The sequence below is a fragment of the Polypterus senegalus genome, chromosome 2 (genome assembly GCF_016835505.1).
Source record: "Polypterus senegalus isolate Bchr_013 chromosome 2, ASM1683550v1, whole genome shotgun sequence".
Taxonomy (NCBI): Eukaryota; Metazoa; Chordata; class Cladistia; order Polypteriformes; family Polypteridae; genus Polypterus; species Polypterus senegalus.
In genome coordinates, this window is record NC_053155.1 from 219,365,494 (window position 1) to 219,437,582 (window position 72,089).

Below are 72,089 nucleotides of genomic sequence, written 5' to 3' on the forward strand. Positions count from 1 at the left end.
CAATAGCATCGTATTTACAAGATTTAATCTTAGGCAAGAAGTTATTATCTATAAAGAAGTAATCAATCCTTGAGTAGCAATGATGTACTGGTGAGTAGAAAGAATATGTTCTTGAATTTGGGTTTAAAAACCTCCAGGGATCTGATAAGTTGTGATCAGTTATAAACTTTGTAATTATCTTTGCGGTGTTAGTTGCCGTTCCCCCTGTGGAGGAAGTCTTATCTAAAAGTGGATTTAGAACACAATTAAAGTCCCCAGCCATTATAAGTTTATGAGTGTTCAGATTGGGAATGGATGCAAATAAATTTTGTATAAATTCCTTATCATCAACATTAGGTGCATAAACATTTATCAAAATCATTTTACAGTTAGATAAGTCTCCCATGACCATCACATATCTCCCTTCAGGATCCAATACTACATCTGATGCTACAAATGGTACTGTTCTATGTATGAGAATTCCCACCCCTCTAGTTTTCTTTGTAAAACTAGAATGGAACATTTGGCCAGTCCAGTCTTTTGCAGCCGGAACTGATCCTTACTTAGTAAGTGGGTTTCCTGTAAAAATACTATTTTAGCATTTAGACCTGTTAGGTGAGAAAGTACTTTCTTTCTCTTTAATTGTGATTCAGGCCTTTAACATTCCAGCTTACGAAGTTAACTGTCCCATCATGGAGACACTGATTCTGCGTTTTGGTGTCATATTATAGTCTTAACTGGAAGTGAAATAGTTTAGGTCTTAATTTCCTATTCCCCCAAGAGTTGTTGCCATGCAACTTATTATTACGTTGACAGTTATAATTATAAAGATTGAGATGATAGATTAGATATAGATCAAGCCTGCTCTCTTTCTCTTCCCCTTAACCCCCACCCTCCCTTTTTGCCTCCCCAGGTGAGGCTAAAACCCACTTCATGCAGTCCCAGTCCTCTGACATACCCAGAGACAGAGCACGTCCAAAGCACATCAAGCCCCCATGCAGTGGCGCTTTAAGGTTAAAAGATAGAGATATCTGTTACCAATATAGTCTTTAAAAGAGGAAAAAGAAAAAAAAAAGAAAAGAATTTTGCACTTAATATATATATATATATATATATATATATATATATATATATATATATACATACATATATACATACATATACATACATATACATATAATCTTCATCAATTTTAGTGCATTAAGATGATATCCCCAGATAATAAACCCAGGTGATGGTGTTAAAGATGTGTCCAAAACAAGCATAACAAGTCTTAATGCAGTAATAGCAATAACAGCAAACCAAGGGTATGATATTGAACAGTCTCATTTAGGGTACACATGAAATAATTAGAAAAGAAAAAAGAGGAGGAAAACGTAATTAAGCACAATAAAACATAAACATTTAGCCCTAGTAATACTAAGTAATGATAAGTAATAAGTAAGTAATAATAATATAAGAATATGAGAATATATGCTGATAAAAACCCGTATTTTAAAACAAATAGATCAGACAGTAGATTATTAATCCTAGCTTTATCATTTACCGCCATGACTCACAATTATGTATCAGAATAGTCCCGGATCAGCTTTCTTAACTCATTTTCTGCCTCCTCCTTGCTAGCGAAAACATAGAAATGACCCTGCCATTCCACTTTCAGTTTTGCGGATACAGGAGGCCGTATTTGACATTGGCTTGCCGTAGCGCTGTTTAATATTATAGAAGGCGGCGTTTGATAGCTGTTGCTGGAGAGAAGTCAGGGAAGACGCGAATGTGGCAATCTTCATATATAATATCTTCCTTTTTTCCTGAGGAGTTCCATCACCTCTAACTTAAATGATAATCGTTCAAAACGAACTATAAAAGATCTTGGTCGGGTCTGACGGTGTTTGATCAGCGACGCTGTAAGCCGCTGCTATCTCAGATTCTGCTTTAAAGTCGCCCCGATTATTTTAGAAAAAGTTCAGTTGCGAATTTCACCGGGTTTAAACTTTCTCGATTCTCCGGCAGGCCTTCAATTCTGACATTATACCTTCTATTCCCATCTTCTAAAGCAGCCAGTCTGTCTCCAAGTTTTTCTCCGAGTTTTTACATTCCGAACTGACATTTACTGCTCTTTCCTCGGCACTGGCAGCTAGATGTTCGCTATTTCGATCCGATTCGTGAATGTCTCACTAAGATGCTCCAATCGATCAGCAAGCGTGCTCAGTTTAGCGAGTTTTTCTCAATGCGCTCTTCAATTTTACCCAGCACCTGTCGAAGTTCAAGTTGTACCTCTTGACGCAGCCTTTCATTTGCCTGTTGGATTCCTGTCGCAGCCATTCATTTGCCTGTTATTTCTGTTTTAATTCCTGTTTCAGTCTCTCATGTGCCTTTGCCGTTGCTTTCTCATTAGCCTTCTCGCTTTTCTTTATATCTTGCCTGAGCTCAGCGAGCAACACTTTCAGTTCAGATAGCTCAAATGTGCCTTCTTGTGCCGTAGATGAAGCAGCAGACTCTGCTGAAGCGGTGTCCCGCTGCTCCAGTCCCGCGTAATTGCGTAACTGAAGCCGCGGACCTCCCGGCCTTTTCCAGTTTCAGGTAATCCTCTCCAATCGGTGAGCTATCCACATCTGCACTCATGATCGCACCTTCGCTCCCTTTTCGCTCTCAGCTGGCGACGATGTAGCGGACCGTGGTCCCGAGGAGTCTGTACTTTCGCCCATCTGATCCAGGTCTGTCTCTGAGAGGCCGTATCTCGAACTAGGGCTTGCTGATCGCAGCTTGGATGTAGCTTTAGTCTTCGATTCTTTCGGACCCCCCTTCTTGTTGGCCATGTTTATATGTGTTTACATATACTGTAGCGGTCCCTCTCGGGTTGAATAAATACAGGATATCTCAGAATAATAAGCAAATAATATGAAAAATAGCACCACTGCTAGCGGAGCTCCACTTCAGACGTCCATCTCTCGCTTCGGACGAGACCAATCAAGACCAGGCTGTTTCTAATGAGTTTGCACGCAGTTTGTGTGAGGAACTTTCAGATTTTGGTATGACTGCCAATCCTAATGTGGGAGACCTTCCGTGACAAGAACCTGAAGGCTGCTGAAGGTTGTGTTGGTGATACCAGTGTTCCCAGAAGGCGGTGTTTCATCTCGCAGGGCACCCTGGATATCATTGAGAGGAGTCGCAGCGCATGGCTCAATGGCAATTCTGGTCTGTACCGGGAACTGAGAAGGATGGCTGTGAGGGCTCTGATGGCAGATAAAGAGGTGTTTGTTAGTAAATGACACACCATCTGTGGTCTAGGACATTGGATATCTCTAGGTCCACGGTTCTTGAGGCTGATCCTCCAATTAGCTGTGAACCACCCAGTCTCACTGAGATTGTACAGGTGGTGAACCAGCTGAGGTGGGGAAAGGCTGCAGGGATCTGTGGTATCCGGGGTGAACTTCTCCAGGATGGTGGTAAGGCTGTCCTCCTTGCATTGCAAGCAATCTTTGCTCCCATTTGGGAGACTGGCATCATCCCAACTGACTGGAAAGTGGGACTTGTTGTCACTATCTGGAAAGGAAAGGGTGATCGCCTGGATATCTATAGGGGGGTATCACTTCTCTCGGTGCCGGGTAAGGTCATTGCTAGGGTCATCCTGAATAGGATCCATGATCACTTGCTCTCCTACCAGAAACCGGAACAGTCTGGTTTTACGCCTAAGAAGTCTACCATCGACCACATCCTGGCACTGAGGGTTCTCATGGAGCGCAAATGCGAATATCGGCAGAGTTTCTTTGCAGCCTTGAAGAAATCATTTTATGACGCGATTTACCTTTATTTATTGACTTACTTCCTACAGCCTAAAGTCACAAGTAATGTGCAGAGGACATGCTCAAAAAATATGTGTAATGCCATGAAAGTGCCTGCTGATACTTTAGTACGCAAGCAATGGTACGAGAATGCAGACTTTTTTTGGGGGCACATAAACCATCCAGATCTAAACACTAGCGTGTACAGTCGCTTGTGTTCTACATTGGAGCACTACTTTCGATTGTTATTCCCATAGCATAAAGTCACAAATAAAATGCAGAGCTTCCCATATACATATACAAAGTACAGCAATGGCAAAAGTGTGATGTGCATTCTTGCTCCAATGTAGAAGGGTCGTCATGATCTGAGTTTACCTCTGTTTTAGCGCGTATATGTAAAAACAGCAGTGTCAGATACTGTGGGGGTTTGGGCTCGTGAACGCGGCTGAGATAATAAAACTGAATAATAAAAAAAAAAAAAGCTAACCTTTACAATTATCATAAATTACACCGGCTGTTGCAGACTGAAATCAAATGTATGTTTTTATTCTAAAATAGTAAGAATAAGAGCAGTTCACTTCTCAAAATCGAGTCATGTGGGATCAAACTCATGACCTTTTGATTCCCAATCAGCAGCTGATACTGTTGCGCCACAGGGGCAGTCATAGTAAATGTGTGTCAATGTCGCATGCTAAGGTGGCTTTTTTTCTGCAGTTATATTTTTTACTATATTTGTATCTCTTGTGGTTGTGTTTCTTTGATATTTGGACTTCAGGCTATACATTATATAGTTTATGCATACATTTTGTCATTTACTACTAGAATATGAAAAACGTTTCTGTTTTAAAAATGTGTTTACACAGATTACTGTAGAAACAGAACACACATGAAATGCATGTGTTCCAAATAACGATCTATTATTTCCATTCTAAAACTCCACTTCACTCGCAGCTAATCAACCCAGGCATGAGCTGGGAGAAGTTCATGCACGTTTTAAGTCGGTGGGGGGATGGAATAGCTGGCTGTTTGCATCTTGTCTTTATCGGCACATTTAGAAGACAAAAGACACTGGTGGAGAGGTGCAAACAGATTTAAGAACTGATTTAAGGTGTTTTTTCATAGGCTCTGGTAATTCTAGTGTTAATACAACCCTCTTTTATTTTCTAAGTGTCTCTTACATTTCCAGGTGCTGTAGATATAATATTTCCTTTGGGCACCTCTTCAGCCATGTTTGCAGCCAATCTGAAGTGCATCCGGGGTCAAACCCGTGTCTTTCTGATCATCAGTCAGCAGTTCTTACTGCTGCACCACCAAATCGTCTTATTAAGTGTGTGTCAATGTCGTACCCTAACGCAGGATCTTTTGCAGCATTTATATATCTTGAATAAAAGCGCATTTGTTTTGTTATACTTGTACCTTTTGTGAAAGTGTTTATTTAATATTTGGACTTCACACATTATACACTTCATGTCTACATTTTGTCAATTATTACTAAAACATGAAAAATATTTCTGTTTTAAAGATGTGTTTACATAGATTGTTGTAGACACAGAACACACATGAAATGCATGTATTCCAAATAACGATATATTATTTATCCTATACAACTCTAAGCAACTCACAGGCAGGTAAACAGACTTGAGCTGATAGAAACTTTGTGGCCTTTATGCATTGGTGGGGGGATGGGATAGCAGGCTGCTTGCTGCTTGTGCTTATCGACACATTTAGACGCTGATAGAGAGGTATGAATAGATTTAAGGTCAGCCAGGATTATGAGTTTTTTCGTAGGCTTTGTTAATTCTAGTGTTAATTGTTTACCAATGTTATTATTTGTCCTGGTGTCTATATAAATACAGGGAACTTCAGTTTCTGTATTACATCTTGCCTGAAGAAGGGGCCTAAGTTGCATCGAAAGCTTGCATATTGTAATCTTTTTAGTTAGCCAATTAAAGGTGTCATTTTGCTTAACTTCTCACTACATTCATAATTGCTAACATGGTACAACACCCTAGTACTGTATGCTTTCAATAAAAATTTGCTTAGGCAGCCAGTAAATACAGTCTTAAGACATAAAATTTTATCAAGCCAATTAAGTTAAACTGTAAAACAGGAAAATTAAGGAAAGTAAAAATAAAACTCAAAATCAACTAAAAATTTCTAAATCATTTATGAAAGCACTAAGTCAAGAAAGGTTTAAACAGGAAATTAGTCATTAATAATACTGTATGGTGTAATTGTCCAAAAGGAGTAACAGAAGCGTTTCATTTTAAAGGTAGGTGCACTACTTAAAACCTTGATTTTCAAAGTGCGTTCAATAATACAACTCTTTAGAGGCTTCTTGCAAAACAAAAGTGGACCCTCACAGTAACCAAAACTGACTACATTAAATATTAGTTTATGTAAAAAAAATTGCTTTAAGATAAAACTAACAACATAAAAACATGTTCATAAGCTTAATCCTCTGATTTGGTTAGATCTCTTCAGAAGGACATCATGAAAATTCAAGTATGTGCATCAATGTGTGAGATAAATAAAATACAATAAATGTAAATTCTTGTACATAAGAAACAAAACCTTAAATATATTTAGGGAATAGTATGAAGTTAGAAACTGTCACTGTCATGACACTGTCTTAGGAATCCTTGTGGCCAGTTGAAGCAGATGTTTACAGGACTAAAGACATTGAATCACTTCATGTTTGCAAGCAGAAGTTAGGAAATATCATGATCCATGTGTTTACTAGGATAGATGTCACTTATTACTTTAGTCTGAGTTCTTCAGCAGTCACAGGGGACTCCACTAGCTAGAAAACATTATTTCATGCATAGTATCTGGGAATAAGTCAAATAAATTAGCAAGTAGTGAGAACAGCATCTTGGAGACCTTGAAATCCCAGCACAATGATACTCTACTAATATGAGATACTTGGGAAATAATGAAATATGTTGGGTGTATTGGCCAGTTCTACATTTGTATGTTCTTGTCAATGTCTTGGAAAATGCTGCAGATGAATAGGGAAAGAAACAGGTCTATGATTGTTACTATTGCTATTAATTTATATGCAACCTACAACATTGGGCTATTTTACAATTGCTTACTTTTTTCTGTTGCAATAAAGGATGGTTAAGTGCCTTATTTAATGTCACACAGCAAATTACAGGATGAATTTGAGTAACCTTGGATCTTAAAGTCTAATATCTTAGTTGCTACACAACACTGCCTTTCTTTGATAATGTGTAAAACAGTCATTGTAATGAGCCACAACACTGAAAAGTTTCTTTGCAAAAGCAGGCAGTCTTCATTTTCCTTTTTTTCTCTTTGTGCTGTTTTCTCATTTTGTCTCAGGTCATCAGACTCCAGCCATGCGTTTGAGAGCACTTCTTAGGTCACAAACCTATGTGTGTACAGGCAGGAGAGATTTTGCAGCTTTATGTCATCCACTGTCTGATCTACACTTGTGAGAATAGAATGGGAAGGCACAATAAACTTACTGGTGTTGACTCCATCCTTTTCTTATAACTCCATAAAATTATTCCACAAAAATGCAGCATGATGACCACCCTCATGACAGTCTATTCTTTCACTTGGACACTTATCTTCAGGTTAGCAGGTATCTCATACTTGTGAGTCTAAAGTAGGTGGAGCCTTGTTTGACTGTGCCCTTCATTTATGCTGGGATCCTATGTTGATCTCACTGGTGCTGGACTTGGCTCTCTGTAAACCTGAACTGGATAACAGCAGTAATGCTTACTTGCTGCCTGTAGTAAGAAAAAATTGTACCAGATAAATCATTGAACTCCAGGAGTCTAAGATTTAAGTGTATATTGCTCAGGATTCACTATGACTTAAGTTACTAACAATAAAAAAAACATCAAGAGACAAAACACTTTTGTTTCATGCTGTTTGAATTTGTTTTACTATTTTGCTTGTAGCAAATTGTTCAGTGCCCCAGGTGAGTATCTGTGAAGAGAAATGTAAAATTCCCTATTATTTTGTGACATACATTCATGTTCTTTTTTGTACCATGAATAAATTGATTTTTAATGCTCCAGTGGTTGTTGCAGTTCTTTTGGTTTATTTTTATATGATGGTCATCAATATAGGATAACTATAAAAAGGATGAACATTTTTAAAAGTTATGAGTAATGTATTAGTAAAAAAAACTGTACAGTAAAATCTTATGTTTAAAAGTAACGAGATTTTTCTTAAAAAAAAAAACACGAATCAAAACATCAGATTTACACAATATAGGTTTAACTATTTTAGAGCCTACTGGGTTAGACATTTTAAAATTAATAAAAATGTTAGTACTAAGTCCCTGCTGTATGTTTTTGGTACTCTGTTTAGTTCCTTTCAATCTCTGTGTTTAAAATGCCCTCGACCATTTTGCAGAAAAATAATGCATTCATGAAAACAACTGCACTGTGGAGTAGTGCAGAAACTAATAATACATGTACCTATAAATTAATGTGTCCCCTTAGGAAAATGAAATTTCACAGTGTAATTACCCAGCTTCCTCACAGTCAGATATAGAAAAATTTATTGAACTAATTACCCAAGTAATGGAGAAGAATTTTTGTTGTACTGTATTCAAGCTAAAGAAAGAAATAACTCAATGGATATGACGCTGTTTAGAAATAATTATATCCTTTGATGAATTTTGTATAAAAAATATATCAAGTACTCTTAACAGATCCAAGCAACTCTTCACAATGGGTTCTGCTGTGTTTATCTTTATAAGTAGTCTTTTATTCTGGAACTAGGCAGTGGCAATTTAATTTACAGATCATGACCGCCATATGTGTTTTCACCCAGTTTGGATTGATTGAGTTGAGGTTTTTGCATTTAGTTTTTCAATTTTTCATTTTCTTTTTCCCTTAATCATAGAGTAGCTCTTGGAGCATTAAAGAAAGGATATAAAACTACACAGCCAAAATTAAAATACAGCAGCTTGTGAAAACTAGTCCAGAGGAAAATAAAGATTTTGTATAAATTCATGTTTGCTATTTGCTCACAGAATGGAGCAGTAATAAGACAGTGCATTCAACATATTAACAAATCAATAATGTTTAGTGATGGTATACAGTTTTAACTGGCCATTTTGTCATGCTACAGTATATTGGTAGAGGGGCTGGTAATACAAAAAAAGCCATGACACTGCTTTCTGCATCTGAAATCTGGGGAACTAACAAAGACTGTATAGATTCCACCAGGGAGAAGAATTACATCTGTTATTTCTCCAGCACAGTTCACAGATTTCATTATACAGGAAAATAATTAATTACTACTGTCGTAAAGGCACTATATAGGCGTCGACCCGACACAGACTAACAGCAGAGGCACGTATAAAATGAACCAAAAAGATTTATTTTCTTCAGCTGAGGTCCACATCTTCCCCGTGTTCCTCAACCCTAACACAGTGCCAAAACACACCACAATAAAGCAAAACACCACCACAAAACACTCTTCTTTCTCCTCCACTCCTCTAAGGCAGCTTCATCCTCCTTGTTTTACCTTGGTACAGTAATATATTTTGCTCTACTTTCCCCTATTGTATTATTAATATGTAGCCTTAGAATGCCTAATCTCACAGACTTACCACTGTTTATAAGGTATTATTGTGTATAACGTAACCCCACCTTCCCTTCTATATCTATAACCTCAGGCAATTAGATGTAGTAAAAAGACAAGCAGGAGTTAAATTACACATAAAATAATGTATTACTGATAATATTCATAAATAATAACAAAATGCAAAGTATATTTGAATATTGGCAACCATACTAATAATAATAATAATTCATTACATTTATATAGCGCTTTTCTCAGTACTCAAAGTGCTATCCACCTCCAAAGTGCTATCGACCGGGAGGCGAACCCACAGTCTTCCACAGTCTCCTTACTGCAAAGCAGCAGCACTACCACTACCACTTAATGTCTCTAGTTAAGGCATCATTGGTGCTCAGCTTTTAGCCACATGTCTGTTCAAAATGGCTTAAGCTGTGCTCTTCATTGTGTTGTCTTCAGTTCATGGTGTGATGGTCTTCTTCAGTTGTTAGCAAGAGAAAGATACTTCTACATCATCAAAGGTTAGCAAGAGAGATGCTTCTTTTCAGATTTTAGTAAGAGAGAGAGAATGTGGTTGAGCAAGCAAATTTATAGGTTTTCTGTCCAACCCCTACAGCCAATAGGACATTGTGTTACTTAAAGGCCTCTGAGACAAGCCAATTACAAACAGCCATATCTCAGACCAATGGGGGGAAATAGTACATCTTAAATCCTGCAAACCCCAAGACCATATGTTAAACTAACCTGGCTTTGTGTGGGGAATGAGAGAAAGACTTTAGCAAAGAAACACTCGGCAAACTGGTTTAAGACACTTACCAAAATTCTGTCGGAAAATTACAAATAGACTTAGTGGTAAAGGGGTCGGTTGTTAAACACTAAATTACAAATAAAGACGTACAAAATATTTATCAAGTTAAATACGACACGACCGACACGACCTACGACCGCGACCGCGACCGACCGACGACCGACCACACTCCTCCTGCTCCCAACTCTGGCAACTGGAGTGGTGACTGTCAGCCCCTTTTATAGCCCACTCAGAAGTGCTGCAAGTGCTCGTTGACCTACTTCTGGCTGCACCTCCGGGTGTGGTTGCGTTCCCGCCCAGATGAGCTTGTTAGGCCGTGCAGCTCCCCCTGGCGGTGGCCATGGAACCCAAAAGTAATGAGCTCCGGTTTTCCAAAATACTGGCCCCAATGCAACCCAGGGGTGCTGCCAACAAGTGTTCCAGAGGACATAGTATGCATTCCATGACTGCTCCCCCGGATCCAGTTTCAAAGGGGCGTCCCGACCATCTGCCACACTACTGTACATACATGTTAAATGTTATCTAGTAGCTTGGCATCTGGAGAATGAATACATTTTGTAGCCTTGAGAATTGGTTCTGACAGAAAAATATCCTAAACTTTTTGTTCTGCAAATGCTTTTCAGAACTGAAAAAATGTCCCTCATCATTTGCCACTTATTACCAACTATCTCAACCTTTGGCAACACTGCAAAGACATCTGTAGCTGCCAAATGAGTTCAGTCAAGCCTTCTGATGATAAAAGATCAGTGCAAAAGAATGTGTCAATTTTATGCACATAAGTCTTACATGGTACTATAGCTATAAGAACTGTGGTGCAGTGGTTAAGGCTTTGCACTTCAAACCTTGAGGTTGTGGATTCAAATCCTACCACTGACACTGTGTGACTCTCAGCAAGTCACTTCAAGTCACTGTGTTAGGGCTGAGTGACATGGGGAAGATGTGGACCTCATGCTCCAACTGGAAAAACTAAAGGAAATGTAACAAATTGTATCTCAAATGCTGTAAGTCACTTTGGATAAAAGTGTCAACCAAATAAATAAATGTAAATCCTTATAAATTAATGTAAGTGTTAAATGCTTTGCTTAACTAGAATTGAATACTAAGTTTTACATAGCTACATAGTGTCACACACGTGCGCATAGGAGGACGTTGTGTGGACCAAGTAAAGGTAATTCCACGCCAGGCCAGGGGGGGCGGAGTGCATTAAACCTTCTCCTACTATCTTTGCAGACCAGCCGCGGGAAAACCTTTCTGAAACAAGAGCGTCCCTTCCAGTTCCGGCGCCTAGAAGAGTGTCCCTTCCGGTTCCGGCGCCTAAGAAAATGTCACTTCCGGTTCCGGCCCCTAGAGGAATGTCACTTCCGGTTCCGGTGCCTGAAACATCACTTCCTGTCTGACCATTTAAAACCGCCATTTCTCACAACCTTCAGCAGTTCAGTCTTGGACTCTCAACAGTCAACTTCATTGTTGCATAAAGCTAAATCCTTTGCAGCTAGGAATATTATACGGGTGGCCGCACCAACCTTTTTTTACGTGTGTCAAGTCTCATCCTTTTACAGTGGCATAGTCAAGCAGGATGATGGCCTCCTTGAGAGATCAGAAGGCAAACTTGAACCTTGACTGGACACACGTTTATAAACCAACAAATCATCAGATGGGTAAGTGCCGCTCCCGAGTTGCCGAGTGGGCGTCAGTCGGGGCGTGTTGGGGAAAACTGGAATGTGCCTCAACCCATCATCCTGTTAAAGGTCCGGGGAAAAATAGCTCCGGGACCCACAGGCTAGAGCCAGGTACGTCAGGGAACGCATCGGGTGCTTATTATGACCTCCTGGGTGTGGGGACTGCCCCAGCGTATCCCACGAAGGGCAAGCCCTTTAATAAAGGGGGGAGAAACCCAGGCTGGCAGGTGGAAACCATAATGGCCTGGAAATTTAATACTGCCAAGGCTCTAAGAAGCAGGCCATGGCTTTATGGGGTAAGGTTGTTGGTTGGTTACAGCCTCATAAAAATACCAGCCACCAAATAGCAGAGCAGGTGGTCTGTGCCTTATTACTCAAAAAACTCACCCAGCCGGCCTGGGGATATATGGATATTGGCGCCTTAGCGGAGATCATAGAACACTTTAGGGCAGAAACCGGCTTGGGGGCGTCAGAATGGGGCTTGTGCGAACCCGGGTGTGCTTGTGTCCCTAATACAGAGTCCCGTGGCTATAAACTGAGGCATGTTCAGGTGGACCCTGAGACGTGCCGGCAGGCACTACGAAGCAACAAAGGGGTCTGCGGGGTGAAGTGGGAGGAGGTGCGGTGTGCTCTCGCTAATCCGCTGGCCTGTTCACATACGGGAAAAGTGTTAGTCGATGGAATTAAAGTAACCGCTTTATTTGATTCCGGCAGTAACATTTCCATTGTTGCTTGCCACTTAATATTACCGCGACAATGGTGTAAGAATAAGACCTGTATTCACAGGGATGTCCGGTATTATCGATCCACCAAATGTTTTATCTGCCAAGACGGCATCATTAAAAAAATAATGGTGGCAGTGATGGATGATCCGCCCTTCCCCGTGATACTAGGAAGAGATTTGGTCGAAATAAATAGCGGTAATATAGGCACTTCTCGTCGATCACTAGGTCTAGTCACGGACGCGAATTCAGCACCCTCAACTTCCTCCACGCCGTGTTTACAGCCGGCTGAGGAGCGGACTTCGGCCTCTGGTGATGACGACGAAAGACCCGGGACGTCGCAGCCTGAAACGTCATCAGTAAGCGCTCCGATGTCTTGGGACGAATCTCCGCCCCATAAGGTCGAATCTGATCCTCTCTCATGTCTGCAGTTTCAAGTCAGGCAGACGCCGGCTTCATTTAAAAGGGAACAATGGAATGACGATTACCTTAAATTTGCAAAAAATGCAGTCGTTCTAATAGACGGCCAACGCACGTCATATCCCATGCCACAAGGTCCTCACTTTGTGCTTAATAATGATCTGTTATATCGAGTAGCAGAACATGAGGGGCAGATAAGGTCACTGTTGTTAGTACCACGAACCTACCGGCGACAGGTCTGTGAACTAGCACATACCCATCTGCTGGGAGCACATTTGGGCCCCGAAAAAACACTGGAGAGAATTAAGCTCCGATTTTTTTGGCCCGGAATTAACGAGGAGGTTCGCCGCTTTTGCACATCCTGTCCGGAATGTCAATTGAGGCAAATTCCTAGGAGGGACCGTGCTCCTCTAGTTCCCTTACCCTTAATTGATATCCCGTTTGAACGCATAGGGGTCGACCTGGTGGGACCCCTGGAACCCTCAGCCAGAGGTTATAAACATATAATGGTTCTGGTTGATTATGCTACTCGATTTCCAGAGGCTGTTCCGTTGCGCTCAGCTACTTCAAAAGCTATCGCACGGGAATTAGTGGGAGTATTTGCGCGTGTCGGAATCCCTAAAGAAATCCTGACGGATCAAGGGACTCCTTTTACCTCGCAGACGTTCAGGGAGACTGCCAAGCTACTTCAAATAAAGCATTTAAAGACCTCGGTATATCATCCTCAAACCAACGGTCTTGTGGAGAGGTTTAATCAAACTCTCAAACAGATGTTGCGTAAGGTAGTCAATGAGGACGGAAGGAACTGGGATCAGCTCCTCCCCCTCGTCCTTTTTGCATATCGGGAAGTCCCACAAGCCTCCACGGGGTTCTCACCTTTTGAATTACTATATGGACGACAACCCCGGGGCATATTAGACATCCTAAAGGAAGGATGGGAGGAAGAGGCCCTCCCTTCAACAAATATATTAGAATATATCGCGCAGTTACGCAATAGATTTGAAAAAATTAGGCCAATATTGAAAACACATATGGAAAAGGCGCAAGCAGCTCAGGCCCGATGTTATAACCGTGGCACGTCTCTCCGAGAATTCCACCCGGGAGACCGGGTCATGGTTTTAGTTCCTACCTCACACTCCAAATTGTTGGCCCATTGGCAAGGCCCTTATGAAATTAAGGAGAGGAAGGGACTGGTCAATTATTTGGTGAAACAACCGAATCGTCGACCCAGCGAGCGGATTTATCATATCAATCTGCTGAAACCGTGGAAGGATAGGGATTCTGAGCCCTCCTCCAGACAGCTACGCTCTCTCTTCGCTTGTCAATTACACCTTAATTTCGGAGATAATTTGAATCGCCAACAATGTCAGGAGCTCGAAGCAGCTATTCTGTCTGTCCCTGAGGTAGTCAGTGAAAAGCCAGGTCGGACCTCCCTGGTTGTGCATGACAATGTGATGAAACCTGGGGTTATTGTCCGAGAACGTCCGTACAGAATTCCCGAGGCAAAAAAAGCTAAAGTGGAGTTGGAGATCAGACGAATGCTGGAGCTAGGTGTGATTGAGGAAAGTTATAGTCCCTGGTCCAGTCCTATCGTTATGGTCAATAAGCCCGATGGAAGTTGGAGGTTTTGCAATGACTTCCATCGGCATAACCAAGTCTCCCAATTTGACGCCTATCCAATGCCACGAGTGGATGACCTCCTTGAGCGGCTAGGACATGCCAAACTTTTGACTACCTTAGATATGACTAAGGGGTACTGGCAGGTTCCCTTAACGGACTCCGCTAAGGAAAAGACAGGTTTCAGCACCCCTAGTGGTCACTGGCAGTATCGTGTCCTCCCATTTGGATTACATGGGGCACCTGCGACCTTCCAACGTCTGGTGGATAAAGTGCTCCGTCCTCATAATTCATATAGTGCTGCCTACTTGGATGACGTTGTCATCTATTCCAACACCTGGGAGGAACACATACAGCAGGTTGGAGCTGTGTTGCGGACACTAGCACAAGCTGGACTTCGTATCAACCCGAAAAAGTGTTTCTTTGGGTTGGTCGAGGCTAAATATTTAGGCTATTTAGTGGGCCGGGGTATGGTGAGACCACAGTGTTCCAAAATTGATGCCATTGCAAATTGGCCCCGTCCGATAACCAAGAGGCAAGTACAAGCATTTCTCGGCTTGGCGGGTTACTATCGCCGGTTTGTACCTCGGTTTTCCGAGAGAGCTACGCCCTTGACGAACCTCACAAAGAAGGATCGACCTAATCATGTGGTATGGGATGAGATATCAGAAGCTGCATTCAGTGACTTGAAACTGGCCCTAACGTCAGCTCCTATATTAAAAGCACCAGATTTTTCTAAACCTTTTATTCTCCAGACGGACGCTTTGGACACAGGTCTTGGAGCCGTGCTGAGCTAGAGTGTCGATGGAGTTGAACACCCCATAATGTACCTGAGCCGGAAACTGTTGGATCGGGAAACTAGGTATGCGGCAGTGGAGCGGGAGGCTTTGGCTATTAAATGGGCGATTACTCAGCTGAGATATTACCTCTTGGGACGTGAATTCACTCTTGTGACAGACCATACACCCTTACAGTGGATGGCCTTGCACAGGGAATCCAATCCGCGGGTCACGAGGTGGTTTTTGGATCTCCAGCCATATAAGTATTCGGTCGTTTATCGCCGGGGTATTCTGCAGGCCAATGCCGATGCCCTTTCCAGGTGCCACGACTTCTCGGATCGGTACGCCCGACCCGATGGGTCTGGGCTAAGGGGGGGGCCATGTCACACACGTGCGCATAGGAGGACGTTGTGTGGACCAAGTAAAGGTAATTCCACGCCAGGCCTTGGAGTGCATTAAACCTTCTCCTACTATCTTTGCAGACCAGCCGCGGGAAAACCTTTCTGAAACAAAAGCGTCCCTTCCAGTTCCGGCGCCTAGAAGAGCGTCACTTCCGGTTCCGGCCCCTAGAGGAATGTCACTTCCGGTTCCGGTGCCTGAAACATCACTTCCTGTCTGACCATTAAAAACCGCCATTTCTCACAACCTTCAGCAGTTCAGTCTTGGACTCTCAACAGTCAACTTCATTGTTGCATAAGGCTAAATCCTTTGCAGCTAGGAATATTATACGGGTGGCCGCCCCAACTTTTTTTTCCGTGTGTAAAGTCTCATCCTTTTACAATAGATAATAGAAGGCTCTGTGTTACTATGGCTGCCATCTCTATTTCTCTGGAAATGAGGACATTTGGATCGAAAAATGAGGACTTTTGAGAACACCTTTCCCTATGATGCCATAATAAGCCTTTATACTGTCTTATGGTTTTTTAAAATGATATAAACCTTTAGTAACAGATTAGCACTATAATTATGATATGATGGACACAACCACAGTCACTTGCAAACTAATAACTCATTAAATACTTTGAATATGTCAATCCGCTTAAATTAACAGACTTCATTCTTTTCATTCTTACTTGGATAGCTTATTACTGTCATAAACCTGAAAAAATGGTAAACATGGTAAATTCACTTATAGTAAAATTTAAATAATTTTACTCTTTTCAATTTAGTTTATTTGCATTTATCTACATTGTCTTGCATCTTTCCACTGAAGCTATTATTCTCAGTTAATCTGATATAATATGATAAAATAAGGATATTTGTTGTTCAAGTAGTCTGTGAACTTTCACTCTCTTTTCGGCATAACAGGTATTAAATTATTAAAGATAATATTAAATTATTTGAAGAAGTGATTTGATAACTAAAAAATATTGCATTTATATGTCCGAATAAATGTGACTTTTTTTTTAATTAACTAATACTTTAATAGCATTTACAATTCTAAATCCATTTCAGAACAACGGTTGGTAACAATATTTTTCATTAAACTATTACAAAGCCGTACTTACTCACACTTAAATATGAGGGACTGTACCAGAATGTATGAAATTTCTTGTTTAACTAAGCTGCTGAAAGAAGAATCAAAAATAAGATCTTGCATACAAAACGTGAAATAGTAATTTTGATTTTGAATAAATTAACTTAGTTATGGTGAATTAGGATTACAAATAATAAAGGAAAGGAAAAACATTTATAATGAATTATCTACTCACTAAGAAGATAAAGCTGAATTCAAAAGATGAAGTGAAAAAGCCAAGTTGAACAGACAAAAGTCAAGAACTTGAAAGGTTGTTTCTATTCTTGTCAATATCTGCGTTGTTTACTTCCAGAACAAAAGTGAAGATTGTGGGAAAAAAGTGTGTGCACTACTTCTGCAAATGCTGATTGGTGTACGAATTTCAAATTTTATCAATGATAAGGATAAGGAATTTTCCAAATTTTAGGACCCAAAATTCTGGATGTTTTCAAAGTTTTATAAATTCCTCCCGGACAGCCCATGGTGCATAAAAAAAAACGAGGACATGTCCAGGAAAATGAGGATGGTTGGCAGCCCACTAAAAGCTAATATATTGATGGAACATTCCTAACATTCTGCTATAACTTTCATGTATTAGTGTAATAATATCAGATAGAAAGATAGATTGAACAATTGTAAATGGAAAGACATAGACTCATTTAATTTTGTGACTGGATATCGTGCCAATATAAAAACCTATGCAGCAACTTAAAGAAACATGACTAATACAGTATGTGTAGGCCTGAGCTTGAAACATTTAAGGCAAGATGTCATTTTTATCCATTATACCTTTTTCCATTCATTTTTGTGATCTGTTTTTGCATTGAATTTCACTAAAAGTTTTAAAACAATGATATTTGGACTGTGGAATTGTTATGTGTATGTGCCATAGTCAATGCTTAGACCTTTGCAGTAACTACAGAATTTTGGGGACAGCTACAAAGACAGTTATTTCCAGAAATTTATGTGTGTGTGATTTCTGTAGATCTGAGAAGTACATTCTTGTGTGACTGTTATGTGGTGTTGGGGAGAGGCGGGTAAACACTGAAGAGGTATGTGTCTGTTATTGTGACTTAAACTATACGAGGCCTCTGCTATATAGATATTGTGTATATTTTTATTATTTTTTGGCAGAAATGCTTACTTTTATATTTTTACACTCGAAGCATGAGCAAATGAAGTGTTTTTCTTAGGCTCATATAATGTGTTGAAGGTCAAACTTGCTTTAGCCAGTTCAAGTGTGCAGTGGTTCAGAGCCTAATGCCATCAGCCATAAACTAGATGAATCACCAGTCCAACTCAGTGCCTACTCACTTGCATATCTACATTAATTTGCAGCCAGTTTTAAATTGACATTTAAATTATTCTTGGGCTGTGAGAGGAAAATTATTGTACCTAGGAAAACCTCCTCCACACACACATACACGGAGACAGCATGTAAAATCCTCACAGATAACAGCCAGGGATGAAATGTGAGACAGCAGCACTGACCAGATTTTTGGCATGCTACTCATGAATATTCTTAAAGTGTATTTTTTAAAGTACAAAAATATACTGGTTTTAAAATAATGAGTAAATAAACCTGTTTTGTAGTAAACAGCTGTTTAGTAATGTGCTGTTTGGTTCTGTTGTAAAATAACCAAAAGGAAACAGAAAAAGAGATGAGGCTCCAGGAGAGATGCACTGTTTAATGTTGGTAGAAAAAAAAAGTAAGTGAGGATTCTTGAGCTACAGTAAGGTTCTATAGGACACATATAGTTATCTTCTTGCCGAACCTGGTCCAAAATGAACAAGGAATTCCACATGGAATTTGTGTTAAGTGCTCACAGTTGGAACAGTCTGGACTTGCAAGATCAGAACTTAAAGTGAGCTCAATTGTCACTGTCCACTGGGGTGTTCCCCTCCATGGTAAAGGGAATAGAAACTGGGTTAGTGATTGTGTCACATTCCTCCTCCTGGCTGCCTGCCTTTTCTCACGCTCCCTTCTTACTGTGCCTGCTCCCTTTTTATCTGCCTCTGTGGGCTCAGTGCTTCAATCATAAACTCCTGAAGTGTGCCTTGCCCCAGTTACTCCACCAACCTCCCACCGTGCCTGAGCACACCTACTCCTGATCTTCATCGAACCACACATAAAAACATCAGCATGCCCCACTGACCTAATGATTATACTACATTGTATATTGCAAGTGAAATCTCTATATAATATAAAATCTCTTTTGTACTGTATTTGTCATCTGATTATTTCCGCCATGATCTGAAGGGGTTTATATATATATATATATATATATATATATATATATATATATATATATATATACACAGTAATCCCTCCTCGATCGCTGGGGTTATGCTCCAGAACCCCCGATAGATGAAAATCCTCGAAGTAGAAACCATATGTTTGTATGGTTATTTTTATATATTTAAGCCCTTATAAACTCTCCCACACTGTTAACATTATTAGAGCCCTCTAGACATGAAATAACACCCTTTAGTCAAAAGTTTAAATTGTGCTGCATGACAAGACAGAGATGACAGTTCTTTCTCACAATTAAAAGAATGCAAACATATCTTCCTCTTCAAAGAATGCGTGTCAGGAGCAGAGAATGTCAGAGAGAGAGAGAGCAAGAGAAAAGCAAACAATCAAAAAATCAATACGTGCTTTTGGGCTTTTAAGTATGCCGAAGCACCGCGATAAAGCGGCATTTTGTAGAGGAGTGTCCGTATCCTCTAGGCAAACAGCCTCTGTGCAAACAGACCCTCTGCTCACACCCCCTCCGTCAGGCAGAGAGAGTGAGAGAGAAAGAGACAAGCAAACAATCAAGCACCGCGCGGGAAGCATATCGTATATCATCGAGGAGTTTTATTTAATATGTAATACATGCTCTGATTGGGTAGCTTCTAAGCCATCCGCCAATAGCGTCCCTTGTATGAAATCAACTGGGCAAACAAACTGAGGAAGCATGTACCATAAATTAAAAGATACATTGTCTGCAGAAATTCGCGAACCAGCAAAAAATCTGTGATATATATTTAGATGTGCTTACATTTAAAATCCGCGATAGAGTGAAGCTGCGAAATTCGAAGTGCGATATAGCGAGGGATCACTGTATATATAGATTCAAGTATGTCTTGCTTTTCAAAAAGAACAAAATTGCATGGAGCAAGGACACACTGCTGGAGACAGCTTCTTATCAGAGTGCCTAGTAACTACAGCAATCCTATTGAAATAACCTGGAAATGCTTTGTAGAACGCTGTCGAAAAAATGGGATTCCTCTAGAAAGTTTGCTGATAATGAGGTACTCTGTCTTTAAATACTCAAGTGTGGTGCCTGCAAAAATATATAATACATGACTATTCAAAATGAATGAGCAGAATTCAAAAATTTATTTCAAACAAACTGCATAAGACACAAACACATTCTGCACATCACTGGATAGACGAAAGTTCAAAGTTTGGTCCTTTAGGTTGCATGCACTCAATATGAGCACCATGTGTAGCACGACAAACATAAAAACGGTAGACAATTTCTTGCCACACACAAGTCAATTGGTCCCTAGTTACTGAATTCACTGCTTCTTCAATTTGATGTTGCAATTCTTGAAGATTAGAGGGCATAGGTGGAACAAACACTCTTTAATGTACCCCATAGATAAAAATCACAGGGGGTAAGGTCTGGAGACCTGGGAGGCCATAGACAATGAGCAAGATCTTGTTGCCCACCTCTTCCAATCCATCGTCCAGGAATTGTGTCTTTCATCGCACCATCTTGCATGAAGGTCCGGCGTTACCTGAATGACACCATTCCAGAACGATGGATTGGAATGTTCCACTTATGCCTGCTAATCTTCAAGGACCATAGGACAAAACTTTGAACTTTCCTGTATCCAGTGATGTGTGGAATGTGTTTCTGTCTTATACAGTTTGTTTGAGATATATATATATATATATATATATTAGTTGTTTTTGGCTGGCATACAAGTGATTAAGAGCATGTCCAAAGATTTTCTGCTTTAAAATTCTGAAAGTGAAAGCTTGTTTATATCAGGTGTATATCCAACATCTGAAGAAAGTGAACTGATCCTCCCACTTTTTACCAAAATGCGTTTCACCTACTTTTATTTTGATCCAAATTTCATTTTCCATGAACAACAAATAAAAGCAAATCAGCTTCCCTTTGCTAGAACAGTAATTTTTGCTATAAAACCTAACTGTCAAAGAATTTACTTTTATCTGTCGTCAGATCAACATTTGGTTATGAAAAGTAATGGGAGATACTGTGTACAAAATGGAAACATAATTTGTCAGGCAGGAACCAAAATAAAAAGTGAATGATAAATGCAAGGAAAAGAAAATATAGTGCAGAAAAATAATACCACAGGAGGCACAAAACCTTAACAAACATGTAAGTGACTATGAACAAGTGATAATGGGAACCTTGTTTTATATAGTGTCCTTCACACAGCACATCATCACAAAGCACTCAACAAAGAAGACATTTAAAAAGCAGTAAGATAAAACACAAGATTATCTAATACATTATAAATTACATGGAAACTAGTGGCCAGCACGGTGGCACCGTGGGTAGCGCTGCTGCCTTGCAGTTAAGAGACCCGTGTTCACTTCCCTGGTCCTCCCTGCATGGAGTCTGCATGTTCTCCCTGTGTCTGCGTGGGTTTCTTTTGGGTACTCTGGTTTCCTCCCACAGTCCAAAGACATGCTGGTTAGGTGCTGGCACCCTCCCTGGGGTTTGTTTCCTGCCTTGCGCCCTGGGATTGGCTCCAGCAGACCCCCGCGACCCTTTAGTTAGGATATAGCGGAATCGATAGCTGGATGGAAACTAATTTTGAAGAATCTGCATATGTTGATAATACATGAGACGTCTTACAGTGATACAACCTTCTTGTTGCAGTACCTTGCAGATGAGCAGTCAAAAAAGGAAAGAAAATGTTTTCATGGCATGTTTTGTACCCGCAAAGGTCAAGCCCTTCAGACATGCTACACATCATGAAATGTCACATCACTTCAAGGAAAATATTCATCAATCTCTGCATTGGTGGCATTGGGTGTGGGTCAAAAAACACTGGCTACTCACAACATACAGTAGACAGTAATGTCTGGCGATCAATTATGCATGCACAATAGTAATTCATAGGTATTTTTCAACTTTGTTTTTAACAGTTTGCAGAAAGGTATTTGGGTTATTAAGGTATACACTTTTGTAACTTGCACACATGGAAATATTAAATTAAAAAATAGAAATCCATGGTTGCTACTTTTAAACAAATGTTCAATATTCACAGCAAGGATAGGTGAAGGCAGCCAATCCATTTAGTTAGCATACAGTAATTTGTGCTAAATTTATTTTTCCAATATAGAACCTTAATATTTTTTTAGATTGATTTGTTCTTGACATTTTTCAGTTATTTTCCAAAATGTTTGTCAGCAAGTGGTTGATTGTTAGGTACACCTTATTAGACTGAGCAGATGAATACAAGTGCATGGTGAGGTAACGTAATAGTGCCTTTTTTATGCACATTTGACAGATAACAGCAGTGCATCAGAGTGCTCTGGCTGCGAAACAGTTTATCAGCAAGTACTGACCTACCTGTGTACACTATTATCCTTTGAAAAATTGTCATTTTTAAAAACATATAACAAAATGGAACAAGTTTGAATAAAATCTGTACTGAATTTAAAGAGAACTGCTTTTAAATGTATGCAGAAATAACGTAATGAAATTCCAAATGCTTAGAAATGGCTAGAAGATAAAAATGACAGTCTCTGGTTCTACTTGGGAAACTTGCATATAGATCACATATTTGTAGTCAATGTAAATGGAATGTGGTGAATTACAAATAAAGAATTAGTGCTAGGTCAAGCTGTTACACCTATAAAACAATTAAAAGGTTGGCTATGTTAAAAATTACATTTATACATCATGATAATGTCTTGTCTATTCGGGGTGTGGTTGTACAGAAGTTAATGCTGCTTCCTTACTGCTCAGAGTTCTAGTTTCAAATCCATTGACAGGCCATGTGATGATGTGATGCTTGCACATTCTCCTTGTGTCTGTGTTAGATTTCTCTGGCATTCTGGTTTCTTCTCAATTCACAAAGAGGTCCACGTTTGCAAGATTAGAGACTCTTATCTTGTTTGGTATAAGTAAATATGGTTGTCTGTGTTACAATATACATCACTATGGACTGGAGCCTATCTAGGGGTAATAGCTGCCTAATAGTTAATACTGTCAGAATAGACTTTAAACACATAATCCCCTACACCAGGTCTAAACAGATTTCTAGTGAAATTCTGAAAAAAAGTATTTGACTTTATTGAAGGATGATCTTGGTTTTGTGTTCACTGAAAATTTCAGCAGTGTTGGGCATATTTTTAATTTGCTGGAGACAAACATGGTAAAATATTTCAGGAACTAGCAACCTGTTTTCATGAGAGGAGTCCATGGCATTGGGTATTTTAATAAATTAAATACATATATAAATGGGTTCACAAACTTATGTGGGTTGCAGGTATATGTCTGGTAGTATGGCAGAGCTGCTGCGGGGTGTGAATTGGGGTGATCGACTTTCACATGCAGACATACGCGGTTCAGTCAATTACCTCATTAACGCTCCCAGGTCTGCAATTATTGTCAGTACATCTGCATCCCGAGAAGTATAAGAGGAGTCTTAGCAGAGAGAAAAGGGGAGATCACAATGGAAAGAGATAATGACAGAATTGGGAAGGTGAGCCAACTTGATAGAATGGAGGCAGAGTACTTAGTGGCCTGGGGAGGAAGCGAAGGGAATGGTGCTTCCAGGACTGATTGCTTCTGCTGAAAACTTGAAGCAGCATGATAAAGTAATCCAAGGTCCCGCAAATGCAGACTGAGGTAGTAGGAAAGTGTAGTTAGGCTCCCGGTGTGCCAGCAGACTCCAATGGTGCAAGAATGTGTGACCACAGTTGTCTCTGTCTCCATCAGCTACAAGACCTGGGAAAAGTGATCTGAGGGGATGGGAAGAGAAAGACACGTGGAAGGAAAGGTTCCAAATGTCTGCAAAGTTTTACTTTTGGCTTTTAATTGATTATTTATTGCTGATTTTATCGTCAGCAAGCACTGGATTTTATTATGGTTTATTTATTTATTGAAGGAGAACTGCACTTTTGTTTGGAGCACTACAGTTTGAGAATAAAAGCACAAAAGCAATTTTCACCATACTCTTGCTGACTGTTTATGTCCTCATTTGCCTGGCTCATCCTCGATTACGTTATCGATGGCACAGGGTTCAACCTGCCAAATGAGGTGGAGCTAACCTGGACCAGCACACTGTGCCAGTCCTTAGTATGGACAAGAACATGTAAAGCTCCAGCCCAAATATTGAAGAACAGAGCTGAGTACTCTAGTACATTTTAATCAGTCATGCTTGCAATCTGACATGACTATGTTTGTCAGTACGTCATAGAGTTATTTTAGCCTCCTCCAATTATTTGATTTTTAATTATGGAATTTTACTGCTTTTATTTTATTAATTGCCTTGTGAAACTCACACAAACCTTTGAATTTAGCTTTAGATTTATTTCTTTTGTGTAGATGGGAGTAAAGCGGGGCTACCCTCTATTTATCATGCTTTATGTTCTTTCTGATGAATAAGTGAATTACAGAGGTCCTGACTATCCCTAGATATCCCACAAAGTCTATTAAATAAAATGCTTATGATCACTCTGTTTTAACTTATAACATGAGTGGCACAAAGGAGTTAAATAATGTTTATTAGATTATCAGCAGGCATTTTTAACACATGATTAATAGGGAGATAGTAGTACTGTTCCAAAAAACACAACAAATGAAAAGAACTGGATAAAGCCTTGGTTTTGTGCTAAAGCTTCTTGTTCTTGTCATCAATAACCTTGTGATATTAATGCTGTGGCATTGTTTCCTCTACCTTCATTCCTTATGTTATGTGTTATTAATTTAGAATTTTTTTTTAATGGATAATAAAAATTTTTGTCTTCTGTATAGTGATACATATGGTTGTTTGTGCCTCATTGATGTTCACAGTAAATTGTCTTCCTTCCAGCTATATATAGTGATTTCTATACTGGCCTTAAAGACTTCCTGAGATGACACTAGTGAAATACTGTGTATGTTATAAAAGATGCAATTTCTGATACCTGATGAGCATTTTACCATCCTGATGAGCTTTTACAGTAAAATATTTCATGGCTGGAGGCTTTTATGGGTCAGAGATGAAAGTGGACATTTCATCTAGTTTAGAGGATCTTTTAAATTTAAACAGTAATTTGAAGCCAGAGTTCCTAAAATCCTACAATTTCAGATCACTTGTAACTAAAATAGAAAATGGCAATCTGAGAAATCTAATAGATCTATATAATTTTTTTAAGGTTAAAAGGTACCAGCTTGGCTACTGTATTGTGCATTTGGTAAACTTGTATTTTAAGTCAAAGCCTATCAAAATGTTAATTTTACAGAAACTCTGTCACATTTCCTCAGAATCCATATTATAATTTTCCTTACCTGACTGTATCACATACTGCTGATTAGACCACACAATGATGATAATTTTCCCACCTAGAAGATTAGTTGACATTCTTCCATCCTGGAGAAATAAGCACAAATCACCTTTTCTAAAATATCTAGTAAACTTACAGTGAAGAACACTACACAAAGAGATGGTGGGTAGGCCCTTTAAACACAAGTGACTAGTCCATGCCAGTTTTGTGCTGAGATAGAAACCGTGCTTCATTGTTTTCTATATAGTTAACACTGCACCCTTTATTTTAGAATTACATCTCAAAAAGGGCTTAACATATTATTCAATGTACCTTCTTTTGGACTGATAAAAGCAAATTAGCACATTTCTAGGTAGTTTGGGCTAACCTGTTAATATATGTAAAATAAATAATTGTGCCCTAGTTGCATTGTTACCTGTATCAGGTTGTGTTTTTTATAAATATAATGATGAATCAGAGTTTTTGTAAGCACATTAATTAATTTAAATATCCATTTGGAAAGCTGTTGTTTCATTTAAAAATTTGGGCATTTTGAGGTTCTTTTGTGATGTGTACTAGTTTGTTTTAGTAATTATTGAAATATGATACAGTAATTTGTTACATCAAAATCTTTCCTTGATTTCTCTGAAGCTTAACAACATTCTTTATTTCTTGCTTTGACTTTTGCAAAGGTCTCCTTTCTCAAGAGCCTAGTGAATCAGCAGAGTCTTGTGTGTATGTCTTTGCAGGGCTGAATTTCTCTTGTTTTTATATTTTACTGTTTCCTATATTTACTATTTATTGATGTTTTTGAAGTTGAGAAGCATAGTGCCCTAAGGTTGGCTATGATAGCCTCCTCTAGGAGTGCTTCTTCCCACAGAGGAGATTTTGACTCATTGACTTGGCAGCTTGGGGTGAAAAATCATAACTCAGGCTTGCATAGTGGAACGTGTGGTGTGTGTTAGTTGTGTGACAGTACTTTTGTTCTGATTTATGGACTAGAGATTTTTTTTTTTAAATGGCTTTAATTTAGTTATTGTTTCTGTAAGTTCTGTTAAGTCCTTTCTATTTAATGAAGCTGTGCAGAGAGGGAGAGACTGAGAGCTAGCTTGCTTTTACAATGAATTGCTAAAATAGGAAGATTTCCAAAGAGTTTCAAAATTCCTAGGCTTAAATGTGTTTCTTCCTTTAAAAAATGTCTTTATGATTTTGTGAAATGTTCATGAAGAACTTAATCCTGCGCTGTGATCTAATGCTTGTAATTTTTAATTTATTACTGTTGTTACCTCAAAGCACACACAGTTTTAAAGTGTTGAAGCCCAGGATCTATCAATATAACTTCATAGCTGTTAATTTAAGAAGCTTCCAGTCACAGTTTTGAGAGCTCAGCAGAAGTCACTGAATAGCAAACACCAATTGAAACTGAGGTGGCACCAGAAATCAGTCTGCCAGTTAAACAGGATTAAACCACTGCAGGCATTCTGAAAATAGAGCGGGTGCAAAAAAACAGTAATTTGAAGCCAGAAGAATGACCAGACAGCCAAGACTTTTCACAAGAAAGATAGATTATGTAGTTACCAATGAAGTTAAATTTATAATTTTCACATTGATCTACTGAAACACTACTGCTGTCTAGAGTTCTAGGACTAGCAGACAGGACATCAGAAGAACAGTGTAAAAAGTTAACTCTGAAGGGACTCTAAAGAGCGAGGAGAAATTATCAAAGTGGTGTATGATAGAGAATGACATACTGATCAACTTCAAGAAGTCTTAATATGTCTCACTGGAAAAGAAGAGATGTTCACTGACTTTTATGTGCTTTCAGGGGAGAGTTTGGAACTGATAGTGGCAGAAGTTCTTTTTCATTTACCTTCTTTAAATGTACTAGACAGGAATAATTTATTATAGACACATCCTCTGTCCATTGGGGTGCTGCAGGAGCACAGAATACAGACCTGAGGACACATGAAGGGCAAGTAAAGCTTTTAACCTCCAAGAGTTTTGAACATCACTGTTTGGCTGCGTCTGAAGCTGCGTTTCCTATGTTGCTTGATAAAAGCTTTTATTCACATATACATTTGGTTTATGTTGGAACGCAATTGAGAACACCAGTGTCTTCTCTTTCCTTTTTGGTAATGGTGGCAAACAGGAAAGTAGAAGATTTTTCAGTTCTGTCATCAATACATATTTCACAGAGCATTAATATGTTGTCAGATGCACGAGTACAATCGGGTTTAAAAATGAAAGAGCTGCTTATCCATCTTCCTCCTTTACCTATAGGCAAGAAGACGCAAATACATAAATAGCATTCCTGTCACCCCTCTAACTCTTCTCCTTCCACCCCTAACACTAGAAAAGAGTTTTGGCTGGAAGTTGTCACATCACGATTAGCAATGTAATAGAAAAGAAGGCTTGAAAGCCTACTTTTAAACTTTCTTAATTTACAATTTCCTCCAACCTTAGGCTATTAGAGGCTAATAAATAGGGTATCTCAGTCTTTTTTGATAATTCATATGTACATATTTTCCTTTACAAGGTTCAGCTATCATTTTGTATATTTTTTATGGCTATCGTCATATTGTGTGCCTTGTTGTTAAATTAAATGGTTGCTGGGGACATGGTGACCATGTTATAGGAGACAATTGCTCACAAAAAGATGTGTCCAAACTTTGTTAATGAATAAGGGAAAGACTTTTGCAGGATATTTTTTTTTCTTGAGCAATTTTGTCTCTTATGGTCTTGGTTACAACTTTAGTTTTTGATTAATGGCTGCGAGTTTTGTATCTTGCCTTTAATTTTGAATTCAAATCACTGATTCTGTGCATCTGATTTTAGTAACATCTGTCTGTTTTTAGGAGATCAAATTTTACACCAGAGACTAACTATGGACTTGACAGTAGTACAAGCTATAAAACCTAGCTGACACCAAATCCTGATAAAAAAAGGTGCAAAGATTTGTTTTACTTGCAAATTATAGACATTACAAAAAAAAAATTGTATTGTCATTTTTCCAATTACAAATTTAACCAAGATGGATTCAGGAAGGGCAAGTGGATTTGAAAAATTGAAGGAACTTTTAAATGCAGTTTAAGTATTGAAGAGTTTTATAACATCCACATTGTACTTTACAATTCCGATTGGAATGATGCTGTTATCCACATTGTACTTTACAATTTCGATTGGAATGATGCTGTTCTGTCAAGCTTTCAACAACAACAACAACATTTATTTATATAGCACATTTTCATACAAACAGTAGCTCAAAGTGCTTTACATATTAAAGAATAGAAAAATGAAAGACATAATTATAAAAAATAAATCAACATTAACATCGAATAAGAGTAAGGTTCAATGGCCAGGGGACAGAAAAAACAAAAAACTCCAGACGGCTGGAGAAAAAATAAAATCTGTAGGGATTCCAGACCATGATACCGCCCAGTCCCCTGATGGCACAGGAAAGCTACTCCTTTGTGCATTTCTTTCTAAACTCTCTCCTAAAGAAAATAATTACAGTGCTGATGTTGGTAGCCTTTGGTTATAAAATTTGAAGCTTCATGCACAAAATTAGACCTCATTTTTAAAAATCAGTCCTATACTCCCAGTGCTCATTACTCTGCAAAACCACGTAGCACTTTCCATTCACACATACACATGCAAACAGTCAGTGTTTGTCCTCATGCACCAGCTCCAATGACTTACACCCACCATTCCACTAACATCCTAGCTGCCCTGGGCTGAACTACACAGTGGATCAGGTGAAGAAGGAACTAAGGATACTCAGACCTTAATGGTGTTAACCCTACAGTATTGAAAGGGTGCACTGGGAAACTGTGTTTAGTTTTCCAGCATATCTTCAATGTGAGTCTGATCCTGCAAATTGTTCCAGCTGTATGGGAAACATTTTGTGTTGTCCCAGTCCTCAAGATATGGACACTGAAAGTCTTAAATGACTACTGACTATGACTTCACACATTATAAAGTCCTTGGAAAGGCTAATATCGGCTCACTTGCTGTACTCAATCAGAACAGCACTGGACTCTCTGCAGTTTGCCTACCAGGGCCACCAAAGTGAGCACGATACTTTCGTCTTTCTTTTGAGTGCAGCCCACTCCCACCTGGCAAGTAGGCTACAACTCCTCACAACCTTGTTACTCAATTATGTTCAATAAATTGACAGAGGTATAGATGGGTATATTCAGGTATCAATATTTAAATGTAGATTAGTGACAGGCTTCTTATCTTGCACCTTCGTCTATTATTTGGTCTGGGATGAATTTCAATATGCATTATACATATGGTACAAAACAGAATTTTGGCAGCAGACCAATGATATAGATGCATATGTAATAATATTTGCCTAGGAAAAGTCTTCTCATTTACTGTATAACTATATGACAACTGTTAAAAACAGTAAATAGTTTCATTCTGCACAACACATTTGTTTTACATAGGTTCACAGGAACAGGAAGCACAGAACAACTGTACAAGTTTAGAAATAAACTAGAACGATCCCTTCACACTGAACTAAAATATTGATTATTGATTACACAGTGTAACAAATCATAATATATTAGGACACTGAATATTGTACTTGTAAATTAAATGGTAGGAAAAACACATTAGTCGTTTTCTTCTTTATCATCTGGGAAGTTCATTAATTGCTATTGATTGCTCCTGTTGCCGTTTGATGGGTGTCTTGAGCACAAAAACAACCATTTCAAATTAAACACTTGCAAAACAGGCATAAGGCAGCAGGGTCATGGAAGACGGGCTCTGCATGCCTGGTTACATGTCATGTAGCGACTTCTGTTGTAACAACATGAGTCCTGTGGGGATGATTGCTTCAGACTGCGGAGAGAGCTGTGATCAAGAAGATTGTGATAATTAGGTGATCAATGGTAGGAAATACTTTTCCTTTTTTCCATTTTTTTTTTATAGAAGTTGTATATTTTTGGTTTCTGGTAGTACTCTTAGTTTACATATTGTAAAATCTTGCTTTTGGCCATGCTAACACTACAAGACACTGTTGTGTACAACAATATGATGGGTATTTTATACTTTAATACTATACATGTCCATACTAGGCATAAAAACACATTTTACTTATTAGTTGCAATTATTATTTTTCAATGTAATCAACAGAAAGCTGCGTGACTATTTCAGAGCAGATGCTCAGTAATTATATTTAATACCACTACACTACATTCAGTCGTATCCAGATCTGCGTCTAGTAGTTTAACAATGCTCCAGTTCATATATGTTTTTTGGAACAAAACAGGTAAAACTGTTTCAAGTGATTTAGCTTTAAAAGGAAATGATGCCTTTGAACATATGGGCAGCTCAATTAAAATGCTTGGCAAATATCTACAGCACTTCCTTTTTTATCTTATACAAGCTGTGCTACCTTGTATTCAAAAGTCTCTTATTTTTCCTTCACACTCATCTGATTAGATTAAAAAAATCTGAAATGTCCTTCTAGTTTTTATGTGTGTGGTAAGCTCAATGGTATCAGAAGGATACGTGATTTTTCAAGTTGAAGTAGGCATGCCAATTAATTCAGCTCACACATTTCATCAATCGCGTTCAAAGTTAGAGTCAAAAGTCCAAATATTTAAATTTTTGTAACTTAGTACAACACTTTTATTTAAGGGTACTTAATATTTTGATCACTTTACACAATTTTTGTACATTGACCTTCAAGAAACCATATTTTTAAAGATTTTTTAAGACTTTGAACTTTCATAAACAAAAGTTTCACTAACTTTTTTTTTTTTAATCAAAAAGGGTTCTCTCTAGTTTTAACTCCGTTCTTAAGATGTGGCCTGTGCAAAGAAAAAAAGGACCCAGCCGTATATGATATTTGGAAAAGTGAAAAGAACTAAAAGAAGAAAAAAATCACCATCCCTTGTGTGCACTTGGAAAAGTTCTAAAGAATTGTATTGGGCAAGTTTTAGGACTCATAAAGCATTTTTTAGGGCCATGATGCTTAACACAATGAAGTGTCAAGGTGTTTCATTGGTGTCTACAGATGAATTAATTAGAAATTTTTGATTTAACTAAATATGATTAATACTTGTTACCAATTCACAAGGAAACAGTCAATGTATTACTTCCTGATAAACTATAGTTTTACTTTTTCAGAGGCACAAATAAGCATATTCCAGCTGGTGGGACCTTTGTGCAAGTGATACAAGGTTCCATGCAAGAGAAGCAATTTTGATGGTAGATCTCCATCAATTATTCACTAGGTTTGAACCTTTTGTAGCACCCTTTCAGTAATTTCTTTCTGAAAGAGGCTTCTGGAGTTCCCTTAAAATATTAATAATGTATCTGTGATGTTCCTCTACTGCTAACTAATTTCAGAGTTCATTTTTTTTCTTTATTAATGTTATTGCAATTCATACAAAGCAATCAAGTTTTTACAAAAAGAAAAATTGAGTTAAGAACAGATCGATCCCCACCCCTGAGAGAGAGCAAGTCAAATGGCGTGAAATTTAAGGCTTGTAAACATACCTAAATGAATAAATTCTCTGTGCTTTATGAGCTTATTTTAAAATATTACTGATTAGATGCTGCCATGTTTTGAAAAAAGTCTGTACGGATCCTCTAACTGAGTATTTGATTTTTTCCAATTTCAAATAGTATAACACATCGGTTTCCCACTGACTTAAAGAGGAGAGTTTGGGTTCTTCCAGTTTATCAGAATAAGTCTGCATGCCAAAAGTGTAGTGAATGCAATCACAATTTGTTTGTCTTTCTCCACTTTAAGCCCCTCTGGAAGAACCCCAAACACAACTGTTAATGGGTTAGGAGGGATTGTGAGTCCAAGGCTGTCTGAAAGGTAATTAAGATTTTTTGTCCAGAATAATGTTAATTTGGTGCAGGCCCAGAACATGTGACCCAATGAAGCTGGGACTTGGTTGCAACGTTCGCAGGTTGGATCATGCCCTGGAAACATTTTGGAGAGTTTTAGTCAAGACAGATGTGCTCGATATATAATTTTGACATGTATAATTCTATGCTTTGCACATATGGAGCTCGAGTGAATTCTCTGCATTGCTACTTTCCACTCCTTTTCTTCTATTTTTTTCCAGCATGGATGAGGGTGCAAGATGAGGAAAATCTGGAAGGTTCTCTTTAGCAAAGTTCCTGATTTGAAGATAGTAAAAGAAATGTGTAGCTGGAATGTTAAATTTGGAATGTAATTGTCCATAGGATGCAAAGACGTTGTCTATATAAAGATCTCTAAGAAAGTTAATTCCAAATTTTTTTCAGATATTAAAAACTGCATATGTTTGTGAAGGTTGAAAGAGGTGGTTCTCTTGCAGAGGTGCCACAGATAGAAGCTTCTCCATCTTAAAATGCTTTCTACATTGGTTCCAGATTCTAAGTGAGTGGAGCATAATTGGGTTATTTGTATATTGCCGATAACGTGTGTTTATTGGAGCACAGAGCAAGGAATACAAAGAAGTACTGCAGGAATTTACTTCTATTATGGACCAAGCCTGTGTATGTTCTTCTATTTGTGTCCAGGTTCTTATCGCCTGTATATTTGCTGCCCAGTAATAAAACTGGAAGTTAGGTAGAGCCATGCCGCCTTCTGCCTTTTGTCTTTGTAGGGTCGCTCTTTTGATGCGTGGATGTTTTGAATTCCAAATAAATGAGGTTATTGTTGAATCTAATTGCCTAAATAATGATTTATTAATGTATAGCAAAATACCCGCGCTTCGCAGCGGTGAAACACTGCATGAATATTTTTATTAAGAAAAAAGTAAACATTTTTAAAGTGAGGGAAAAGATAAAAAAAATTATTTGTTAAGGATTTCTCTGTATACCACGTTGTCAGTTCGGCCCTCCGGTTGTAATATGACAAAGCTGTGTGCTGAGCTTACTCTTGAGCATGCAACATACAGTTGGCCATGCGAAAAGCAATCCTGCCTCAAATCAATGCCAACCTTTTGTAGTGTTTGTCCCTGAGACTTATTAATTGTCATTGCGAAGCAGAGCCTTACTGGAAATTGAACGCGTTTTAATTGAAATGGGACATTAGATGGTATAACCGGGATGCGAGGAATAAAAACTGTGTCACCTGAGGCACTGCCAGTAAAAATAGTTGCTTCAATTAGGTTGTTTTGTAGAGATGTGACCTGAAGTCTGGTGCTGTTACAAAGTTTTGGTGGCTGTAAGTTTCGCAGTAACATTATTGGTGCCCCAACCTTCAAAATGAGATTATGCTCAGTAGTGCCTGGAGGATTTAGAGTGTTGAGAAACTCTACCGGATAATGAACCGCGTCTTCTACTTCTACAACTGAATCAACAGACTGATAGCTTTTTGTTTGTGAAGGTAGTTCTTAAAGTAAAATGTGGTTTATAGTCGTAATGTCATTTTTTGGTGTCAGGATAGCTCTCTCTCTTAACCATGAGACGTCATTTGGTGGAGATTTCGTAGTTCGGGGTAAACATTTTGAAGAAGGCTTTGTAAGGTATTCACGATGATACAGAGATTTGTAGGAATAATTATTTTACGATTTTCTTGTATGAAGGTGCCATCACCTATACTCATCAGAAGAGCAGAGAACTCCTCGGATTTTTTGTCGCCTTTCAAATGAACTCTGCTTTCATATGTTACACATGGGGGATTCAGTATGGTTGAGGTTCAGAGGCAGCTTGAAAGCTGAATGAGCAGTTCTGCCACCCTCTAGAAGAGTTGCAGCAATGTCAGAAGAAGCCACAGCTATGGCAATGTTACGTTTTGCTTGTATTTTTGCAAGGAGAAGGTTTATTAGGAATGTCTTACCAGTTTGTCCTTGATCATCAAGGAAAAACACCGTGCCAGTGGCTGACGCAACGCTGCTCATGATTTGCTCATTAACTGACTTTTGGTCACTATTTAGCAACCGTTCGTTATTTGTGACTATATTGGCCAATTGTAAAGTGTTGTAAGATGTCTCTTTCAAGTACTTGGAATTTGACATAAGTTGTGCCAGTTCTGTTAAAGGTGAAGGCAAACCGTAATGATGAAGGGATTGACCTCCAATAGCAATCATGTAGTTTTCAAGCAAGTGTAGACACTTGTTATAGATCAGATTTAACCACTGGTCGACTTCTGTTCGTATATGATCTCTTTCAGTCTGTCTCCTAACATCTTCTGCTATGCTCTCTTTATGTTTTTCCCATAGGTTTAAGGGGTTTTCTATCTGGCAGAACACTAACATAACAGCAAACAGTTCACGGATCATTTGAGGTGAGCGAGAAAGAGCAGCTTCCTGTTGAGTCTCGTCCCAGTTGATATCGTCATGTAATAAACTGAGTGTCCTGCAAGCTGACTTATAGGTTGGATGTAGGACACCATCAACTATTCTGAGAGATGTGAAAGATGTGGGACCTGTAATTTTGTTGAGCAGAAGTCGAAGATGGTAGCATTCAGAGTTATTCGGGTGTACAGTGTAGACCCATCCCAGTACATTATCCTTTTTTACTCCTGAATATTCTGGTACAGGGTTGCCCTGTTTTCTTCGACGAAATATGTTGTTTGCCCACATATAATATGATGGAATTTCATTATAATGAAGTTGTTTAGCAAAATCATTGTGTTTTCAAAGGTCAAAGAACATTAAAAGAGTTGTTTGTGGTGGATTGTGTACTTTATCGGCAACATTGCCTTCTGTGAAATAAATTCTTTGACCGTTCTCAAGATGCACAGCAAGATGAACGACCGGAGGAAAACAGAAAATGCGCCAGAGCTACTAATGTAACGACCAGCGTCGTATCGAGATACCTCGTCATTTTGATTTTGTATTGTAAATACTGCCTGGTCACTTCCCTTGTTAACATACTTGCAGATGTATTTGATCGATTTTACTGAATTGCAAATTTCGACACTGATGTGAGCATTGAAGAAGCGGGATAGCACAGGACTATAAGGGACCACCCATCTGTTGTCGATATCTACTCCTTTGATGTTAATTGTATGACCTCCATCAGCAGGTGTGCGCCGGCGGTACTGAGGGTAACCATCTTCTCCGGTCTGAGTTTCTGAGATGAACGGACGCGGCTACTTCTTAGTGCATATTCTGTTGATCATGCAGGGTGAGTTGATATTATGAGGTCCACATGGGCCGTGAATCATGTTTGATTTTACTATTTTGTGTAGGGCAGGGTCAGTCTGTGGATCAGGAATTTCCGCACGGATGAGTTGATCGATGAGAGCTGGTTTAATCCTATCGTTTAGCCACAATAGAATGTGTGCATGGGGAATGCCTCGCTTTTGCCACTCTATGATGTACATGTAGCAATTTGTACAGCCGAAAATGTTACTCTTCGTGAGCAAGTCCATCATTTTGCGAATATGGAGATGAAATACACGACTGATAAGGTCGTGGCGATCGTGAGGGTTTTGATGTGAAAGGAGAATTTCAGTGATGTCAGGCCATTTAGGATTGCAAGTGAATGTGATGAATAAGTCAGGGCGGCCATAATGACGTACAAATGTCATTGCGTCTTGTGTACGTTCGTGCATATAGCGAGGTCCTCAAGTGAAGGAAGATGGTAATATCACAGCTTGACCAAGTTCTGTTAAATCAGTGTCGTTTTGGTGAATAGCATTTTTTAAGTGAATGTAATTTTCAACACATAGTTTTTTTTTTATTTAGTCTGATATAATTTAGTTTTTCGGATTCAATTTTTGCGTACATATCAACTAAAAACTGATTTAATAAAGTTCGGAAGAAAAGAATATTATCATGATGTTGTCTGATCATAAGCTGGTATGAATAGAAGTTTACTGCAGAGACGGTTTTGTTCATAGGTAACTTACTGGCAGCATGAACTTGAAGTATAGACACAGAATAGCCGTCTTCACCATAGCAGAACATGAGAGGATATTGAAGTGCATCATAAGATCTGTGGGTTTCCTTAATGCGTTGCAGTTTATTGTCTCTGGTTTTCAAGACAATATCTCTATTGTTGAACGTTTGCCCAACGATGACAACACCAAACTGATGAACTGTGGGTTTATTAAATCTGCCTTTGTGCGCATGTAATGGTTTTTTGTCTACAACTATAATATAATAATAATATAAATAACAACTTTGATGTCTTTCTCATCATCTGAAATACTGTCCATTGTGGCGTGGAAGTCCTGGATGTAAGTGTTACAGTCATGGAGCATTTTTTGTAATTGCTTGACCAGGGGCATATTAAGTCAAGAAAAATTAGCGCAGCGGATTTGTGCTTCCTTTTCATCGTTCCTGACGAAATAAATTTGCAAATATTTGTGTTCTTCACTTGGCATAGGTAAAAGACTGTAAATCAAGTCATACACCTTTCCCTGAACTTTAAATGAAGGCATAAAATTTCCCTCAACGATTTGGTTAGCACCAAATGACGTCATTTGAAATGCGCTGTTGTACTTTCGAATGTTGTTCAAGAAATTCTCACTTTGAGGATGTTCACCATTTAATAGGCCGTCAAGAAGGTCAGGAAGCTTACATAAAGGAGTGAGAGAGACTTTACCACCGTTACAGCACAAACCAGGAGACTCGCATTTCCACTTCTGAGCTTGACAATAGTCACAGTGAACATTCATGGATCCAATGTGTACTGTTTTGTCAGACTCATAATGTATGTTTGGGTCATACGCAAATCCACAATTGGCTTTTTTGAGCCAAACCTTTTGTTTTTGTATGAGCCGCTTTTCTTTATTGGGATTGTATCTAGAAACAGAAGCTCTATTAACTTGTGGATTTGCCTCTGTGTATTTAGCGACAGCGTCCCTATTAACTTGTGGATTCGCTTGCGTGTATTTAACGACAGCGTCCCCATGAACTTGTGGATGTGCTTGCAAGTATTTAGCAACAGCGTCCCTATTAACTTCTGGATGTGCTTGCGAGTATTTAGTGACAGCGTCCCTATTAACTTGTGGATTTTTCTGCAAGTATTTGGCGGCAGCTTTACGAAGTTGATTCTATCTAGGTGCATCAGAAAATGTACCACGACATCTGATACGCCTCTTTTTTACTGTGTTCTCACAGCTTGGATTGCTGCTGTCATAATCAGCTGGATTTGTGTTGAACTGACATTCGGTATGTGGCAATCGATGTAAGCTTACAACCGGCTTCATCAATAACTTCGCATCCAGCTTTTGAGAGTTGAAATATTCATAAACATCAAAGTTTCCAGTACTCAAATTGTCACCTGTGAATCTAAGATGTTTAAGAGGCATTGACGGTTCTCCAAAGGTGTAAAATATTTGGCCATTTCAGTACACTTGAAAGCGACAACCAAACAATTCAGTGGCAGCCATCAACTCACATGCAGAACCATAGGTGACGGGCTTAAGCATTTCAGTCTTATAGTGCTCCTGTGTACTATAATTATCTCCTGTACCATCATCAGTCCACACTTTGAACCTGTCCCAGTCATTTAATACATAAGACACAATCCCTGCGGATATCAAAAGTGAGCCTGATATCTAACACAGAAAATGAAAAAAGGCAGGCGCCATCTCCGGGCATGGACACCACTCTGTAAGTGATAGTTCTTTCATTGATGGTGATCACCTCGATAGACATGTTAATAGGGGTACAGTGGGATGAATAAAGGGAATGGGAACTTAAACAGTAAACAAAGTATAAAATACCTACACAATAAATATAACAATCGTAATTAACAATAAAACATCGGAGAACCCGCGGATTAAATAAAATGGCTGCTTACTTGGGGAAGCAAGGAAAAACGACGGCCTTATATGGCGTTTGTTTATAAAACAGCGGAAAAGCTGTGTAAAGGCTGCTTCACAAAAAAACAGCGGAGCGCCTTATATGGGCACACAGTCAGCCAAAGAAGTGAATCAATAAATAACTGTAATCGTAATAAAGGAACAAAAAAATAGTGGAGAACCCGTGGATTAAATAAAGGAAATGGGTACCTGAACAGTAAACTAAGTCAAAAATAGCTACACAATAACTATAAGAATAGTAATAAATGAACAATAAAACAGTAGGGAACGGGGAAGCAAATAGAATAAAACAGAGGAGAAGCTGTGAAAAGGCTGCCTCACAAAAAAACAGCGAAGCGCCTAATATGGGCAGGCAGTCTATGGAACAAAAAAATAGTGGAGAGCCCGCGGATTAAATAAAGGAAATGGGTATCTGAACAGTAAACTAAGTCTAAAATAGCTACACAATAACTATAACAATCGTAATAAACAAACAATAAAACAGTAGAGAACCGCGAAGCAAGGAGAAAGGACGGACTTATATGGCGTTCGTTTATAACACAGCGAAGAAGCTGTGTAAAGGCTGCTTCATAAAAAAACTGCGGAGAGCCTTATATGGGCAGGTAGTCAGGCAAAGAAAGGGAATAAAATAACTATAATCGTAATAAACGAAGAAAACAACAGCAGAAAAGCCGCGGATTAAATAAAGGAAATGGGTACCTGAACAGTAAACTAAGCGTAAAATACCTACACAATAACTATAACAATCGTAACAAATCAACAATAAAACAGCTGAGAACCCGTGGACTAAAAACCTACACAATAACAGTAACAATCGTAATAAATGAACAATAAAACAGCGGAGAACCTGTGGATTAAATAAAAAGGCTGGTTCCTTGGCGAAGCAAGGAAAAAGGACTTTGTTATATGTTGTTCATTTATAAAACAGTGTAGAAGCTGTGAAAAGGCTGCTTCCTTGACGAAGCAAGGAAAGGAATGAATACACCGTAACGAAGAATGGCCTTATATGGGCATTCAGTCAATTACATGGGAGGCGTGCTGAGTTGCGCAGCAGCCTCACTTATGAATATGCTAAGCACAGTCCTTCACCCGCGAATATTTACCTTATATGGGCAGGCACTCAATTACGTAGGAGGCGTGATAATGCAAGACGCAACCGCCTTACATGGCGACCGAGCTACCCGCTATGGCCATATACAGTATACGAAAGTAGGTTCCAGTTATGACTGTCACGTGTAGAATTTTGAAATGAAACCTAACTAACTTTTGTAAGTGAGCTGTAAGGAATGAACCTGCCAAATTTCAGCCTTCCACCCACACGGGAAGTTGGAGAATTAGTGATGAGTGAGTCAGTCAGTGTGGGGCTTTGCCTTTTATTAGTATAGATATTGGAATGTTTTGAAATAAAAAAGGAGCTTAGGAAGAATATTCATCTTAACAGTGTTAATTCTTCCAGCTAGTGTGAGATGAACGGTTGACCATCTATGCAAGTCTTGTTTAATTTTTTCCATGCAGATGGCGAAATTTTGTTGATAAAGAGCTTTATGTTTACTTGTGATGTTTACCCCTAGGTATTTAAACTGTTCTGCAATGATAAAAGGTAGGGTATCTAATTTAATATTATATGCTTGATAATTCACTGGAAAGAGTACACTTTTATTCAGATTAAATCTGAGACCAGAGATCTTTTGAAATTCTGTGAGTGCTGCTAAGACTGCAGGCACAGAATTTTCTGGGTCCGATATATACACTACCGTATCATCTGCATATAATGAAATTTTCTGTTCCAGTCCTTCTCTGCTAATCCCCTTTATCTGATCAGTATTTCGACAATGTATTGCCAGTGGTTCAATGGCAATCGCAAACAGCAGCAGTGACAAGGGGCATCCTTGTCTTGTACCACGTTCTGGTTTAAAGTAGTCTGAGCAAATGTTGTTGATACAAACTGAAGCTTCTGGGTTAGTATAAAGTAATTTAATCCATGCACAAATGTTTGGGCCAAACCCAAACTTCTCCAATGTGGTAAAAAGGTATTTCCATTAAATTATGTTGAATGCCTTTTCTGCATCCAATGATAATAATATTTCTGGAGTATTTGATTTAGTTGGTGAGTATATTACATTAAACAGGCGTCGAAGATTTGAAGATAAGTGTCAGCCCCTAATAAGTCCAGTTTGGTCTTATGATATTACCGAGGGGAGCACTTTTTCCATCCTTCTATCTATGATTTTAGAGAGTATTTTAACGTCGTTATTCAAAGTGAAATTGGTCTGTATGATGCACATTGTAATAAGTCCTTATTTTGTTTTGGAAAAACGGTGATTAGTGCTTGGCGAAAGGTTTGAGGAAGAGATTGGTTAGCTCTGGCTTCTGTAAATGTTGCTAATAGTAGGGGAGCTAGCTGAGCGGAGAATTTCTTGTAAAATTCTGCAGGGTAGCCATCAGGGCCTGCTGCTTTCCCCCCTTGGAGTGACTTTACTTCCTGATAAACTATAGTTTTACTTTTTCAGTGGCACACATAAACATATTCCAGCTGGTGGGACCTTTGTGCAAGTGATACAAGGTTCCATGCAAGAGAAGCAATTTTTGATGGTAGATCTCCATCAGTTATTCACTAGGTGTGAACCTTTTGTAGCACCCTTTCAGTAATTTCTTTCTGAAAGAGGCTTCTGGAGTTCCCTTAAAATATTAATAATGTATCTGAAGTGATGTTCCTCTACTGCTAACTAATTTCAGAGTTCTAATGAAAAGCATTAAATTAAACGTAAACATTAATCAAACATAACACAATTTAAAACTATTTACAGAGCTTTACTACACAAGAAACATTTTTAAACCTTTATATGAAATAATCTTAAGCAATAATACAGAAATTTCAAAGGTCCTTTTGAAATTATTTGAGCAATTAGTACACTTATAAAATGCCATCGCAGGTTTCATTTACTTTTGCTTCTCACAGTGGGCCCGCTTTATAACTGAAACAGTTTTACATCCCACCATTGCAGGCCTGAGATGACACTTGCATATGGTTTGGCAAAATCTATTTAACAATGTCTCTTTACTTGTATAAGGTAAGCAAAAATCAATAAGAAAAATAAAAAAATATCTTTGCTAAAAAAAGGAGAAATAATACAGCTCCGTGCTATGCTCTCTAGCAATGCTTCTTCGAATCCACATCGCAGTTGATTAAAAAAATAAATAAAATCTAACAGCGTTCTTGTCTCCTTCTTTTTGTCGCCGTCTTCTGTCACAGATATCTAACCCTCCTCTCAATACAACAGTCTCCTCTTTATTCACTCCTATAACAAAGTTATTTTTAACACTAGAATTACCAGAGCCTACGGAGAAACTCGTAAATCCGTCCCACCTTAAATCGCTTCGCACCTCTCCATCAGCGTCTTAATTGTCCTGTAAATGTGTTGATAAGCAGCAAACAGCAATCAGCCTGCTATCACATCCCCCACTGGCGCATAGTTTTCTCAGCTCAAGTCTGTTTACCTGCTTGTCAGTTGCTTGGAGTTTTATAGAGTGAGAAGTCAAGCAAAATCACACCTTTTATAAATACTATATCGTTATTTGGAAAACATGCAATTCATGTGTGTTCTGTGTCTACAACCATCTGTGTACAATAAACACACCATTAAAACAGTTTTCCACATTTTAGTAATAATTGACAAATGTAGACATGAAGTGTATAATGTGTTAAGCCTGATACAACAGCTTCCGTGGTGTAGCGGTAAGATTTGCCCACTTGGAATCAAGAGTCCCCGGTTTGATCCCGACTGCCTCCGATAATTGCCATTTTCAGTAGTGAGCTGCTCTTATTGTTAATATTATACAGTACACACATACATTTGGTTTGCTTCTGTAACAGACCGTGTATATTTATAGTACTGTAATTGTAAAAGTTACCTTTTTTTTTTCCAATTTTATTCTCTCAGTCACGATCACCATACATACTACCGCCCTAGGGATCTGACGCTTATAGTTTTTATTTGAAACTGGGAATAACTATAGATGCAAGTAGTGTTTTGAGGCAATGGAACTGGACATTCGCTGATCTGGAGGGATAAAAGCTGACACACAAACGCTGGTGAATCTGCCTTCTTCGTATCTCACCGTCACTTTATTTTTTTTTATTCAGTTTTATTGAGTGTTCCTGCTGCACTGAATAAGCTCACGCCTTCTGGTGCACGATGTCAACACAGCACAGGGAAAGAACAGAAAGAGACAAATATATTGGACATTGGGTATAAAATTAATCAGAAAACATCATCGCACTAATCCAATATTATTTGAAAACGAACAGCATCAGATCGGGTGTAAATTTACACTGCCGCTGTTACTTAGAGGTGGTACAAACGTGTTGTGTTACATTCCCTCTTTATTTGAAAACCATGTCAAATCTTGTGCATGAACGAGACTGGGAAGGCTTTGACATCATGAATCAGAATGTGCATACTAATTCGGCGTGAGCAGGAGCACTCAAGAATAAAACTGAATTAAAAACAAATTGACATCCATAGCCATTCTCAGTTACACACACCACTCACATCCACGTCCACAGTTTTCTCAGTCACGTTCATGCACAAGATCTGATGCCGTTTTCAAATAAAGAGGGGGTATAACAAACTAAGTTTTTTTGTTTGTTATACCATGTCTTTATCTGAAAACGGCATCAGATCCAGGGGGTGTGTGGGAGCTTGAACGTGAGTGACAGAATAAAACTAAAAGAAAATGGGCAGCAGTTCTTAGCATTGCACCACGCAAGATGTCGTAACCGCCTACCATAACCTGCTTTTTTCTTTGGTTAAATTCTTGAATAAAAGTGCAGTTGTTTTGTTAATATTGTACCTTTTGTGAAAGTGTTTATTTCATATTTGTAATTCAGACTTCACACATTAAACATTTCATGTCAACATTTTTTCAGTTATTACTAAAACATGAAAAATGTTTCTGTGTTAACTATGTTTTACATAGATTGTTTTCGACACGCACATGAAATTATGTATTCCAAATGATGATGTACTATTTTACCCTATAAAGCTCCAACACTTCACTCGAAGATAAACACTGAGCACTGAGAAACTTCTTTGCAAAATGAACTGCAGCGGTGGGCTGCGGGATGGGATACCAGGCTGCTTGCTGTTAATCAACACATTTACAGGACAAAAGACTCTGACAGAGAGGTGAGAATGGATTTAAGGTGGGCCGGATTTACAAGCTTTCTCGTAGGCTCTGGTAGTTCTAGTGTTAATGCAATGAGAGTACTAACAATCTATTACCTCAAAATATTTCCCTCTTTTTTCTCTCTCTCTATGGGTTACACTTTTTTATGCTCATGATAAAACATGGAGTTATATGTAGCTGCAACTATTTGAAATGGAAGGAGGAATCCTTATCTCATCCTGTTAAGATCATGGACTTAATCACATTCCAGTGAATAGTTTGCACAACCAATCCCACCCCATAATTAACAGGTTTGATCACAGTAACCCACTCTCACCTCGGAGTACTGCATCCTCCAATTATCCTTCTGCTGATACCAGCATAGGTGAGACATCCCCACCCACAATTACAGCAGCCCAGGTGAGCAGAGAGCTGAAAAGACTTTGTGCCAGCAAAGCAGCGGGTCCAGATGGTGTATCGCCACGATTGCTGAAGGCCTGTGCGTTGGAACTGGGGAGTCCTCTACAGCGCATCTTCAACCTGAGCCTGGAACAGGGGAGAGTCCCAAGGCTTTGGAAAACATCTTGCATCACTCCTGTCCCAAATGTATCACGTCTTAGTGAGCTGAATGACTTCCAGCCTGTTGCTCTGACGTCACATCTGATGAAGACCATGAAGCGGCTGCTGCTTCACCACCTGAGGCCACAGGTCCGCCACGCCCTAGACCCTCTGCAGTTCGCATACCAGGAGAAGGTGGGAGTGGAGGATGCCATCATCTATATGCTTCATCGATCCCTCTCCCACCTGGACAGAGGCAGTGGTGCTGTAAGAATTATGTTTTTGGACTTCTCTAGCGCCTTCAACACCATCCAACCTCTGCTCCTTAGGGATAAGCTGACTGAGATGGGAGTAGATTCACACCTTGTGGCATGGATTGTGGACTATCTTACAGACAGACGTCAATATGTGCGTCTTGGGAACTGCAGGTCTGACATTGTGTGCAGCAATACAGGGGCGCCGCAGGGGACTGTACTTTCTCCGGTCCTGTTCAATCTATATACATCAGACTTCCAATATGACTCGGAGTCCTGCCACGTGCAAAAGTTCACTGATGACACTGCTATTGTGGGCTGCATCAGGAGTGGGCAGGAGGAGGAGTAAAGAAAGTTAATCAAAGACTTTGTTAAATGGTGCGACTCAAACCACTTACATCTTAACACCAGCAAGACCAAGGAGCTGGTGGTGGATTTTAGGAGGCCTAGGCCCCTCATGGACCCTGTGATCATCAGAGGTGACTGTGTGCAGAGGGTGCAGACCTTTAAATATCTAGGAGTGCAGCTGGATGACAAATTGGACTGGACTGCCAATACTGATGCTCTATGTAAGAAAGGTCAAAGCAGACTATACTTTCTGAGAGGGTTGGCATCCTTCAACATCTGCAGTAAGATGCTGCAGATGTTCTACCAGACGGTTGTGGCGAGTGCCCTCTTCTACGCGGTGGTGTGCTGGGGTGGCAGCATAAAGATGAAAGACGCCTCACACCTGGACAAACTTGTTAAGAAGGCAGGTTCCATTGTAGGATTAAAGTTGGACAGTTTAACATCTGTGGCAGAGTGACGGGCACTAATCAAACTCCTGTCAATCATGAATAATCCACTGCATCCACTTAACAGTGTCATCTCCAGGCAGAGGAGTAGCTTCAGTGACAGACTTTTGTCACTGTCCTGCTCCACTGACAGACTGAGGAGATCGTTCCTCCCCCACACTATGCGACTCTTCAATTCCACCCGGTGGAGTAAATGCGAACATTAATTTTATTTTAATTTTTTTTCATTTTTATTACTATTTAATTTAATATTGTTTCTTTGTATCAGTATACTGCTGCTGGATTATGTGAATTTCCCCTTGGGATTAATAAAGTATCTATCTATCTATCTATCTATCTAATGCAATATAGAAGGGCTCAGATTCTGTAAGAATTAATGGGACTCAAAATCTTAATGTAATTACAGTATATACACAGGTAGTCTGGGAGCAGAGTTTTGTTATGAGATTTGACTCATTTGTAGTGGTCAGTAGAGTATGACTTCAAACATGACAGAGAAATAGCATGGGTAGATGGTGATGATGAAACTGTTAACTTACTTGAAAAGAGTTGATCTGGGTTGGATTCCAGCATATTGCACTTAACTATTTCTTTAATCAGAGATTTCCCTCAGTATTTTTGCTGTGACCTCATCATGCTTCAAGTAGGGCTATATTGATTTCATGGTTTTTTGTTGTAATTTTAGTTCACAAGTGTTACTATAGAGAGCAGTTTAGTATTTCAGGACAGTTATCCTGCTACCAAGCTGCCCCCATCTCACTGTTGGGCAGCATCAAGTCACCATACTGTATATTTTAATTGGACAAGGTTATGGATTTTCTTTAGAATAACAGTTGAAACATCTCTGGAATTGTTCCAAATAAACACCTTTCTTTCATTGGATTAGACAGGACCTCATATGTTCAACTCTTAATGACAAATGTTGATTAACACAGTAACAGCTAAGCTTACAAAGACAGATATTTTTCATAACCCAAATCACACCATAAACTATACTATACATGGGTAATAAAATTACTAAGACAGTTTAAATATCTTGTAAACAACTTGTCATATGATCGATGAAACTTTACTTACAAAAGAGAATCAATTTCCTCTTACAGCCATCTTGAGTTACCTTCAATTTTCAAGAAATTACGTGTGGCCAATTTTACCTGATGGTGAATCAAACATATGAACATCATGGCCACCAGGAGGTGCACCAGCTACTCAAACACCCAACATAAAGGCTCGGACACAGCTGGAAAATAAACAGGATTTATTTGTTTGGAATCATTCCTATAAGTATTTTCTCCAAGTACCAAACCACAGTTACCAAGTACAGGTCTACAAGTCTATATATACGTATATGTACTGTATATGTATATGTGTATATATATATATATATATATATATATATATATATATATACACACACACCAGTAGCGGTGCACTATACGATACCGTGCAGTGAATACACCTGACTTGAGCATTCATAGTTTTCATACTGTTTCTCTGTATGTTTAGCATTTATTTGCTCAGAGGTTGATGCGCTTGCTGCTTCCTGAGCAGCTCTTCTTTTCTCTACCCCAGCGACCCGCTTCTTCTCTTTTTTGTCAGCATCTTTTCATGTTAAAACTGATTAACTCAGTGTTTGTGTTGCAATTACTTAGTACGTTTTCTTTAATTTTTCACTTAAGCTGACATTTATGTCTTCAAATCTGCCTTAACAATGATTTAAGATATGAAGAGGTAGGGGATGGTGAAGGTGGTAGGGAATAAAAACGGAGCTCGTAAGCATGCGCTGCATGGCCGTCCTGCTGGCTGCTGCCGAGAGTTGATTCTATAATAAAATAAAATAAAAATAAAAAGAGGAATAACCTTGGAGATCAATCATCACCGCGAAAACAGATATGTGACATTAGTATATGTGTACCAAATTTCAGATCAATAGGTCAAACGGTTTGCAAGCTACAGGTTATTTAAAATCCTGGACAGACAAACGAACAGCCATGGTAGCGTATTATATATTATATATACACATATAGGGTGGCACGGTGGCGAAGTGGTAGCGCTGCTGCCTCACAGATAGGAGACCCGGGTTCACTTCCCGGGTCCTCCCTGCGTGGAGTTCTCCCCGTGTCTGCGTGGGTTTCCTCTGGGTGCTCCGGTTTCCTCTCACAGTCCAAAGACATGCATGGTTAGGTAGATTGGTAATTCTAAATTGGCCCTGATGTGTGGGTGGGTTTGTGTGTGTCCTGCGGTGGGTTGTTGGCTGGGATTGGCTCCAGCAGACCCCCGTGACCTTGTGTCAGCGGGTTGGGAAATGGATGGATATACACATATATATACTACATATATATATGTATATCCAGTGTATATATACTGTATATACACGTGTGTGCGTGCTAATGTATATATTTAAATATGCATATGTATATATATGTGTGCAAATATGTACAGTATATATTATATATTTATATGTACACATTATTTTTATTACGTATTCTTGCTTATTTTTGACTACAATTAACAAATGTTCTTAACTTACCACTTTAATTTCTCTAAAAAGCATGCCTATTTCCTTTACTAAAAATGTGACCTTAAAATCTCATAAAACATGAGAGCAGGATGGGGACATGATGGTATATCCCCAAAGAATAATGTTTACAGTATACCTGAGGATGGAAGTAACAGCAGAGGGACTGTGCTCTTATATTTTTGTATATTTTGTCAAGGCCATTTCTCAATGATCTGGCTAAGTTAATGCATAATTTGTTTAACTCATCTCAAATTTCAGTTTCTTATTTTTTTGTTTCTCCTTTCTAGAAATTAAGCTTTGCGACTTAAATTATGACTTGAGCCAAATCTTAGGCTAGGCATTTACTAGTATAACAGTTTATCAGTTACTGCATACTAATACGTTACCAGCTGATTATATTTATTAAATAAACAGCACTTATCTTTAGATGAACTGTACAGTATATCTCAAGCCTTAATATTTTGTCTTGCTTCAAACCTTTGATAACTGTGTATCTTAACCAAAAATAGAAATGGAAGGGAGTAATATAATAGTGTTATAAGAATCATCTTGCCTGTATAAACTCCATGTTGTCTTCTTTTTATAACTGATACTTCCTCAGATTTACCATGATGCTAATAGCATATGACCAATTGAATTGGCATTAGCTGAGGCTCATGCTTTGGCATACAGGTTTTGGGTAAATTATGTTGTAATTACACGTTTGTGAGTAACAGCTTAGGTGTATTCCTAATAATTTCTGTTTTTGTCTAGCCATTTTTGTTTCATTGAGGTTTACATTGAACCTTCACACTTTTTAATTACTTTTTGTTTTTGCCCTAAATTTGCTAATTTACATTTTTTGTCATGTTATACAGTATGTATATATGTATTTCTGCATGGCATCACAGTGCATGGCCTATCACTTACCACTCTACGTTATGCTTTCAGAATTTTAAATTTATTTACTATGAACATTTCACACTAACCAATCCTCTTTATATGTCTGATTACTCATTAGTTTAAATAAATTGACTTCTTCCTGTTTGACTCTCTACACTGCTTACATCTTCTCTGGTGTGCTTGATGATTTGATAAACCTCTTCACTTGAATTAATTCAGCAGACCCCTCTGGGACTTGCCTTAATTCTTATATTCAGAAGTACATCTCACCAGAAAAGTTTACTTGTATAGTTAAACTTTCTCCACTTTTGATCCTAATATCAGATTTGATTTTTCATTTCCAGAAACATCTGAAATAGTGTAAAACATAGTGTATAGGGGATAGTTTAAACACTTCAGCTGATGGATGTAAAGTGATAAGCCTTAGTTTCTGTTTAAGTGAAACTGAACTGGAGTGCAGTGTATGCTAGAAATGCTGAAAGGCAAAGCAAGGTATAGTAAGTTTGAGCAGCTTTTGATTCCAATGGGAAATTAATCTTGAGTTTGTGATAATGATTATGCTACATTTTTGTCCTCTGAGAAAACTAAAATGGCATGGCACTCAGCAAACACATATGAAAAAAACTAAGCCAGGTATTTCATGTATACACTCGTGCTTTTTAGGTAACATAACTTAATATCTTTTTCCTGGTAATGGGACTGTATTAAGACTTAATCCACCCAGATTGTGTAATTATTTGTATCACCTTATATTTACTTATATTAGTTTTGATAGAATTATAGTTTATGAGTAAAAGCTTGAAATCCAGTGTCTGACTGTTACTAATACTGCTGGGAGATTTAGATTGTTCATTTCTTGTCTACCTGTAGTCCCTAAAGGGCATGAGAGGATGCTCTTGTGAAGTCCTCTGTAGATAGTAAACTGGGTTGAAGCCAAAAAGTTAAAGTAAACACGGTCACAGTCATAGGTGTTCTGATAACACATTAAAACATACTACCATACTCAAAGCCATCAGAATATTAGGAATGTATATAAGTGGGTGGTTACAGGATCTTAGGACTTTGCAGAGATTATTTTTAGGTGGATTTAGTGGTTATGATTTGCTTCTTACTAGTCATCTCTGCTCAGCTGGTGGTAGCTATTGAGGAAATCAATGCTAAGAAAGAGTTGCTCGATACCAACCAGTCCTGAACTGAGACAACTCTACTGACTGTGGTGGACCAGCTGCACTGTGCTAGAGCTATCAACATGGCATTAGTCCCAATTCTGCTACATCTCTTTAATGCTTTTGACACGGTCATCCAAGATATCCTACTTGCCACCCTCTCAGACCTAGTCATCATTAGGACTGCTCTCAGATGGTTTGAGTCCTACATCTTGAGCAGATCCTACGGTGTATCCTAGCATGGGGAGTTACCAAAGACAAACCAGACATGCACATATTTACCCCAGGGATTGGTGCTGGGATCTCTACTCTTCTCTCTGTACACCACCTGCCTGGGCTCTATCATTCAATCCCATGGGTTCTCTTAGTATCTATCTATCTATTAGTGCTATGCCAACGATGTACAGCTTTACCTGATATCCTGGTCCAGGCTTTAGTCTTGTCGTGTCTGGACTACTGAAACTCGCTTCTGGCAGGAGTACCAGCAGGTGCTATCAAGCGGCTGCCGATGATCCAGAATACAGGGGCATGTCTTGTATTTAACCAGCTGAGATGGGCACATGTCACTCCTCAATTATGGTCACTGCATTGGCTTCCTGTAGCAGCACACATTAAGTTCAAATCCCTGATGCTTGCTTACAGAGTAGTCAGTGGGTCAGCAGCTGAGTATATGGAGACACTGCTGAGGTGCTCCTAATCATTCACTCAGGTCTGTCAGGTAACAATGTCTGGTGATGCCACCTCTATGTGGCATCAAGTCTCAATCCAGACACTTTTCATATGTAGTTCGTTGTTGGTGGAATGGTCTGCCCACCTCCATCCATACTGCGGACTTCCTCAATGTGTTTTAAGAAGTGATTGAAGACATATCTGTTATGTGAATATCTACGGAAGCTCTGAACCGCACAGTGAAAAAAATTATGAGATAACCCATAATGACTGGAGAGAGGCGGGACGAAGGAATCTCCATCGCGTGCCGGCGGAGACCCGATTGGGCCAGAGGAAGAGGCCCACAGGAAGTTGCCGGCGTCTGGGGCTGACAGACAGGTAGGCTCCTTGTCGGTTAACTTCCTGTCTTTGCCGGCTGCTCTGTCGGAGCTGGAGGTGTGCCTTCAGCCCGCGGAGCAGCGTGTGTCGCAGGTGCTATGTGCCCTTCGGGCAGAATTGCGAGTCCTGGAGATGAAGGCGGTCACATCTATGGAGGAGCTTTTGGTGGCAATCAGACGGCGCAACACTGGATTCTTCAGCTGGAGGTGTACAGCGGGGAAGGTGAGTACAGCTGTCCCCGTACAGCATGAAGGAGGGTCTGCTGAAAACGGCTGTGATTCCAGCGATCAGTATCAAGTAAGCAGTCCTCCGACAGTGGATGCGGCGCAGGGAGCTGTGCGCGCGGTGAGGGGAGAGACAGCGAGAGGGCTGGCAGGACATTGGCTGTTGAGTGCCCTAGGTCCTAGCGCCCTCTGCCCTGAGTTGGCAGCAGTGTCGCGCCGCTCTACAGGGACGCAGACGGAAAGGAGGCTCTTTCTTTTTAATAAGGAGACTAAGACCGTCAGGGGGTCCCAGAGTGACAGGAGGAATTGGAGGGTGAATGCCGGTTCCTCCGATAGGAGGGGACATGGTGCTGGGTGCACACGTCCGGGTGCTGGCCGCCCTCTGCAGGGGCAGAGGTAACCCTTGAGGTCAGCGGAGAGGAAAAGAGTGCAGGCGGTTACGTCTGTTACAACGACAGAAGGGACACGGAACCCGCGGAGGGGGTGCCGAACAGGCAAGTGCCGGATGGAGGGGGGAACGCTGATAGTGTGTAGCACAGAGGGACGCCAGGGAAGCGTGTCCAGGCAGCGGTTCTGCCCCTTTGTTTCTGTCTGTTTCAGGGCCGGACCCCGGACAAGCAGTAGGACCCACTTCGTTGGGAACCTGCCCTCAGGAGACGGGCCGTCTGCTGGAAGGACTCTCCGCTGGCATGCGGGTGCCACCACGGTTGGAGGAGGATACGAGGGAGCAAGTGGCTCCAACCAAAGGGGCGCGAAAACCTCGGATGGGGTGCCGAAGGAGTGGGCCCCGGGGTGCCGGTAAGAGGGGGGAGCGCAGCCTGTGTGAGGCACAGGAGGACACCAAGTGGTGGTGTCCAGGTGGCGTCTCCGCCCCATCCCTGTTGGGAGAACAGGGTCGGACCTCGGCTGCCCAGGAGTAGGACCTGCTTCGGGGGTAAGCTGCCCTCGCGGGACGTGTTGCTCCTCCCGAGTGGTCTTCACTGGCTGTGGGGCACTATCAGGGATGCCAGGGGCAACGACCCGACCGGGATGCCTTGAGAAACCGGAAGAGAGTCTATGCCCGCCCTGGATCACGTGGGGGCCGCCATACTGGTTGCTTTGGGGGCCATGGGTAGAGGGCATGGAAGCCCAAACCTGTAGGGACCCGTGGTCACCACCAGGGGGCACCCCAATGCCTTGCGGACACTGGACCTCAGCACTTCCGCCACACCAGGAAATGCTGGGGGGAAGAGGAGCAGGAACACCCAGAGAGCTTCCGGGAGAACAGCCGGCACTTCCGCCACACTGGGGCGTGTCTAGGGAGGAGAGCCGGGAAACACCTGGAGCCCATCCGGGGTGAAATAAAAGGGGCCGTCTCCCTTCATTCGAGGCTGGAGTCGGGTGTAGGCAGGACAAGGCAAGAGAGAGAGTGGAGGCGGCCCGAAGAAGAAGGCGTCGAGTGGCAAGGACTTTATGGGGGTTTGTGTATGCACAGACTTTATTCTGTAAATAGTGTAAATAAATGTGTGGTGGTGATTTAACAACATGTCTGCCTGTCTGTGCCCGGGCCGCGTCCACAATATATACAGTATATACTAGCAAAATACCCGCACTTCGCAGCGGAGAAGTAGTGTTAAAGAAGTTATGAAAAAGAAAAGGAAACATTTTAAAAATAATGTAACATGATTGTCAATGTAATTGTTTTGTCACTGTTATGATTGTTGCTGTCATATATATATATATATATATATATATATATATATATATATATATATATATATATATATATATATATATATATATATATATATATAGCAAAATACCCGTGCTTGGCAGCAGAGAAGTAAAAAGAAAAGGAAACATTTTAATAATAACGTAACATGATTGACAACGTAATTGTTTTGTCATTGTCATGAGTGTTGCTGGCATATATATACATATATGTATATACACACACACATATACTATGGGGTGCGAAACAGGCAAAACCATTGATTTTCTGAATATATAAAGTCGGCGTCAGAATATATAAAGTCAAAACTTTAATATATAAAGTCATTCCCGAATATATAAAGTCAAAACTTGAATATATAAAGTCACTGTCGGAATATATAAAGTCAAAACTTGAATATATAAAGTCAGCGTCAGTATATATAAAGTGAAACTTGTTTTTGAACACGTAAAGTCAAAAGTTGAATATATAAAGTCATTGTCAGAATTTATAAAGTCATTCCTGATTATATAAAGTCAACATCGGAGTATATAAACTCATTCCTGAATATATAAAGTCAAAGTCAATATATATTGATTGAAACGACTCTGAACTGAAGTAAGTTAACAAAAACGTATTCAGAAAAATAAATTAAAAAAACACTGTTAGGTTAATGTTTTGAAAATGATGCATGTGCCCTGCCCAGGATTGGTTCCTGCCTTGCGCCCAGTGTTGGCTGGGATTGGCTGCAGCAGAACCCCGTGACCCTGTGATCGGATTCAATGGGTTGGGAAATGGATGGATATTCCAGCACTGACTTTGTATATTCCGACGATGACTTTATATATTGAAGTTTTGTCTTTATATATTCCAGCGCTTACTTTATATTGTGAGCTGGAGGGCTTCGCTATTACTTGTGGGGACGAAACTTCACTTTGGTAACTGATCATGCTCCACTTCAATGGTTATACCGACAGAAAGATACAATCTCGCCTCATGAGATGGTTTCTGGGCTTACAACCTTACCGTTTCACAGTAAAACATCGACCAGGTTCTGAACATGTCAACGCAGACGTATTATCACGACTAAATGAACCTGGTACAAAGAGTCGCTTGATTCACGGCAATGTGAATAAAGCTGAGGGGGAGGGTGTGAGCTGGAGAGCTGATCGCACCCCAAGAAGATACAGACGCCCCTGGGCAAACCACAACCCCTAAAACACAGACTACCCTCACATTGCTCTTTACTTTCTCACTTGCGCTATAACGCGTAATGCAAACCTCGCGCGATACTCCGCTAACTTAAAAGCCTTGTGCAGCGCCTGTCAGTTGAAAATTGATTGTTTGCTTGCTTTTATCTCTCTCTGCTCCTAGCGGAACTGTCATCTCTGACTTGTCATGGAGCACGTTTAAGCTCATGTGTTTGGAGTGTTTCAATAAAAATCCTTCTTGTTTCTTCTCCTGTGTCTCTGTGCAAATCTGTGACCCAAGTGTGACAATATATTCCGACGCTGACTTTATATATTCAAGATTTGACTTTATATATTCCAGCGCTGACTTTATATATTTGTTTTGACTTTATATATTCCAGCGCTTACATTATATATTCCGAAATATTCCAACGCCGTCTTTATATACTCAGGTTTTGGGAAGCGCTGATCAATGAAATCGGTGTACCAGGAAATCATGCATTGACAGAAGTTCCCCTTTGCTTGGAATTGAAAGTGTGATTAAATGCATTATTTTTTATGGAGTTTTATGGAGATATGGAGCACATGCATCAAAGTTTCTCAGCTGTGCTTGTGCTAAGAAAAGGAAACATTTTAAAAATAACGTAACACGATTGTCAATGTAACCTTTTGTAAGTAGTGCCTGGAGGATTCAGTGTGGAGAAACTCTAGAGACAGCATGTGTATTAACTTTTGGATTTTTCTGTGAGTATTTGGTAGCAGCGTCACAAAGTTACTTCTGTAAGACTGCGTTGGCTGCGGAGCTCAGCTCAGAGCGAAATTAGGTGAATGGGAGGGGAGATGATGAGGTGACTTCCCCACCCGCCTTAACTGTCAATCCCCCACAAACACAGTCTCTCGGAATTTGCATAAATACAGCTGTTCACGTGCAATTTTAACTTAGTTACAAAGTGATCAGAACTCTCGTTTATATCCTGCATTAGTGATGAGTCAGTCAGTCAGTGAGTGAGTGAGTGAGGGCTTTGCCTTTTATTAGTATAGATATATATATACACACACACACACATAAACATATATACATATATCTCAAAATACCCGCGATATATATATCTCTCCTTTGGGGTGCGAGCAGCTGTTCCTGGGGTTGCCAGAATCCATTGAGGAAGAAAAATGAAAAACATTATTTGTACAATACCTTAATTTATTTATCCATTCCTAAATAATTACATGGGCAGGCCATTTCGTATTAGTGCAATATGTTGCTTGTTAAAACGGATGACTCTTGCTCTTATGTGCACTTAGTGCTGCGTGGGTATTATGAACTATCGTATCTGTTCAAGTTCTATTTAAATTTTAAATATAAGTAATTTTTATTTAGTCGACAGAAATATGTTTGGTAGGAATGTAAGTTAAAGTTAGTCAGCATTGCATAAATTTTTCTTCGCCATAGAAATCTAAAGAGTAAATTTAACTTACATTCCTACCAAAGATATTTCTGTCGACTAAATAGAACCTAATTATATCCAAATTCAAGCTATTGAGCTGTTGCCCGCCTGCCTGGATAAGTCACCCTCGCTTTGCTCTTACTTTTTTACCGTTCATTTAATCATGGCTAGTCGCGAAAAAATTAGAACATGGAAGGAGGATTACACTGAATATGGCTTTACCAAAACAATTATTGATTGCGAATAAAGTATCAATTATTCATAAAGCTTCAATTGGTGATCTGTTTTTCTGTGTTAACCTCATATTTTTTCATAGATGTTCTCAGACCAAGGGGATGCGAGGGTATAATGAATCGGGAAGCACTGATATACACTGTATATATATTGAATATATTGAAATATTTTACTGTCAAATAATGTAAACAGTACACGGCACGTGTTTCGCCCCAATTCTGGGCTCATGAGGCATACACACTCACTGCATCCCCTCTCGGGAATCGAACCTCGGACGTCAGTGCTAGAGGCGAAGCCTCTCATGTAGCATCACGGCGTGTGGTTTGTTTATTTGACAGTATGTAGATCGGGGTGTATATATATATATATATATATATATATATATATATATATATTCATACTCCTGTAGCCACAATAAATGCCTTTATTTTATAGAGAAACCAGGGATGAACAAGTTCCTTTCTACTGCAAGGCACAGCCGCAACACACATAAAAAACATCAATAATAACTCAAAAACGTGCAGTATTATTTAGGAAAATCGCAACATTTTACTTACCAAAAATTTTGGATCATTTGTAAACAAAATCCATCGTCCTCTGTTTCCTCAAAAACTGTTCAATTACTCTGTCGTACGGATTATCCGAGCGCTTCAGTTCCATCAAAACGTCACTTTCTATCGTCATCAAAGCTAATGCTGAAACGCGAATCTGCCCTATGGTATTCCTGGCATAAGTTTGATTTTGCTTTAGGGCTGAAAATGTCCGCTCGACAGAAGCAGCGTACGCATGAATGCTCACTGCCAAATATACCAGTGTGAACAGCCGCCCCATGCTCTCATTCAGATTTTTCTGATGAAGGAAGTCAAGGAGATCAGTGGGAGATTCACCTGCAAAATCATCCTTGGCATACATTATAGTCAATTCTATTTTTAGCAAAGACAGATAAAAAAAAAAACGCTCCGTGGCTCTTGTGTTACAGTGGAGAAGGCTGCATGCATGAAATTTTTCTTGTATTCCCAAAACTTTTGGGGCTCGAAGAGCGTGACAAACATCAGGTTTTCATGGTCTTGAAATCTGGTCTGAGTCAGGCAAGTACTATTGTCCATAATCCTGCCATGGAGTTGGCCGTAGTGCACGCGATGATCTTTCGCTTGGAACGGTTCTGGTGCGTTCAATGGCGTTGTAGAGTTCCTCATATCGGCTTCTATCCAATCAATGGGTCTGAATATGGTGACGTTGCCGTACGCCTGCCAAAGGGCCCTACTGAAACCAACTCAAAATCTGATTGGTTAAAGCAACAGGTTAATCGACATTTATTCTGTGTTAGAGTGCCTCCACAACAGATTGTGAAAGCCTCTCTGCCTGGCAACAAATGGCTGAAATGTGATTGGTTAAATATTTTAATACGAAACTCCGCCTCCCACGGCTATCGAACTGCATTCTGTTACAGTGTATATGGACGAAAATACATTCCAGTTATGACCATTACGCATAGAATTTCGAAATGAAACCTACCCAACTTTTGTAAGTAAGCTGTAAGGAATGAGTCTGCCGAATTTTAGCCTTCTACACGGGAAGCTGGAGAATTAGTGAGTGAGTGAGTGAGGGCTTTGCCTTTTATTAGCATAGATATATACACACACATATAAACATATATATAATACACACACACACATATAAACTTATATATAATGCACACATATATATATACACATATACATTATATATAATGCACACACATATATATATATATATATATATATATATATATACATATACATTATATACAGTGGTGTGAAAAACTATTTGCCCCTTCCTGATTTCTTATTGTTTTGCATGTTTGTCACACAAAATGCTTCTGATCATCAAACACATTTAACGATTAGTCAAATATAACACAAGTAAACACAAAATGCAGTTTTTAAATGATGGTTTTTATTATTTAGGGAGAAAAAACCTACATGGCCCTGTGTGAAAAAGTAATTGCCCCCTGAACCTAATAACTGGTTGGGCCACCCTTAGCAGCAATAACTGCAATCTAGCATTTGCGATAACTTGCAATGAGTCTTTTACAGCACTCTGGAGGAATTGTGGCCCACTCATCTTTGCAGGATTGTTGTAATTCAGCTTTATTTGAGGGTTTTCTAGCATGAACCGCCTTTTTAAGGTCATGCCATAGCATCTCAATTGGATTCAGGTCAGGACTTTGACTAGGCCACTCCAAAGTCTTCATTTTGTTTTTCTTCAGCCATTTTAAGGTGGATTTGCTGGTGTGTTTTGGGTCATTGTCCTGTTGCAGCACCCAAGACCGCTTCAGCTTGAGTTGACAAACAGATGGCCGGACATTCTCCTTCAGGATTTTTTGGTAGACAGTAGAATTCATGGTTCCATCTATCACAGCAAGCCTTCCAGGTCCTGAAGCAACAAAACAACCCCAGACCATCACACTACCACTACCATATTTTACTGTTGGTATGATGTTCTTTTTCTGAAATGCTGTGTTCCTTTTACGCTAGATGTAACGGGACATTTGCCTTCCAAAAAGTTCAACTTTTGTCTCATCAGTCCACAAGATATTTTCCCAAAAGTCTTGGCAATCATTGAGATGTTTCTTAGCAAAATTGAGACGAGCCCTAATGTTCTTTTTGCTTAACAGTGGTTTGCGTCTTGGAAATCTGCCATGCAGGCCGTTTTTGCCCAGTCTCTTTCTTATGGTGGAGTCGTGAACACTGACCTTAATTGAGGCAAGTGAGGCCTGCAGTTCTTTAGACGTTGTCCTGGGGTCTTTTGTGACCTCTCGGATGAGTCGTCTCTGCGCTCTTGGGGTAATTTTGGTCGGCCGGCCACTCCTGGGAAGGTTCACCACTGTTCCATGTTTTTGCCATTTGTGGATAATGGCTCTCACTGTGGTTCGCTGGAGTCCCAAAGCTTTAGAAATGGCTTTATAACCTTTACCAGACTGATAGATCTCAATTACTTCTGTTCTCATTTGTTCCTGAATTTCTTTGGATCTTGGCATGATGTCTAGCTTTTGAGGTGCTTTTGGTCTACATCTCTGTGTCAGGCAGCTCCTATTTAAGTGATTTCTTGATTGAAACAGGTGTGGCAGTAATCAGGCCTGGGGGTGGCTACGGAAATTGAACTCAGGTGTGATACACCACAGTTAGGTTATTTTTTAACAAGAGGGCAATTACTTTTTCACACAGGGCCATGTAGGTTTGGATTTTTTTTCTCCCTAAATAATAAAAACCATCATTTAAAAACTGCATTTTGTGTTTACTTGTGTTATATTTGTCTAATGGTTAAATGTGTTTGATGATCAGAAACATTTTGTGTGACAAACATGCAAAAGGATAAGAAATCAGGAAGGGGGCAAATAGTTTTTCACACCACTGTATGAGTTATTACATCTTTTCCTTGTGGCAATCAACTTTTGTTACCTGTCCTATTACACTTTGAACAAACAGGCCCTAACCTAATCCTAATGTTACTAAATTGTTTACCTCTTTTGTAAGATGCTTTGGATAAAAGTATCTGCTAAGCAAATGAAAGCAAATGTAAATTTAAAAATGAAATTGAGAATGACCACATTTAAAAGGAGGTTTATGTTGATATAGTAGTCTGTACTCTTGTGTCACAACTGCAGAGTTCTTAGACTGAAGACAGACCTTTACACTTTGTGTGTGTGTTAACCACCTACTCTGTTTTTTTTTCATATCACAAAGTCAGGCATGTCAGGTTATCCAGCTGCTGTAAACTGACTCTATGAATTACTGTGGGCATGTCAACTAGTGTGTCTTGTGACAGACTGAGGCCCACTTCTAAGTTGTTTCCTCTCTTACATATGACACTGTTGGGGTAGTGTCTTTCCTGTCACCCAGGATTAACCTTAAATCCATTAAAATGCATATATTTCTTATCAATCTTAACTGAAACAAAGACTTTTGAGATGTAATATTTGCACTTTTTTTGTATTTTAACATCTTTATAAAACTGCAAAATTAATAAAAATAATTTAACAAAGCAGAGAATTATGGAACAACAGTGAATACTTTGAGGGTCTACCTTAAATACAGATTAGTACTGCTTCAGATTTATCAACAGGCTATATGAGATCATTTTACCAATTTACTAATGTTGCTATACTGACACAATAAGGACATTTAAATATAAAGATTCTGATACCCTGCTCAGGATAAAGTGGATTTGGAAGATATATGGATGGATGGATGGATGGCTGGCACTTTTCTACTACTTGTTATTTTTTTTTTTTAAATAAAGGAAAAAGTGTATCTCACTATCTATGAATGACTATTGTGGAAAGATTTTGTTAGTTTGGATTTAACAAACTGAAAGACTGCTTGCCAGGAAATTCAAATCCTAATTCCAAAATAGCACCATTGATGTTGTTCGTCATTTATGATATTTGCCAGAAGTTTGGCATACAGCTCATACAAAAATGGACAGTATGTGGACATAATCTCCAAATCCAGCAGTATTTTAATGTTTTTTGAAGCACAGTCCAAAACAAAGTCATCAGTCTATTCAACTGGCAAGCACTACATAAGAAACCATTTTAATTTCAGGAGTTTCTATTTTCCCCTGTAGCCGACAAGCAAGCAGGAGGCACACACACATTCTTGGAGCCACACAAAGCTTTCAGATGTATTGGACCCACTGATAGAAAATATACAGGTAGAAATAAACAGATGTTCATACGAAGCTTTGCTATAATTACATAGTCAGCGGCGTTTGATACTATGCTTTCAGTAACTTACTGATGTAAAAATTTCCTCTGTTGATATGAAATCAGCTTTAATTAATTTTACTGCATATAATAAATTCATTGTTATACTTGTCATTGATTCATAATCATATCCTTGTTAAGTAATTCTATTCAATACCATAGGGCTATAGTATTTATTCTAATAAAAAAGGAAAGCAAATAATGCTCTAAAACAAACATATTTTCTTAAATAACTACAGAATATTTTCTGCCTAGTTAGCCTGTTGAGAAATCCCTTCAAAGGCAAACACACAAGAAGTACAGTTTGAAACTGGAGCATTCTCCTCTGTATAGAAGCAGCCGTCAGTAATTTACAGGAAGAAGCAGGTGATATCTCAGTGGATGCAGACAAGCACAATGCAGTTGACTGTAAGTCATCCATTCCTGAGCACTTGTATATTTTCCTCAGCTTCCTCCTCAACATTTCAACGTTTGGAAAATCGAAGAACAGTCTGATTAAAAATTACATTTTTTTATGGCAAATTCACAGCAAAGGCATTGATTGTGTTCATCCTTCAATAATAATGTAATTTAAATGTACCTAAAACCAAAAATCTGATGGACACACAACTGATGTCAACACTTAAAATTTTAAAGCACAATAAAACTGGATCAAGTCATGAAAGTGTAAATAAAAATAGCAAGGCTGGTTTTGACCCCAAGCGAGAAAAATTGGTGATAAGCAGTAGACAGATCTAAAGTGCAATAAAACAAAAGTAATCATGTAAACGTGAGGACCTTAGCAGCAAGTAGTGCTGGTAACATTCTGACAATGTTGATTAATTGTGAATATTCTGTACACTATTAGAATAGGACAAAAGCAGATATTGGAATACAAGACTCATTTACTATAAATATTCTGATACTAGAAATATATAGCTAATGATCATTATTTGTAATGCATTATATTGTTACATCATTGAAACTAATCTGACTAATACACAAAAAAGATGAATAATATTAAGTTACTCAAACCCTTTTAGAGCCCTGGAACAGCCATCAGGGATTTAGTCCTGGAACTGGAGTGGGGATTGAAACATTCAATCTTAGAAGAGAACAGACTATTCAGACCAATAAAACTCACCAGTCCTATCCACTTAATTCTTCTAAAAAGATCATCGTCTAGTTTTGAAAGTCCCTAAATTTCTACTGTTTACCACACTACTTGGTAATTCCAAGTTTCTGTGGTTCTCTGTTTAAAGAAAAACTTCATAATGTTTGTGGGAAATTTACCCTTAACAAGTTTCCAACTGTGATCCTGCGTTCTTGATTAACTCATTTTAAAATAATAGTCTCAATCCTCTGTACTAATTTCCTTTATAATTTTAAGTACTTCAATCACATAATCTCTTAATCTTTTTTTCCTTAAAACTGAAATCTTAACAGAATAGTAGTTTTACTTATTGTTGAGCTTTCTTAAAAAGTACTAAAAGAAACTGAAGAAAAGATATAAACTGACAAACCAACCACACCTTTACTATTCATTCATACATTTTCCAAACCTACTGTATTTAATCGATGTTTTTAGGATCTCAGGAGGTACCTTCATCAGGAGCCAACAGTAGACTGGTCACCAATCAATGACTGGTTGAACTCCCCTCACACACCAACACACACACTCAGCCTCACTGAGTAAACACATAATACAGATCTTTGGGATATGGGAGAAAATTAGCATGAAACATAAATGATAACTCATAATTATCATTAGTTTTGCAAATTATGTGTCATTTTTCCTTATAAAGGATAAAAAGTATGATTATGATCTATGATTAGGTTATTAGTTTTATAATATTAGGTTTCATTTTTCTAAACTGGACGTGGTCATTGAAAGATCTTTCTAATCCTCAAATAACTGTTATTCCTCTTTAGGCCTATTGCTGATTTGAAAGGAGTTTTGCTTGTAGCATGTTCGAAATTTGTTATAGTTTTAATGATATTAGGATTAGCACATTAAATGGGTACTGATATGCACATATAACATTATTCTGACTTTTCTTTCAGTGAAAATGAAATTCAGTCCTTGCCCCTATTCAACTTTCCAAAGTTTAATGTCCTATATTCCAATTTTCCCTAATATTTTAATGAGCATGTATTTGTATAGATCTCTAGCTCCTGGAAATACCTGTATACTAAATCCAATTACAGAAACAGCTTGCAGCCTATTCTATAGCTATCAATACTGTTCATCAAAGTATAAAGGACAAACATAAGCATTGTTTCTTATGAAAAAGACAAATTAATTTTTAAAATATATATGGTGAAGTCTTTCTACCCCTAATCAAGATGACTCCAAAGAAGAACTTGAAGATGAGGAGCCAGCAGCTATTTACAAACAGCACTGAATTATTAAATACATATGGAGAAATAGTCGCATATTTGGGTGATCTTTGTGATCCTTATTCTTTGTATCATTTTTCTTATTCTGGTACAGCGGACAAAATCACAATTTCTAATATGTTAATGTATTTTATCCATCTCTGCAACTATAGCAGTAAGTTAAATCACTTTCTTAGGAATTAACATAGTAGGCAAGATCAAAATTTGGCTTGAACTGCATATTATTTCTCATACAGTTAGAGTAAATATGCATTATTTAATAGAGGCACATCACTTACATTTTTTCATGATCTCAGATTTCCTGGAAAAATGAGGTACATGATAACAGACACCACCAAACAATGTGTATTTAGAACTTACTTTCCTGTTGCAGAATAACATTTGTCAATTTTTAAATTTTACATTGTTGACATATCAGGCAGGAACTTTTTACTGGAGTGTTAATATGTTAAAACTGCTCTTCCGTCATATCAAGCAAGGCAGATTTATTTTGCTGAAAAAAGTGAAAGTATTTTTTTAGCAGTTGTTGCAGACTGTAGATGATAATTTCAGAGGCTTTCTGGGAATTATGAGTCAAAATGGTCTTATCTCATATATATAAATTAATCAACATAGAATTGGGCAAAGTTTAATTTTATTTAAATGATTTTAATTATTGTGTGTTCTTACTTTACACATGTTGAAACACTGTTATTAAATGTGTTCTACCCTGTTCTGTCATTAAGCCTTTCACCTACTGTTGATTGATGAAATTCACCAAAGCGTTTTTCACACAGAGTATGCTGTGTTCGCCAGTGACCTTATTCATTTAATTTTTTCCTGGAGGTTTGGCATGTGGACAGCTTAAACAAACATTTTTTCGCAGTGGCCTATGATGCTTTTCATGGCCAGAGTTACATCACCAAGCTGTAGCAGTCAATGTTGGATGAGTCAGCCCCCTGAGTATGTACTAGTGATGGGCGGAGTGAAGCCTCATGAAGCATCAAAACGTTTGAAGCAATTGTGTCGGAAATCGTATCGAAGCTTCGAAGCATTTGACACTCACCTCTTTAGTGACCCCTCCTGGCCATTTTCATTAACATTACACAAACTCATGATCCACTTCAATGACGTCTGTTATAACTCTTATTGCTTTTATTTTTTCGCTGCTACAGACTGACAACGAAGAGAAGGGTTCGTCAGCAACTTCTAGTGTCTGATGTCTAAAATATATATATATATATATATATATATATATATATATATATATATATATATATATATATATATATATATATAACTAACGACAAGCAGAATGCACTATACGATAGCAAGAGTTAAAATAAGACGCCTCACGCATGGATTCCCGGCTCTTTCAATTAGTATTTACCTTTGCACTGTATCATTATAATCGCTCCTGTTATTAGTATTAGAATTAACCCTCATCTTTTCTTGAGATCACATTTAATAGCCTTAAATGTTTTCCTTGGTTTGACTTAATTAAAATGGAGTAGACGGAAAATAAAGGTTTATCCCTGTACTTTGCCATGATATAGGTAAGCACATTTGACAAAGAAAAGGTGAAATCCTTAAATCAGCTGTTATTATTCGATCAAGTATTGAAATATTTCATTTATTAATACTTTACAATATTTTGTGGAGCACGAAAGTAACGAGTTTGCTACAAAGAAATGACGCGTCAATGGCTCAACTAACTAAGGTGGTTGCTTTTCAAATTCTGAACGTAGTGCTAGCCCGAGTTCGATCCCACTTAAAGACTCATCAAAATTAACAATAATAAAAAAAAGGATCAGAATTGAAATCTTTATAACCATTTTGAACTAAATAATTTTGAGAGATACTGTGGAAGGATCACATAAGAGATCTGTTCGAATCACCAAAATCGCCATCAAAATGCGATGTCTAATTGCGTATGGCAGCTCACGTATTTACATTAATCCATTTCTATTCACTGCCATTTGACGTCCATGAAACCCTCCATTGAATAAGGCAATGGTTCTCAACCTGTGGGCGCAGTAACAAAAAGGGGGCTAAGATGTGAAAAAGAAAACATCTGTTGGAACCAAAACAAATTAACTTAAACTACATTCTGATAATAGAACAATAAATACTGTATAGAGTTAGATAAATGTCGATAAAAGTTAAGTAGGTATAATCAAATATGCATCTACATTTCAAAAATGTTGGGGCGATTAAAACTGTTATGAAAACTCGGGTCGCAAATACTTAAAGGTTGAGAAACGCTGGAATAAGGTGATAACAAATCCACTGTGGTAGATCAGGTTGAATTTGCTCTGCTGCACCAAACATTCAAAGGTGTCAATCCGAGCACATCAGAGAGGCTGAGAGACACGGCGCAGATCAGTCACCGCACACAGACACACACGGACACTCCAAGGTGAGCAGTGCACATATCAAGGTCGGTTGTCCAGTCTGTATCATTCCTAAGCAATCTTCCAGTAATAGAGGCGCAATCCCAGTTACTAACACATTAACACTCAAAGCAAGAACACATTCCACCTTATCAATTTAATATTTAAAAATTTAAACCGCTAAACCCGCCATCAACAACTACAAAAACAGTTGAAATCGTTACTCAAATATTTTTTTGTTATAGACATAAAACAAGATCCACATTTCCATTTGATATATCTTTACTAGTGTTCTCGCCTTGCTCGCTTCCGGTCCACGCTGGAATTTGCTGTTTAATAAAAAAAAAAAAAGAAAATCAGACTCTTTTGGGTCATAATTTACAGAGGGTGGACGTGGGACCCGAACCCACGTATGCTTTAGTATGAAGCGGTAACGCTACCGCTGCACCACTACTATTTTCAGGAGGATGGTATATAATGTATGTTTTTTAATGTATACATGTATGTATGTAGTGAAGACGAAAACAATTATATATAGATGTATACTATATGACATACCTTCAGTGTTGCATGAAAACGCTGCATGAGGCGAAGAATGGATATTTAGGAGAGTATTATAGTGAGAGATGTGTCACACCCGTATTGCTAAAGCTCTTCTTTGCAGCATTATGCATTCAACAAGTCGGCGTTTGTATGATGTATAATTTATAATTTTATTTTTTGCCACAATGTATTATCGGGCACGATCATTTAACATGTATTGATCATCTACAAACTTTCATTTCAATGGGAATTCTGTTGAGTTTTTTAACTCTGTTGATGCCATATGTAGCCTACTTCAAACGGTAGCTCGTTGAACAAATAATGAGTGGAAGCTTTGCGAAGAGTACTGAGATTGCGTCATGACGGGCTTTGAACGGTTCTCCGAGCCTCAGACATGCGTACTAGTGAGATGATGACGGACATACCGAAGCCTCAGACATGCGTACTAGTGAGATGATGACGGAGCTACCGAAGCCTCAGACATGCGTACTACTGAGATGATGACGCGGCTACTGAAGCCTCAGACATGCGTACAAATGAGATTGCGTCATGACAGGCTTTGAACGGGAACCAAGCCTCAGACATGCGTACTACTGAGATGATGACGCGGTACTGAAGCCTCAGACATGCGTACAAATGAGATTGCGTCATGATAGGGCTTCGAGCAGACATGGTCACTGGTTACTGAATCTTTGTGAATGGCATTGACCTCTTAATTTTGAGAGTCTATTTGACACTTAACTCTCTAGTTATATTTTGTAATTCGTATTGACATTACACATTTCAGTTGATATGGTTAAGCTACAATTCAGGTAGTTGCTGAGAATTAATTATTGTTCTTGTGGATTGCTGTGATTTCCTTTGTCTGATACATAGTGTCAAAGATATATTGTCATATATTAACTTTATATATATATGAAAAGATTAGGTAAATCGTTCAACCTTTTTATGGAACACTTAATTTTGTTCAAAACCGTACGTCATATAGTATACATCTATACATATAATTTTTTCGTCTTCATTAGGAGAATACAACAATGATACTCTCGTATCAATTAAACCATTTTAACGTGCATATGTCAAACAACATATTTCATCCGCCGCAGTAAGAACAGTAGTAGTAGTTCAGTTGTGCAGAGCTCGTTAATTATCCGGATTAGGTGGCTCAGTGGTGTTGTCGCTCAGGTTCGCGTCGCTGATCCTCCTCTTGTGAAAGTTTTTTCTATTCCTCCATTTAACAAGCTTGGACGGATAGCGAGCGAATCGAGCTATCGAGGGAAGGTTGGGCCACCGTAGTCGGGCAGGTGGCACACGCCCTAATTATATTGTGTATGTAAAGAGTTTCACTGTAAAATGTAATAAGCTTCATATTTGTGTGTTTGGAGACCCAGGTGTCGTACTGAATTTGTATTGTAGAAAAACAAACTACTGTCCATTATGCCTAAATGTGTCTTTTCGTGTCTGATCGCTATATGGCACTTCCAACTTGGGACAATTCGCTATAAACAGTTTCAGCCAACCAGCGCCTTCTAAACATGCAGAGCGACAGTGTGAACCTTTATTGTAGCGGCGCAGCATCTTCGTTTCAGTCAGTCATTGTCCTGTTAGACTATTTACTGTTAAGTGCTGCTTGAGCTACCGTTTATAGTACAACAGGTGGCCTACGTAGTTCTTAAATCGATATTGAAATGCACACACAAGTCTCCTAAATTATTTATTGAAATGCCTACATTTACAGTGTCCGTTTTAGGAAGTCGTAGTTTTTACTTGTTCCCGTTATTAAGAATTATAATTTCTCAGTGTCACATATTATTCGTTACTACTCGCGAGTCCCGTATCATTGAGATTCTGTTTTATATTCTGTATAAGGAAACTTTTAAAAAGTAGCGTTGATTAAACTGACTATAGCAGACTTGTCATCTTCTTAAAATGACTTTATTGATTTGATATTGACAATTAATCATTAGGTCAAACATCAAGGAGGATTTGAGTTAGCATGGACTGCTGTTTCTTTTTTCGTGACATCGTCAGTAGAGAGTGCGTCACGTTAACAATGCATTCTGTCCTAAGTGACAGCGCACACGCTTTTTTATATTTCCTAAAGGCCAATGTGTCTCAATTTTCTCATTAATATATTTTGACAGTGTCTTTTAGTGAGAATGATTATAAACATATTACCTGTGTTCATTTCCATGTAGATCTGTAACGTTTGGTGAGTATAAATAAAAAGTAACAACACATATAATAGTTATGTTGCATTGTTTATGATTAACAAAATTCATCGTTTATCTGAAATGTTCTACGTATACAGTCGATTTATTCCACTTCTGAAGGTGTACATTGTCGGTATTACTTTATTACATGTTATTACTTTAACATGGCCTTTTTATAACTTCACTTTAACTTAATCCTGATACTCTGTATGTTCAATTCTTCATAATAACTATTCATGGTGGCTCCAAAATCCATACTGACCCCTACTCTCTCTTCTGTTTCTTTTTTCGGTGGCCTGCGCCACCACCACCTACTCAAAGCTTCATGTTGCACCAACATTGATGGACTGAAAGCCAGAAGTCTACGTGACCATCATCATCAGGTCCTTCCATGAAAACCCTAAATACAAAGAGGACTGTTTGATTTATGTTAGGTAGATTGCCCAGAGGGGACTGGGTAGTCTCTTGGTCTGGAACCCCTACAGATTTTATTTTTTCTCCAGCCTTTGGAGTTTTTTTTTTTCTGTCCAGTCTGGCCATCGGACCTTACTTATTCTGTGTTAATTAATGTTGACTTATGTTTATTTTTATTGTGTCTTCTATTTTTCTATTCATTTTGTAAAGCACTTTGAGCTACATTTTTTTGTATGAATATGTGCTATATAAATAAATGTTGATTGATTGATTGATATTCTCCATTGCATTTGCTCCAGAGTGTAACGTGTGCCAGTGTAACCGAGGGATGGCAGACGAGCTCACGTAATGGGTGACAAGGCACATTCTCATCCTGATGTCCAGGCTCTTGTCATAAATATTCCCATCTTGTGCTTTTCTCGTTCCTGCAAGTTTACTATTATTATTGGACATGTAGAGGAAATGTGTTTTATTTTATGTCTATGAAAGGAAGGACGGTAAAGCCTTGAATGAAACTGAGTGTTGATGCTTTGGGTAACAAGACAGGTTAAGGAGCAGGGAACATTGAATGTGACAGTGACTGCGGGGGATTGTGTAACTGGAAGATGGTTTAAGAATACAGAAACGGCAAAAACTTAGTCTTTCAGTAATTCTATTTACATCAATTATTTACTCTGTTGTGCTGCACTTCGGAAGATTACTTATTTACCCCCCCAGCGCAGCCTTTGATAAGATGAATTCACAACTAAAGGAATGTTCATGACAAAGTCAGGTGCTTTTTTGAAAGTTTGGCTCCAGATGTGCTTATCCAGCTGCTCCTTCTTCTCAGTACTTGAGTGATCTTTACGTTCACCTTTGGATGAATTTGCAAAGTTTCTTTACAACTTTTTTGTCTCATTAACGCAGAAATCCCGAGGCTTTCCTAAAATTGCAGAAGACACTGTTGATGGCGCTGATTCTGTTTTAAAGACAGTTGTGATTAGTTATGCAGAACACGCTTTTACTCACATTGCTTTTTGGAAATCAATAATACAAATCAGCAACAGATCTGGGAATCACTGAATAGTAAAACGTTTAATGAGGAATGTCTTGCGCATATACTGGTGTAATGACCACGTCGGCTTTAGTGAAGCATTTCTTAGCCTCTGTGATATGATCGACATGGGGTAGAATAGATTCTGGATTGTTACAATACGTGCTACCTTACGCAAAATATGCTCATCGATTTGTTACAGATTCTTGGTGGACACAATTCCACACCGAGGAAAAAGGTGCCCCATGTAAATCGTTCATAATGTCTCCAAAATATATTTGTTAACTTTCAAACAAGTACTACTTAACTGTTTTATACAAAATCCTCATTTCAACATATGCGAGCCCCAACTAGGATTTGAACTCGGGTTAGCGTATTTTATCAATATAGCACAGACAACCGCTTTTACGCTTTCAGCCAAAGCACTTCAGCAGACTAGTTACTGACCAAATCGACTGCTGACTGCGCGGATATCAATGACGTCATTACGCTAGCGTGCTCAAAATCACGTGACGGGCGCATTTGAAGCAAGCCTCGAAGCGGTGCTTCGATCTCCAGTGCTTCGATAGCTCGACACAGTGTCGAAACCTGAGTATCGAGCGGCCCATCACTAGTATGTACTCATGATCCTAGTGGTGAGTTAAAAATAAGTGGAAAACGTGCAAATACAGTCAACCCTCGTTTATCGCGGTTAATCCGTTCCAGACTCTGCCGCGATAAATGAATTTCCGCGAAGTAGAAACCATATGTTTGTATGGTTATTTTTATATATTTTAAGCCCTTATAAACTCTCCCACACTGTTAACATTATTAGAGCCCTCTAGACATGAAATAACACCCTTTAGTCAAACGTTTAAACTGTGCTCCATGACAAGACAGAGATGACAGTTCTTTCTCACAATTTAAAGAATGCAAACATATCTTATCTTCAAAGGAGCAGTGCTCGCTAAGAAAAGCAAACAATCAAAAAATCAATACGTACTTTTAAGTATACAGAAGCACCGCGATAAAGCGGCATTTTGTAGAGGACCGTCCTATCTTCTAGGCAAACAGCCACTGTGTAAACAGCCCCCTCTGCTCACACCCCCTCCGTCAGGCAGAGAGAGACGGAGAGAAGCAAACAAAACAAGCGCCACGCGGGAAGCATATCTTTTAGCATTGAGGAGTTTTAGTTAATATGTAATACATGCTCTGATTGGGTAGCTTCTAAGCCATCCGCCAATAGCGTCCCTTGTATGAAATCAACTGGGCAATCAAACTGAGGAAGCATGTAACCTAAATTAAAAGACCCATTGTCCGCAGAAAGCGGCGAACCAGCGAAAAATCCGTGATATATATTTAGATGTGCTTACATTTAAAATCCGCGATAGAGTGAAGCCGCGAAAGTCGAAGTGCGATATAGCGAGGGATTACTGTACATCTAAATACAAAACACACGTGCAGAAGGACAATGTAAATGTGTCAGTGTATTCATATCTTAAAGGTAAAGTCTTTACACATGGACTTGTAGGTTGCCTTTTAGTAACATATTAGCCTTCACAAGTAAATTCACATTTTTAAGTTTGAGCCATATACAATACTATTACAGTTCACTTCTGATCCTGTTTTTACCTTGAGGAAAACAGTTCCATTTGTATAGATAATAAGATAAATGCTAGTATTTTATGGATGTGATTGAGGAGGCAGAATTGAATGTAAGTAAATAGGACATATTATTGTCACTCATTTCCTCAAAGTTGCTTTACGCCAATAAAATAGAATGGAAATTTTATTGTTCATTTATGTATTTATTTATTTTAAATTTTGCATTTTTCAGAGTATCACTTTGGACCTTATTTCCTTTCATCTTCTGCCATTAAAAAATCTTTATTCTCACTTAATAGTCCACTATTGTTAGTGAGCTGTTGTTGACTTCTTTGTATATTTTTGTAGATATTGCATCTAGTTTCTTTGCTTGTATTCCAACATTAAGATTTGTTTTTATGTTGCACTTCTTTTTATATTTATTTATAACCATTGTATGTTACACTGTACTAATTAAGTGTTCACGTGCTTAAAAATAATGAATTTATTTTTCCACTATGGTCCATTTTTAATTGGCTTCTTTAAAATTTGTTACATTTTAATCTCCATGCAAAGTTCATAAAGTATCTGAAAGTAACACATTACAAAACTGGAATACAAGCAATCATTGGACAATGAAAAAAATCCTAACAGGAAAACAACAACAGAGTTACTGCGAGCTAAGCACATTCCTTTTGTGTCTAAATGGGACAATAATATAATATGAGAATATCTGCATATTAGGCCAAGTGAAAATTATAAACTGGCACTGTATGTTAAGAATAAGGATGTGGAAGCCTTGTGATGAACTGACCCTAAATAGGGTTAAAGAATAGAAAATGGATTACATGATTAAATTGTTTTTAATTCTTAATGTGACATGCTTAGTTATAACAATTTGGCTTTCAATATTAATGAACTGGTAAACAAAGCATCAAATGCAAACACAGCCTAGACTCAAAATATTAAGTTTTAAATGGTTGAGAGTCAATAAAATAATGAATTTCATGATTACCATGATTTATGATAATAATTGTATTATATACCAATAGGGCACATAAATCAGACTAAAAGATATGAAGCTCAAAATGCACGTGTTTGTAAGGAAAATAGAAAAAACATTAAAATCAATGTCTTTCTTGCAAGAGTTTCGCTTTAGGAGCACACCAATATGAGGAATTAAGGTATAGTCTATTATTTGTTGTTAGAGTTTAGATAACGCAAGATGTTTGCTATTAGATTTGTCAGGAGTGTGTCATTTACCTTGCCAATCATGTAAGCCTTCATTTCAGCAAATTGATGCATGGAAATTGGATCTTGAAAAACAAAGCTCAGAGATGTCCTTTAAAATGATAAGCTACAGTGCAAACAAGAGAATTATGACTTATGTGAAACATTTGCTTATATGTTACATTTAATGCAAACACCAGGTGATGGAGCCTATCAAACACAGTTTCACAGGAAAGTATATTTTAAAAGAAATTTAGCAAATTAATTGTTTCCCTGTTTATTTATATTACCTCACTTCAGTTA